Here is a 72,089-nt window from a genome sequence, read left to right as displayed (position 1 = left end):
AGAACCCCAAAGTGCCTCAAATTCAAGCCAAGCCAGGGTTCTAGGTTGGGGGTGGCAAAACCGAACATGCTCGGTCCGGTTCGAGTCCTATCCAGACTTGAACTGAGTTGGGCAAACTGGTTTTGTTCACACTCCTAGACCCTATCATTGTAGTGCCTTACAGCTCGAGATAACAGGTGATATTTCTTTACATATATTTTGGAGGGGGCGAGTGCTGGAATAGATGTGCCCCAGAATACTAGTTTATCAATGGAGTGGTTATAGGAATGGTTAAGGAGAAAGATTATCATGCCGAAGTATTTCCTCATGCTAAGCGAATCCAGGTATACAGCCTGGAGCTGCTTCTGAATCCGAACCTCTCCCTAGTGTCCCAGGTTGAGGCGGTGGCAGAGGTGCTTTTTATCAGCTTCGACTGATACTCCAGCTGTGTCTGTTTCTTGTTATGAATAATTTCAGAATGGTGGTACATCTGCTGGTCACCTCCAGACTGGACTCCTACAATGCGCTCTATGTGGGGCTGCCTATGTACATAGTCTGGAAGCTGCAGTAGGTACAGAATGCGGCGGCCAGGTTGGTCTCTGGGTCATCTCAGAGAGAGCATATTACTCCTGTGCTGAAAGAGTTACTTGCCAAACCATGGATACTCAGGTCATGGTTGGTGAGACCTACGATAGTTTCCCAGTTGCGGATACTCAAAATCGTGATTGGAAAACCTGCAGTTGGCGAGAGTTCACTGTACTTTTTCAGAAGAAAAGCAAGCACCAAAGCTAATTATATTTTAAAGTCACATCTAGCTGGGCCCTAACTTAAATCAGGGGAGGGGGCAAAGGGCTAGAAATGTAGGCTAGAGGAATGCCGACTTTTTGGTTGTAGGATATAAGCACTAGAATGAGCCAGGGTGGTTAAAACATGAGATTGAAGCTGGAGGTGCCTGGTTGGAACTCTAGCTTAGCCATAAATTCATGTGTTGCCTGCAACAAGACATTGGCCGCTTTCACAAGTAACATGGAACTGCAGTTGAATGGGCTAACGGTTCTGTGGACATTACATCTGAACATGGGCAAATGGGGTTTGGCATAGCAACAAAACTGAGGGTTCAGATTTGGAACTCCAATCTGAACCCTCGGATCATAGTGAGTTTTGTTGCTGCAACCTGAGGTTCCACATAGCCCACAGTAAGTCTGAATGCAGAACTGCAGGCTGCATCCCCTGGAACCAGAGTTGAGAGAGGACAACTCCAGCCTCTGTGATTGGCCATGTGGGCTGTCCTTTAGTCAAGAAGGAAGCCCGTACAGCCATTTCCCCCTCCTTTCTGCAGTCTTGTTGACTGCAAAGAGGGAGCTTTCCAATATGTCAGAATTCAGACATATTCAGACGGAGCGGGGGGTGGTGCGTGGAACTGCGGGTCCATTGGACCCGCAGTTCCATGTTTTGTGTGAATGTGGCCATTGATTCTCATCTTCAGCCTTCTTGCCCCAGTTTGTAATACAGGACTAACGAAAGTGGCCTACGTTACAGGACTGTGTGTTACTGGCATTGTGTACGTGGAACATTTTGAGCACATAGGAAAACCTGCAATATATAACTAAAAAGCATCATATGTTTGCTTGCTCAGGCACCTAAGACATTTCCATGAGTGTTCACAAGTGAGGGGGGGCAGAAGGGCATGCTTGCCCTTCCTGAGATTCTAAATTTACTAACAATTCTAAATTTAATACTAACATTGCTGGGTGGTTGTTGGTTTTGGCAAGTCATATGTTACTACAGAGGTCAGACTGGCTTCAGTCATTAGACCTGACATTCCACAGCCAAGGCAGATAATAGATTCTGAGTAAAAGTTGTGAAATGTAGCCTGGCTGGTTCTGTGTGTGTGTGCGCATGTGTGTGTGCTGCTTGAATCTGGTCTTTCTTCTGTTTTCCTATCTGCCTGTCTCAAGTCCAACTGTATTGTTGGACAAATTAAAGCTGCTTGTACACAGAGATGTATAATAATATATAAGGCAGTAAATACATATAATGCTGTGGATATCAATGGTATAAAAACTGCACAGAGTCACATAGCCTGTTGTAGTTGCAGTTAAAGACCTGGCCCCATGAAGACTTTTACCTGTGGACGAGAGCTGGCTAACAAGTTATGGAGGGCTCTTGGGCAAGACAGCTGCATTGGTCGCCCTCCTCTTTCCTGCCACTGTTGCCAGCTGCAGCTGCTGTGGCTGCTGCTCACCACGGTTGCCTTCTCACTTGCCCGGAAAAGCGATTGCAGGCAAGTGACTTAGCGTTAACTGGCAGATGCTCCTCTTCATCCTTCCCACTGCTACTGCTTGGTCTCTCTGGGCCAGAGGAAGGGGCAGGCAAGGAAGCAAGTGGCAATAGTCAAAAGCAGCAGGGGTTAGAGGCTCTTGGCACTGGGCCTCTTTGCCAAGGTGGGCCTTTGTAGATGCCCAGCCATGCTAATTTCTGATGCTGGCCTTGTTGTGGCTGGCCATCCCACACCATTTCTCAATAGTCCTCTTCAGATGTTAGAAGGCTCATTCATTCATTCAAGGGACACCTGTAGTGCAGGAAGGATGGCATACAGTAGCAGGTTCTGCCCCCAGCCCTTGGTATCTTCTGTTCCCTCTGATCTTCTGAAGAGGTCCTGTGGGCTGACATTTTCGTGTACTACTATGAAAGCTTCTGAGGGCTGGTCAACAGGATGTGATTTGATCCTGTGATTTGTTGCATACTAAGCCTGTTGAAACAATAGGACTAAGCTAGTTCTAAACATAAGATTCCACTTAAGCTTTCTGTATTGAACACCTTCTTTACCAAATGCAGATCACAGAGCAATAAGCGCCTTCTGGAGCCAGGGAATCAACAGCACTGAGACTCCACTACACGATCCGAGGATTTGTTTATACAAGGGGTATCCAAGGAGACAAATCCTTGAGAGGAGAAGCACTGTTAAGAAATCTGTTCTGTGGAGAGGATATCCAATAAACAAGATTATGTGTAATGTGATTATGTAATTATAAGTGACAACAATGGAAGGAAGAGAATAGCAAATATCTGTGTGTTCAGGGCCGCGGGCAGAGGTAGTTTGAAGGGTAATAGTTGAAGAAGCACACTGTGGGAGCAAAGAGGGCATCAGTGATTCAGTTTAGTGAAAAGATCCTCCTCCTCCACAGTTCCAGATTCAAATATTGATCAACTTCATTCTATTTTTTTAAGTCTTGTGTGCTAATTACTAAGAGTGTGTGCACCAGCTCATCTTTGTACCATCTGTCACTCAACAGAGCCTGAGAAACTGGTAGAGACTTTGCCTCATCCCACCCTGATCCTGTCACTGATCATTCCTGATGATCACTGCTATATCTGGCTTCTTTGTTTGAAAGTTCATACCTATTAAACCAAACACATTTGCTAATGGCTGGACAAATGCCTTGCTGTGCCTCTCATCTTGCCCATTGTTCTACACCTCCCTCATTATAAGATTCCCCCCGCCTTACTTTTTTTTTGGTGTGAACTGTTTTGAACTAAGGCATTTTCTTAGTTTTCAAAACAAACTGATTTGACCCTTTTCCAGCAGCACAATAGACTGTGCTTCCTGTTTATCCCCTTCCCTGTCCATGCAAGTCCAGAATCACAAGACAAATCAAGAAAAAATTAGAGAAAAGAAAAGTGAGTGAGACCAGAGATCTTGCTAATTTTTTTCTGCACGTTTCTTTCAAAAGTCGATGGATTTGTTTCTGGCCTTTCAGAAGTCTGCACCACAACTCCAGGCAAAAGTATCAAGCTTCCTTTTTCTTTTTTACTTTCTTTTTTTGGGGGGGGTACCTTGCATCAAAATTATGTGATATGTGTATGGGTACATCGGTTGAGTTGTGTATTTTCAGTGGGACTTTTTAAATTAAAGGACATAATCCTGAAAAGTGCAGATGACTGAAAATTACAAGAAATCATGGCTTGGATATAGTACAGCACACTGCCCATGGAAGGGGAATGCACGTGCGCAGTTTCTGCATCATCCAAGAGCCTGTCCCCACTGCTAGCAGGGATGGAGGCTAAGCTAACATCTTTGCTCATGCACCACTCCTGCCATTGGGAATAATGGCAGGGACAGCATAGGACTGAAGGCACACCGCTGTGTGTGCCTGCAGCAGCAGCCCCCAAATCCATTCGCAGCAGGGACAGGCTCTTGGCTGCTGCAGAAGCCACATGCACATCTTCTTTTCTTGGATGGTTTTTCTTTTTCTTTTCTTCACTATATCTAAACCAATGCAGAGAATTTTTTGTTTCTTCATTATATGAGGGTGGAGGCTATCAAAGGTTTAATTAATTCTCATAAATCAAAACATTTTGTACATATATATAGGGACGGGATGGGGGTCTTGATTACAGAACAATGGTAGATATATGGCTCTGTGGTTATAATATTTACATCATTTTTGTTATGGCATTATCTGTTTTTTCTTCCTTACTGACCAATTCTTTTTATCATACCATTAGTGCACCTAATTACCAAATTGCTATACAATTGATTAGTTCATGGGGGGCTTTCTGGGTGAGGTTCATATCTGTTGTTGATATTTACACATTTATATACATTTAATTACTATTATTGTATCTTTGTTTTCTTTGCTGATGGTTAAGAGCATGTTTGTAATCACATACATGTTGGATAAGAGCATGTTTGTAATCATATATGATCTCAGAGATGAAACTTCTTCTGTTTCTATTATACTAATAAAAGCATAATAAACTCTTTAAAAAAATTAAACTTATGCTGAGAAAATGAACTACAATGAAAGGCAGTTTGACAAATGGTGCTACTGCAGAAATCCATTACAAATATATGCAGTAAACATTTCCAGCGGAATGTGAATACCTGGGAAGTTCTCTTGCAGAAGTGCAGTGCAAGTTTGATTTTCTTCCCATTCATTTCAAGAGGGAAAACTCAGGAATTCAGGAAAACTGTCTGATATATTGTGCCCTTCATTTGAACTAGGTCTGCCAGATATCTTATGAAAGCATGGACTATCACAGTAAGGGGGCACTCATGAAATTTTTTGGAGTGTGATGTTTCAGCAGAAGAAAATTTTAAAGAAAGGTTCATTATTTTAAGAAAATACGGAACTTTTTAAGGAATGTTCCTTACAATTAGTGTGTGAATCTCATGACTAATGCTTCTTCACACTGAACACTCCCTGCCTGTCAAACACTGGCATATCAGCAGAAAAGCTGTGGAAAGCAAGAAGTGTGAGATGGAAAGTTAAAAGTGTGAGGTGGTAAAGGCCTTGTTCATTGCTTTCCTCACCCGTGAGGTTTCCCTAGTTAATATCTGGCTCCAGCCATGAAATCATCAAGTGGTTTCAGACAAGATATCCACTCTCCATCTGAATGTAGGGACAATAATACTGACCGATGTACTCTACTGAGATAATGCATATGAAGCATTTGTTATCATCATGGATTAACATGGTGTGCAGTGTTACACCTCCAAACACTGTGCCCTGGGGCTACTGTGGATTTCTAAGCAAGCCCCAATGCTGTTCTGAAGCAGCAGGTGAAGAAGCAGCATTTCTGCAGGTTCCCCCTTGAGTACTAATCGCACTGCTTCAGAACAGCATTAGGGCTTGCTTAGAAGTCCACAGTAGCCCTGGGACACAGCATTGTGGAGCCATAACTCTGTACATTGTGTTAGCCATTATTCTCACGTCGTGCATTCTAAAGCGGTGCCGTCCAAGGAGAGCTGTAACACCTGCCCTTTTTCAGTGTGGAGATCAGCTCACTGATGTTACTCATTGGGTGATGAGTCATAAAATGATAAGACAGTCTTTTGGTTGGATGTGATATTGCTCTACAGAAAATATGGAATGTATTGTCTGGAAAGGCTGCTATCTATACATGTGAGATACCCCTGCATTGTGTTTGGTAAGCCAGTCGTGCACACTGCAGAACTGTCGGGGTTTCCTTCCCTCTTCCCTGAGACAGGGAGGTGTGCCCAGCCAGCCAGTAGAGTGCTGAGAGAAGCCAGGGGCTCCAGACACCAGGACAGCCCCGGCAATTACCTCTAAGAAGCCAGAGAGTATTCGGCGAGATGTGCAACAGCTGCTGGGGGATAGGTAGGTGTTGCCCAAGAGGCAGCAGATTGGTAGAGAGGAATAGCCAGGATAGCAACTCCACAGCTGCAAACAGTTGCAGGAATGATAAGGCAGAGGGTAGAGTTGGGGAATGAGCCCCCTTTGGAGACCAGGGATTGGGTGTCCAGCACGCATGCCTGGCCAGGGAAGACGGAGCCAGCCGCCACATACAAATCAGAGGGCATCCACACATACATATTAATTATTTGCTGACTACAGTGTCACATGATGGTTTCCCCCTGCTGCAGCCACACTATTTGTTCCTCATCTGAGAATTGCCAGCTTGTAACTGATACATCTTCAGTGCTGTATCCACTACAGAAGTGGAATGAGGAGGGAGAAGATATTCCTCCACTCCTGATTGGCTGGCTAAATGCATACCCCTCCCTTTAGCCTGAGTGACAGGCTTCAGAAAATTAGCAGTGAGTAATTTCACTGAAACTTATCCCATTAATTTCAATGGGAGTATTCATGAGTAACTTAGTTGGGATGTAAGCCAGTAACTGGGTAGTCTGTCTCATAACTGTAACATTTAAATGTGTGTGTGTGAATGCATGCATGTACACACACACACACACACACACACACGTACTGGGGTACCTGAGCTGAAGGTTTGTGACAGAAGGGGTACACTTATTTTTAAAGGTTGGGAACCCCTTCACGAGGGTGTACCAGATGCTTGCCAACACTCCATCAGGCCAAACAAAGCTAAAATGAAACATATGAAGTCCACATTTTAACATTTAAAGTTGTATTTAAAATTGAGTTCTGGTGCAGATTTGACACTATATGACTGAGAACCCCTTCCCTCCAAAATAACAAATGTGGAACAACTTCTATGAAGTTACATTTAAAGGGGCACACACAGTGCTGCCTGTTTATGTAAACTGGGTCTGAAAGTATCATTGTTCCTAGTTGGGTAAAGTTCTGAACATGCTTGGGGGAAATATATGATAATTAAACATGCTAGAAAAGTATCTTCACTTAATTATTAAAGCAGCAGTTTCTTGTCTTTTCTTAGCTGCTCTGAGAAACATTGTCACATTCACTCCTAATTAGTAAAAACTTGGCATATTATTTTCTATATTGATGCATTATGGAATAAATTTATTACTATTTGCTATATATATGGATAAAGGAATGAGACCCAAAGACATAAAGCAAAAAAAATTATTCTGTGTGAACATACTGCAGACCAGGAAAGAGATAAGATTATTTCCTCTCTGCAAAACCAGTCCTATTAATTCTGGAAGGTGAATTGAAATGAAAGGCTGTGTCCAAATGGACACAGTTTCAGCAGCCAGTGAGCCTGCTGCAGAAGCCCCTCAAGATAATGCTGACATGTGCACTATACTGGGCAGAGATGCACAATGCTTTCATTTTTGTTTGTATTTTTAATATTTTAAAATTTTTAATATTTTAAAATGGGGCGGGGGCGCAGGGGCGTAACTACCGTTAGGCAAGGCAAGACAGTCATCTTGAGGCCCCACTGCCTCGAGGGCCCCCCCAGAGGCATGTCACATGACTCCTCACCTGCCCGTGTTGCACCCCCTATAAATTATGTTGAGTCTCTTGGAGATCGGCAGTAGCAGAGAGTTAAAAAAACTAGATTCAATGTGAACTAGATATTCACCGTATTCATAATGGGGATGTGAGTGTGAGTGCACTATATATTGTGAAGTGTGTTTGTGTATATCAGCAAGGGGCCCATTTTAAAATCTTGTCTCTGGGCCCACTCCAACCTTGCTACGCCCCTGGAGCAGCGTCTTATCCCATAGGAACATAGAAAACTAGCTTATACCAAGTCAGACTAGGGGTGTGCAGAAAACCATAAAACCTAGGTTGGTTTGAGTCAAACCAGACTCGAGTTGAATCGGGCCCAGTCCAGTTTTGTGTACATCAAGCGGGGCCCAGGTCTGGTTTGAGTCTGAACTGGTTTGGGTCCAGCTTGGGGTGGGGGCAGTCAAAATCCCCCCTCCAACCCCCTCCCTTACTGCTTCAGTATTGTCTGCACTGACTGGCAGTGCTTCTGCAATGTTTCAGGCAGGAGACTTTCCCAGGCCTAACTGGAGATGCCGGGGAGTGAACCTGGGACCTTCTGCATGCACACAGGTGCTCTGCCTATGGAACTACAGCCCCATCCCAAATAAGAACAGGCATCATATAAGGGAGTCCAATGGTTTGAGAGATATTTCACTGCCCAGAAAGCACCTACACAATCATTTATTTGTTTACCTCTTTTTAAACAGGAATATAGAAACATGACACAACTGTCTTCTTTCAAACTGCCTTCCATTCTTGAGGGTGGGGTGGGGATCTGCCTCCAGCCTAGCGCAGGGCTCTGGCAGGAAAAGAGGTCATATCCATTTGTCTGGTTCCTTGCCGCTGCTATATCCCAGGCCCTGCTGTTGCCAATCTGCTGGAATATCCAGAGATACCCTTCTGTTCTGAGTATGTGGAGGCATGTCATTGTAGAGGTAAGTAACTTTGTGTCTCCTCTAACCCCAGATAAGGGTGTCTGAAATTTACTACAGTCACTTGAGATTGTGTATTAATACTATGACTGCCCCCAGTTTCTTCCTTTAAGGCACTCAGTAGGAAACTTGCTTAAGTGACTCTTCTGTTCTTTGCGGCAGGGGAGAGGAACACCATGCAAGGCAAACGCAGAAGCAGCAGTTTGGGCCTCTATATATGTACGTGATTCATTTGTGGCCCACATATGGCCCCCATAGCCAACCATTTTTCTTGACCGAGACTCTGCCTTCAACAGCTGCACAACATGCAGATATTAAACAGATGTAACCTTTTAAAGATGGTAGCTGTTCATTCTCTGTGAATCTTTGGTGTCTGTTAACAGCATCTCTCCATTTATTATTTTCTGGAAATCAGCAAGAACTTGTGCTTTATTGTTTTGGAATAAAGTGTTGAATGTAAATTAAAAGTGGAAGATATAGATTTAGTGGGATTTTAGGTTTGTCAAGTTGACATGAAAGGAGTTACATATCATGTTCTGCTTCCCAGCTGAACTCTTTGTTTCCTTTAATGATGTAACTTCTATGTCCTGTTTGGCACTTATTGTCACTTCCAGTGTTCCGGATGCATATCATAATTGTGTGTGCATCTGCACTGCTTCCCTTTGCAAGAGATGCGGTAGTTCCAGTCTGCCCTTCCTAAAATACATTGGTTTGAAGCTACCAGATGGGATCGAGAAATGAATTAGCTGCTAGAAATGTTGTCTGAAATGGAGATGACGTCATTGGTGCTTCTGTGCATTTGTGAGAAGTCAAACAGTTGCATTCTGTACCTGCTGCCATCTGGAGAGTGGAGGTTTGGAGGCCCCATAGCAGAAAGAGCTGCATATAGTCATTAAACATACATTCAGGAGATCCCTTCCAGGTACACCATCATTGCTTTCTTTGTTATTTTCTAAATAAGCACACTGTTCCCAAGGATTTGTTTAGATGAAATGCAAAGTCCTTAGCAATTTCCCCTTCAGATATTTTGCCTGGAGCCAAAGGCCTGGGATCTTTACTTGGGCTGAGATACAGTCGCACAGAAAATTCCTTCTGCCTCCAGGGTAAAGATAGGCAGCTTCTCAGTTACTTGACCATGCAGAGAGGGAAATGTGAGCAGAAGCACAGTACATATTTTCTTAAAAACACACTTCCTGCAGTGTTTTTTTTTTTCCACTGGCCATATAAAAGGGAAGTTGTTACCAAGAAAAGATATAACATGATGAATTGCATGTTCACTTTTTACATGGTGGGTGCACTACCTTATGGCAAAATAAATCCAAAAAGTGAATGTGTGAAGCTTTCTGATTTGGTATGATGTGCAGAAACTGACTGGGTGGAAGCTAGCATACACCGACAACAGGAAAGCTGGGGCAGCCAGTAAAATGAGAAGTTAATTTACCCAAGGATTTAAAAAACCAAACAAACCACTATTAATTTCCCCTTTCATTGTCCCAGTCTGTATTTGTTTCACATAAATATGTCCTGCAGCACTCTGCATAAGAATTTATTATTGGTGGTTCAATTTCTATCCCACCCAGAGGCGCTCTTACCCCTGGACTTTGGGGCCAAAGTCCAAGGCCTCCACATCCCCTGGGGCCCCCCAAATCCTCTTTAGTCTCTTGGGTGGTGTGGTTTGTGTCCTCAAGAACCTATGTGTTAAAAATGATGCTTAACTTGCATCAGGGGGGCCTCCAAAGGCCTTTAGGTCCAGGCTCCAAAATTACCTAGGTACTCTTCTGATCCCACCCTTCCTCCAAGGAGTTCAAGGTGGAATAAAACTATCTTCACAACAACCCTCTGAGGTAGTTTAAGTTGAAAGATAGTAACTAGCCCAGGGTCACCCAATAAGCTTCATGGTGGAATGGGGATTTGAACCCGCATCCCCCTGCTCCTAGTCCAGCACGCTAAGCACTACACCACACTGGCACTTTTTAGTTTGCTAGGCCTGTTCACAGAGGCGTAGCTAGGGAAAATAGCGCCACCGCGCATGCTCAAATGGCCTGCCCAGGCCATGCCAGGACACGCAGAGACCATTTGAGCATGCCCACCTAGCTGGGGCAGTGATTCAGCAGCCATTGCATCTTTGAGGCAGTAATCAGAGGCATATCTAGGGAAAATAGCGCTTAGGGCAAGCACTGAAATTTTGCCCCGTCCAAATATCCGGCACCCAACTTTCAGATAACTTTACCATAATATCAGCTCAAAAATACAAGTCAAGCTCATTAATCTTTTAAAATTTGAAAAACTATTTAGCAGTGGACGTAATCAGACCAAAAAATGCTGGAAAAATACAAATTTCAGTATGCTGGGGCTCATTAAATACCCAAATACTATGTGGAGGTATACTTGGAAAACTAAACAGAAGTGTCTGTCTAATTCTCTACTATGCATTGTAGCATCACTATGACATAAGTTTTAAAAATAAATGGAGAATTTGACTTTTCCCAGATACTCTGAAAATAATTAAAGGATATGTAGAGTAAACTGTGTCACTGCTTGGAATTTATTCTAGTATTTCAGAAAGACAGTTAAAATGAGAGAAAGAGAGCAAGAAACTCCCAGTGGGCCTTAATACTAAGGATTTCACACTGATTCAAAGACAAATTCACCATTAATAGCCATATTATTAAGACATAACATTTAACTCACTTTTCACAAGAAGCAATGCAAGAGTAAATCCTAGCTCCTAGATACAATCCGAGCTCATATGTTTCAGCTCAGTATTCACAAGCCCTGATTCTCTGTACATAGTGCCAAACTAAATATGTGTACAGTGACTTATATTATATTAAAAAAATTTTTAACCTGTATCCCCTTCAGGGGGCTTCCTAAAGGCCATGGGGGGGGTGTCTGCAAAGGTCCCTCCCTGCTGGCCTCTAGGGCCTCACAGGGACCATTTGAGCATGTGCAGTGGCCATTTTTTAATTTTTTTTTAAAATGGCTGCTGAAAACAAAATGGCCACTGTGCATGCTCAAATGGTCTCTGCGTGTCCTGGCATGGCCTGGGCAGGCCATTTGAGCATGCGCGGTGGCCATTTTGTTTTCAGCAGCCATTTTAAAGATGTTTTTAATTTTAGAAAATGGCGCCCCCCTTCAAGTGGCGCCCGGGGCATGTGCCCTGCCTGCCCTACCCTAGATACGCCCCTGCCTGTTCATATAAAACAGTTGTTCCAGGCTATCTTCCAGAAGATGCACACAAGGTTTTGTTTGCATCATTTAGCTGTTTTTCCCAGACTAATGACCAAATCAAAGAAACTAATTAGAAGTAAAAATATAAATCATTGAATCAAACAAGTCAGCTGAACTGCCCAGACCAAGAAATCCTCTCCAAAGGAAATCAGTCACAGTTTAATAAGCTCTGAGGCACTTGTGCGGGCATAGGGCTGCTGCCATTCCTCTGGGAATGGCCTGGAGCCTCCAGGAATCGGCATCTGTCTCCAGGAGATGACTGAAAGCAATCCTGCAAACTCTAATGGCTTGATATTGTGAATTTGGCGGGGGGGGGGGGATTTGGAGAAAATTCTCTAGGAGTGGTTTTAGTCAGAGTTGGCAAGCCTAGTCCTGGTGTTTCTTGCCCCCCACCTTCCTTAGAGCTAGAAAGCTCCAAAATATTGGGCCTTTATGGGGATGCTGGAGTGGCTGGCTAGGAGAATCCTTTGAGTGCTCATGCCAGCAGTATAAACAACAAGAGGAGAAGCTGTTTTGCTTAGTGCCACATTGTTCCCAGGACGCTGCTTCAGTGGAGCCAGGGGACCTTGTTGCCTGCATAAACCAGCAATCCCAATTCTCATGTTCATTTTAAGTTGCAAGTTTGAAAGAAAATTTGAAGGTAGTGATTGATTGTACATAAGAAACACTTACCAAGGATGAGCGTGTACAAGGATGATTGTACATTAGAAACACTTATCAATGAATATATTTGTTGTTATGATTTTGAGAAAAATAGAATAGTATTTTATTCTTTTACTGCCTCTGAGACCACTGCTCCTTATTTCAGTATCAGAAACATGTTACTGATATATAAAAAGTTAATATTAGCAGAAATCAGGGTGGATTTGATTTAAATCAAACTGATTTAAATCACAATTTAAATCATGATTTAAATCACTAGCAGGGTGGATAAAAATAAAAAAAAATCTGATTTAAATCAAAAAAATCCAATTTAAATAAAAAATAGGATTTTTTTTAATTTAAATCAGATTTTTTTATTTAAATCGGATTTTTTTTATTTTTATCCACCCTGCTAGTGATTTAAATCGTGATTTAAATCAGTTTGATTTAAATCAAATCCACCCTGGCAGAAATGAAACATAATATAGTCCTATTGCAATATTATCATACATTTGGCCTGTAAATAAAGTTATATAATAGAGTAAAGGTATTCATATGACCCACCAGCGGGCGGCAGGGGGGTGGGGTAAGGCAGGGTTTCTCCTACCTTCACCTACGTACCCCCAGATGACAAAGCAAATGTTGCCTGGAGTGCAGATTGTGCTTCCAGATGACCTGCTCTGCGCCAAGCAGTGTGGATATCTGGGAGCAGGAATGATGATGGGGCCTTTGGGAATCCCACAATGCCCTGTGTGCCAGGCACGGTGCCTTGGGGGATTCCCCCATCAGACTGGCACTCAAGGCGCTGGTCTCTGCAAGCAGCCCAAGCACACAAACAGTCCTGGCTGCTGGGTTCAGGGTGTGTTCATGCCCTTAACCTTAGCTAAGAGCTGGGCTCTGGAGCCGGGTTTGGCAGGGTGGCAGCATCAGGATCCACATGGATCCAGGCAGTTCTCATGGGCAGCCAAGCCCATACTTGTTTGCCTAAGCCTGGGCTTGGGTGTTCATGAGCACAGCTGTGGTGTCTTCCAAGAATTGGAATTCAAGATGGTATACTATAAAAAATACAATTTATAACACAATTCAATAACCACACTAACCAAAAAATAAAAATAAAAAAACCAACTCAAATACACACAGCAGACCAAAAGCAGATATATTTAACTTGTCTGTGAAAGGACAACAGGGTGGGGGCCTGGCAAACTTCATGGGGCAGAGAATTCCAAAGCATAGGTGCTGCCACTGTGAAGGCCCTGTCATGAGTCACACCAAGTTGCACCTCAGAAAAGAGTGGGACCCAGAGCAAGGTCCCCACTCTTGAAAATTCAATGACTGTGCCACACATATGGGAGTAGGCTGTCCTTAAGGTAACACCCTGCTAACTTGGCAAAGAGGCACCTTTGAATGTGGTGATTCTCTTTATTTAGCAGGGGGAAAGTAACTGGCCCTATCCACCCCCAGCACAGTACCTCCAGTGACTGTTGCTGGTGTCTGTCTGATGTTTCTTTTTAGATTGTGAGCCCTTTGGGGACAGGGATCCATCTTATTTCTTTGTTATTTCTCTGTGTAAACCGCCCTGAGCCATTTTTGGAAGTGTGGTATAGAAATCGAGTTAATAACGACGACAACAACACCAACAAAAGCAACAACACTAAAGTATCCCATATTTCTGTCTGAATTGTATTTGTTAGTGTTCATTTTTTTTAAAGGAAAGAGGCTGGTATATGAAAGATGAAAGAGCTTAACATAGGATTATAAAGCGAGAAAGGACATCTAAGGACATTTAATTCAAACATCTGTGTGGATATTCTTAAACTTACCCACAACACCTCTTGATGCATTTAACAAAAGTATCTTATAACATGCTCACATTACAAAATATAAGCTTAGTATTCACACAGTGCTTTCCCCTAAATGATCAAAGTGCATCACATGTATTACCTCCTCACTGTAAAATAACAGTGCAAGGTAACCTGTGTTAATATAGTATACTGCTATTGCAGAAGGGGGCTTGCGACTGAGATATGAGGTTTCCTAGTTTAGGGCCGAGCTATGATACATTATCTAAACCACTAGTCTTCAGCTAGTGAGTGGGCAAAGGTCAGGTCTGGCCTTTTCGCTGCCTGAAACAGAGAAACAAATGGTCCCTTCTATATTTTCTGCAAAATATGTGGTTTGACAAAGTGTATTTTTTAAAAATTAGCTTTATAAGCTGGTGCAAGGACCCTTCATATTAATCTGGTGTTATATTAATCTCACATAACAGTATAAAGAGAGTAAATTGGTTTGAAAGGAACATTTGATTTAAGAGCATTCACCACCTCATCCCAAAGTTCTGCATTTAATTTCAGAGCAATACATTTTTAAAAGCAGCATTTTATTTCAGACCGTTACTGCCTGCCATTCTTCACTTAATTTCAGAAAACAATTGTTTTTTTAAAGCATTATTTCAGAGTGCCTGCCTAATTCTTCACTAATTTATTTTCAACTGGCTGATTCGTACATTGCTTTCATAATATAACCTTATAAAATATTTCCTACTGGATGTGTATGTGCATGTATTTGTGTACACACACACACACACCTATTTATGTGCAGTCTTACAGGGTAGGCCCATAAACCTTTGCTACCTGAAGCAGAGCAGCAAAGAGTGTTCCATTCCTTCTCTTTTTTAGTCTACTTTCCTTAACGAAAGTAAATGTATGAGATCACCCGACATTCTCTCTCTCTCTCTCTCTCTCTCTCTCTCTCTCTCTCTCTCTCTCCTGTGTGCCCCCACCCCATCGACTTTGTAATACCTAGACCAATATGAACCAAATTGGGTACAATTGTAGGGACACCTCAATGACATAATTTGTGATGATGTCATCTACCCTGATGCAAGATGGTGGATGCGTAAATGTTTGAGGTGCAAGTGGGTGAACCTGTGGACCATCTAACCAACTTGAACTAAATTTGCTTCAGCTATAGGGACACATAGGGATGCCCAGTGGCATAGTTTGTAATGATGTCCTCCACCCCAATTCAAGATGCCACATGTGTGAATGTTTAAGGCTGAAGTGGGTTAACTTGTGAGGATCGTAATTATCAGTTAAGATCATAGTGAAAGGAAAGCAGGCAGATTAGTTCTTACCAGAACAACTTGTTTCCTATTAAAACTATACCTCAGTCCCTCTCAGTCTATCCTATTAAAATCACACCTCCGTTTCTTCCCTTTTCTACAGGGAAGAAAATATGAGAACAATCCCAGCAGGTTCTGCTGCTATACTCACTGTCACGTTCTATTGCCACCTTCTCTTTTTCCCCTTCTGCTGGAGGTTATTCACACATGGCTTTATACCTCGGGGTCTCTGAGGAGAGAATCTACTTCACATCTGCTTCGAGGCAGCTTAATTTGGGAAATTAGACGGAGAGTTCACATAGCCATGGGTTCTCCCCTGCCCTCCCTGCGATCTTTTTCCTTTGTGCATTCTCACTGATTGTTCTGGTTTTTTTCTCTATGCCTTCACCTGCCGAATCTGACCAAATCTTTGCCTTTGCAAGTGACAGCCTTCAGCACCTCTCCCCCACCCTTCCCCCGACCATTTAAGAGGCAGGAAAGTTCAAAGGGCTTTGATTAGGAAGTTGGCGATTTCCCACGCTGCTACTGGTGCTTTGCAGAAGGCAGAGGGCCAAGCTGGGCTAGGGGGTGGACCTCTCAGAGCTGACCATACCGCTGAATTATTGCCAATGGCCAACTCACACATCAAAGGAGAAGTCCTGTGGCATTCCAGAAAGCTTGGTTGTTCCAAAAAAAAGCTGCACAGATAGAGGATTTTTTTAACCCTGGGCATGATTCAGGCCAAGCTAGAATTTTTAGAATAATTTAGGCCAAGCTAGAATTTTTAGAATAATTAGGGCCAAGCTAGAATATAATTTGGGCCAAGCACAGTAATTTTTAACAGTGAATCGGGGAGAAGCAGAGACAGTTGTGTACTGGTCTCTGATAGGATTTCGGGGTTAATCTAGCTGATATGTGGACTCGTAGCCTCCATTCTGGAGGGGATGAGAACTAAATGCCATGTGTGTAAAAGCTCCTGGGAAGGAAGTTCTTACAGGTTCTGTTTTTAAAGTTCTGCCAGATTCATGAGTGTCTGGAGCCACCCCCTGGAAAAAATCCTGTGGACACCCATGGCCAGGTTTTGTTTCTTTCTGATTGAGTATGAACATATGAAGCTGCCTTGTGCTGAGTCAGACCATTGATTCGTGTAGTCCAGTGTCCTTGCTACTCTGACAGACAGTACCTTTCTGTGGTCTCAGGCAGTGGTCTTCTTCAGCCCTGCCAGTTAAGAACAGTATGTATGTATGTGTTTATTTCGGCCCAAGGCCAGCATATGCCAGTTAAGACTCTTTCAGCTGGAGATGTCCATGTGGGCCACAATTGCAGTACAGGCCCTTCTGTGTGGCAACGTTAATGAGCAGTAGGGATGTGTGAAACGTTTCAGGTACAGAATGATCTGTACCTGAATCTGCCTGTTTCGGGCAATTTGTGCACAAAACAAATCATCCATCTGCAAGTCCCGAAAGATTCGGCTCCAAAACAAATCACCCGAATTTCTGAGCTGAAGATTTTGTTGTTTTGGACCTCCATTTTGTGGCAATCTCTCTGTGTAGTCTCCATTTTGTGTTTGATTTGAATGCCCCGCCCTTCCAGGCTTCAGATTGGTAAACAAAAGCATGGGCCGATCTGTTGACAATTGTCTCCTTGTTCCTGATTGGCTCTTTTGGCTCTTGCAAGTGCTAAATGACCCCCCATTGGCCAGGGGAAGGTTGAAGAAGGGGCAGGGGTGGGGGGAAGTTCAAGGAAGGATTTTCAAAGAGATTTAAAGCGAGTCATCACCATTATGGAGTCATCACCATAAAGAGAGTAGTCACCATTATGCATTTCTGCCTCATGAGAGAAGAGAGAGAGAGAGCTTTGCTTTGCCTTGCTGCCTATTGTTCTGCCTTGCCAGCCTGCCTTGCTTGCCAGTGCCACCCAGCCTGCCAGTGCCTGTGCCAGCCTGGGGTGAATTCTCTGCTTTTTTGTTCCTGCTGCTGATTTAAGAATAGAGAAGAAAAGAGAATTCTATCTGATTCTTTTTTCACCTCCTTCTGCTGCTGAGAGAATCGCTGCCTACCTGTGCCAGCCACCAGCACCAGAGTGCCTGTGACTACTGACCACCTGGCCAGCCAGCCACCTGCCCCCGCCCCTCAGATTTTCTAGGATTTTGCCTCAGCCCTCCCATCTGAAGACTGAAGATTGAAGAAGAAAGAGCATACTCTCAGAGATCAGACCACAGAAGTGGAATACTGGATGCAACGTGGGTGAAGCCTTAGACTAAGTGAGTACCAATTTAACACACACATACACGCACCACACCCACCCACGTCTCTGGAATTGTATATTCTTGGGGGGGGGTGGTTTCGTGTTTGGAGGGAGGTTTTGGGTTGCAATTGATTCTAGAAAGTTGTGTGTTTAGTTTAGAAGAAGTTTAAATGGGGGTTCTGTCTGTGTGTCCGTGGAAGGGATCCCTGTTAGCTGGTACTAGTACATGGTTAGAAGGATAGCATAGCCTTGTAGTTTTTTTAAAAAAACAATTCTATCTTTTTTCCCATTCCAAAGATTTTTTTTTTATTTTTAAAAAACAGAAGCCTGCCCTCCAGCCCTCTATGCCCATAATATATATTAGTATTAATATTCTCTGCCCAGCAGCCTACAGGCTCTGAGTGGACACACACTCCAGCCTCCTCACTGTGCCCATTTACCACCCACCACCCACCCCCAATTTTGCTTTAAACAAGGAAAGCCTTTAGCCAGCCATCACTCCAGGCCAGTAGTCCAGCAGCAGCCTATTGTGTCTGTTCCCTCTCTAGTACCCAGCCCAGCAGCCTACAGGCTCTGAGTGAGCACAGACTCTAGCCTCCTACCTTACCACCCACCCACCCCCAACTTTGCAGAGGTGGCGGTGGTGCATTTGGAGCCAGCTGCCAGTCCAGCCAGATCCACCTTGCCACCCTCCCCACTGGTCCCTATGGGGGTGGGGCCCCCAAGGTTGCATATGAGGAGGCACAGGAGGAATCCCCTGTGTTTCCTGTCCCTAGGACTTCCCAGGCCAGCTCTGAGGGCAGTGGTGGTGGCGTGCCCCAGAAGGAACCAACAGAAGCACCACCACTGAAGTGGCCCCGTGTCACAAGAGAGTCCAGCAGTGTGGTGTGGGATCACTTTGAGCTTTGCCCTGGTGATCCCAGCCATGCTGCCTGCACCCACTACAAGGCTCTTGTTAGCAGGGGCAAGGACCCTAAGCACTTCAGCATGTCGGGTCTGCTGTTGCATCTGTGGTGGTGGCACTCGGGGGTCCAAACCTCTGCTGGCAGCTGCGCTAGGCCAAATGCCTCATCTAGCACTAGCAGCAAGCAGTAAGTGGCTCCTGCTCCTAGGCACTGGGTGAAACAACATCCAGTACCCCATGGGCTTGTGGGTATGGGGGTGGTTGGCATCCTATGTGCACTACCAAAACCCTAGTGCCCCCCAAGTGGAGTTATGAGGCTACTGAAATCCCCATTATTCCCCATGGGGAAAAAGCTTAAAGATGCGCAAATTTCAGAAATTCTTTAAAAATCATCCATTTGCCAAATTCCTTTGAAATCTGGATGGTCACAGGCATCCACTGGGGCACTACTGCCTGACCCACTCTTCTGCCCCCGAAACCCCCTTTCTGCCCCAAAGACATGGCCCAAAGACATGCCAACTTCAAAAATTCTTTAAAAATCACCCTTTTGCACAATTCCTTTCAAATCTGGGTGGAAACTTTCTTGCACCCATTGGGCACTACCACCCACCACAGCCCACCCTGGGCCACCCTGGTGTCACCTCCCTGGGGAGTTATAACTAAGGCTGCTGAAATCCTATTATCCCCATGGGGGAAAGCTTAAAGATGCGTAAACTTCAAAAATCATTTAAAAATCAGCCCTCTGCCCAATTCCTTTGAAATATGGGTGGTAGCTTCCTTGCACCCATTAGGTACTACCACCCACCACACCCCACTCTGGGCCACCTTGGTGCCCCCCACGTAGAGCTATAAGGTTGCTGGAATCCCCATTCCCTATGGGAAAAATCTTAAAGATGTGTAAACTTCAAAAATTCTTTAAAAATCACCCCTTTCCCCCAATTTCTTTGAAATTTGGGTGGTAGCTTCCACTCATTGGGCACTACCTTCCCCAACTCTTTTGGCCCAATGGGACCTTTTTTTAAAAATCAATTTGGATTCAGATTTGGGAAATTTGGGTACAAATTGAATCTGGGGTGATTTGGGGGGAGGTCAGATTTGGACCCAAAACAAATTGGGGTATGTTTCAATTCAGGTACAAATCAAAATGAAAAAAAATGATTCATGCACATCCCTAATGAACAGCATGTTTATAATATGTGGGAAGATACATTTAATACAGTCACTCTATTGGCTTCATATCTCATAATTCAAAGCACATGAGAACATTAACTCAGCACCACAATAAATCAGACTGTTCGGGTCAACATCAGCAACACAAATTAACTTAAGCACTGAGTTCATTTTTTTCATGTCTTTCCTTCCCTTTTCCTCCATGTCTGAAGCATAGAACCTGAGATACACAGATGCACAATCACTGTCCACTGTATTGCACGTAGGAGGGCATGTCATTATTTACGTGCTAGATTAGCTACTACCCTTTACTAGCAGTCTGTTACTGTAGTTAGAGAGAAATAAACATTCCCTTTCTCTGTTACGCATTCACTTACCACACACACATACACTGTCCACAGTTTAATTTTGAAAGCGATTTTCCATTCTGGCAGCTGGCCAAGGAAAATCAGGCAGACCTAGGCCAGCACTGTGTGTAAAGGTCACTTCCATAATGCTTTCTGTTTTCTTCAGGAAAAGGCAAATACTATCACCTGGAGAGGAATTGTGGAAGGGAGAGCTCAGACACATACGCAGCATGAAACAGCTTGGGTTAACTGCGTAGGAATAAACAGCATTTCCCCCCTCCTACAGTATTTCTTGTCTTTTTTTTCTTCCAAAAACCCTTATAAAGCCTTCCTGAACAACTTAGTCACTGAATGCAAAAACACGATCAAGCTAAGAGGCATAGGCTTTTCTCTAAGGGAGCCTGATTCCATGGCAAATATGGTCAAACTGAAATAAAGCCGATTCCACTAAATGTACTTGATGAATTTGTCACAAGCTTGGCTAATGCAATTACATCATTTTTGTTTGTTCTATCCACTCTGTTCTCTGCATTATTGCATTTTTATTCCAGCCTGGTAATATACATATTTAGCACACAGAATTCTCATAAGACCAATGATTCCCAGGCTATTGCCACTTTGACATGCACAGCAGACAGACCAGGGAAATAATAAGATCCGTATGTCTGGCAGAATCTGCATAGAAGAAAGAGACATAAAGATAGAAAAATCACAACTGTTTTTAAATCAAGATTGATTGAGAAAGCCCTCTTAAGTTTACTATCCACTCAACAAGAGAAATAGGCAATAGTCACATGTAACAGGTAACCACAAGTCCAGTGGACCTGTGGTTCCATGGCCCCTCCCCCTGCTCTCCTGTATGTGTTTGTACGTTTTGCCTCTCTGTTTTCAATGGGGCTGCTGGCTGTTTGGGCTTCCTTCCTTCCTAACGGACAGCCCACACAGCCAATAGGAGCCAGAGCGAGGGAGGATCTTCCTCCCTTAACTCTGGTTTTAGATAGATGAAACTGCATGACAGCGTTCATATGTAATGCTGGCATAGGCAAACCAGAGGTCCAGCAGAGGACACTGAGAGAAAACTGAAGGTGACAAAGTGCGGTTTGGGGAGGGAAACTGCAGGTCTTCTTTTCTTTTCTTTTTTTGGTAACTCTAATTCCTGGTTTGGATGCTCATTGCTCAAGTTGAGGCGAAGGGACCTCTGCTTTCCCATTATGTGAGAATGTGGTCATTGTTAACTTCCCCACCATTGTTGAAGCCACTGCAGGGCTGCACTGTCAGCCATTTTGAGTTCTAACCTGTAGGTCTACTATTTAGGTTTTGCATCAGTTATAGGCAGAACACACAGTTAAAGCAATCTTTCCTACGTTCTTTGATCTTCAGCATCTATTCAAAACAAAGGCTCACTGAATGTTTCAATCAGAAACTCATTTTCTATTTCAGTTCAGTTTCCAATGTTGTATTTTTATTTATAAAAATATTTATGCCACACATTTCTGCCTTTAGGAGGAAAAAGTGCCAAACTAATCAAAATATGTCCACTGGCATACCACCATGCACTGGCATACCAAGCATGCACTGCATTGGGGGATCCCCCCGCTGCTGGGCTCTCTTGCTGCCTGGCTTTGTGCATGTTCGGGCTGCAGGTAGCCTGAGTTGGGTGGAAGGACATGCTTGTGCCCTTCTCACCCACAATAAGCCCAGGTTAAAAATCCAGGCTACCCCAGCAAAGAGCACCAGATTTGAGCCCGACGCTCCACACAAGCAGCCATACCTGGGTAGGCCTGCATGTATGAAGAACCTTACCAAGTAGTGATGATGGAATTATGCCAGAATAATAATGCTCTGGATGTTTGCCCCAGTCAAAACCCTGCATTCTAGACTAAATGAGGACTAGAAACTGGTCAAACCACTGTGATTAAACAGCACTTAAGCAGAGACAAACTATCTGATCCTGGTTATCTATGTGATTATGAGAATGTGCGCACACATACACACACACCTCTCTATATCAGCAGCCGCCAATCATTGGGACTGGATGTGTCCCTTTCCCTGAGTTCTGTTCGACTGTCTATTTTAAACATTCCAGAGAGATCTTTGTATCAAGAAACCATCTTCTAACTGAACCAACCAACTTCTAACCCCTGCTGACTGAGCAAAGAGGCACCTTTTAAAATAGGTGATTCTCTTTATTTAGCAGGGGGAGAGCAACTGGCCCTATCCTACCCCAGCATAGCATACCTCCAGTGGCTGTTGGTGGTGTCTTTCTTATGTTTCTTTTTTAGACTGTGAGCCCTTTGGGGATAGGCAGTCATTTGATTGATTGATTGATTGATTGATTGATTGATTGATTTCTGTATGTAAACTGCTTTTGGAACTTTGGTTGAAAAGTGGTATATAAATACTTGTATTTATATTCGTATTCTAACAATTAACTCCCGTAAAAAGATATCTACTTACTATTAAGAAGCATTAACTTTCTTTTGTCACATCTCAAACTCTGATCAGGCATCGCTTAAGGCAAAACCATAGTGATAGTCCTGTTAATTAATTGATTGATTGATTGATAAATGATTAATTAATTAATTAATTATAGAAATTAACATTTCTATACTGCCCCATCCAAAGGCTCTGAGCGGTGCACAACAATTCACAATGATCAGATAGCAAACCCAACAATAGCATTTTGTTCTAATCTCCAGAATGCTAACAGATTCAAGTCCAAATTATATGTGATATTTAAAGCATTATTAGCCAGGACTTGCTTAGTTTTTAAGTAGACAATAACAACCAGATTGTGGATGCTGGGGGGCAGGGAGATTGGGACCATGGTAGAGGCAGGGGCATATCTAGGGTGGGGCAGGCAGGGCACGTGCCCCGGGCACCACTTGAAGGGGGGCACCATTTTTTTAAAATATTTTTTTTTAAAAAAATGGCCACCGAAAACAAAATGGCCACCGTGCATGCTCAAATGGCCTCTGTGAGGCCCTAGGCTATGCCAGGTCTCACAGAAGCCATTTGAGCATGCACAGCAGCCATTTAGTTTTCAGCGGCCATTTTAGTGTGCTCAATCTCATGCTCAAATGGTCCCTGCAAGGCCCTAGAGGCCAGCGAGGGGAGGGGAACCTTTGCAGACCCCCACCCTACAGTCTTTAGGAAGCCCCCCAAAGGGGCTACAGGTTAAAAATTTTTTAAAAAATTGATATAATATAAGTCACTGTACACATATTCAGATTGGCACTATGTACAGAGAATCAGGGCTTGTGAATACTGAGCTGAAGCTTATGAGCTAGGATTGTACTCATTTGCTCTTACTTTGCTTCTTGTGATCAGTGAGTTAAATGTGATGTCTTAATAATATGGCTATTAATGGTGAGTTTGTCTTTGAATCAGTGTGAAATCCTTAGTATTAAGGCCCACTGGGAGTTTCTTGCTCTCTTTCTCTCATTTTAACTGTCTTTCTGAAATACTAGAATATATTCCAAGTAGTGACACAGTTTACTCTGCATATCCTTTAATTATTTTCAGAGTATCTGGGAAAAGTCAAATTCTCCATTTATTTTTAAAACTGATGTAACAGTGATGCTACAATGCATAGTAGAGAATTAGACAGGCACTTCTGTTTAGTTTCCCAAGTACACCTCCACATAGTATTTGGTATTTCATGAGCCCCAGCTTATGGAAATTTGTAGTTTTCCAGCATGTTTTGGTCTGGCTACATCCACTGCTAAATAGTTTTTGAAATATTAAAAGATTAACAATCTTGACTTGTATTTTTCAGCTGATATTATGGTAAAGTTAACTGAAAGATGGGTGTCAGATGTTTGGACAGGGGGTACAATTTCAGTGCTTGCTGTAGGTGCAATTTCCCCTAGATACGCCTTTGGGTAGAGGGCTTTAACCCTGCCCCTCCCACTTGCATCCCCCCACGAACCTGATCCTCCTGCTATTTTAAAATTAAGCCCACCTTCTAAAACTGCTTAGAAAAATCCATCAGGGCTTTTGGCACTTTAAACATTACAAGTGGTTTAGTACTCAGGATCAAAGAACAGTGGAGGATTACTATGTATGTTTGTAATGTATATTAAAAGTGCACAAGCTAAATAATTATTAGGAGGACACTAAAACAAGCATATGGTAAGGTAAAGCTACTTTCAAAGTATGATAAGATCAGTACCCTAAAATCCAAGGCAGCTCTAATTAATGTCCACCTGTGCTCATCAACAACCAAGTTCTGCCAAAGCAAAGAGGGCCATTGCCTTATTCTGTACAGTTTTCCCTGTTTTTGTTTATTTACTTACCAATAGCTTCTAATTTCTACTCCTGTAGCAATTGCTTTTTTGTAGTATTTGTAGTATATTTGATACCTTTCCCGCTTCATTCCTTCTATGCAGTGTTTTTCTTTTGCCCTTGGCTTTGAGCCCATATTTTCTGAACAGAGCAGAAAAAATTGTGCAGGAACTTTTAACACATGAACATTTCTACACAGAACTGCTACTGGGTTATGTCGTGGAAATATTCACTGTCTACTACAATAATGACTTCATATAATTGATTTTCTAGAAGACAGTTAATGGGTTCCCTTTTAACTCATTCAGCTACTCAATTTGTGGGTCAATTATCTGGTCACCAATAATTGCTCAGTTTTCATGCTGGTATAACATTAACATTGTATGCCTATATTGGTTCCGCTAAATAGCATCAAAGGCTTGATGGCCCACTTTGAAAGGGTAGTCACACGGCTGCACAGGCAAGCAGGTGGGAAGGCAGGCAGGAGGAAGGCTGTTCCAAACTTACCTTCCCCCAGATGACAGCTAAAATGTTGCTGGGAGCATGGACTGCAGTCCTAGACGATCTGTGCTGAGCCAAGCAGGGAAGCTGTGGAGGCTGGGACAATCTGTCCAGGCCTCCAGGAATCCTGCAATGCACCATGCGTTGAGCATGGTGCATTGGGGAATTCTACCATCAGATGGGCACTCTAGGCATCTGTCTCTGTGTCTCCTTGGGCTGTGTCTCCTCAGACACACAATCCCAGCAGCCAGAGAAAACTCTTTCCTGGTTCTACTTCTCCCCGCTAGTTCACTGCAAACAGAGAGTCACAGAGCTCAGCTTGGCGCCCCCTTCAGGTAGGCACTGCCTGGCTCACCCATCCCTAAGGCCAATCCTTCCTAGGAATATGCCGGCTTCTGCAAGCATATAGCCTGGATCAAACAATAGTCTTTCAACTGGGAAACTGAGGGAATGCACATACACATGCTCAAATGTGTCCCTTGACCTGTAGCTCCATGAAAGATTGTATGCTGTTAAGAAACAGAGGGAGTTGTTAGGGCTTTCCTGGGAGTAATTCTTATTGAACACTGAGATACTTACCTTTGAATAAACATGCATAGGATTGCACTGTAACACAATAGCCACATTTGCACATACCATGAAACTGCAGTTAAACGGGGCAGAGTTTGGAACTCCATTACGTCCAAATGTGTGCAATCGTGGTTTCGTGTGGAAAGCGACCTGCGGTTTGCCTCGCCAAACTCCAATTTGAACTGAGGATGAGAATTGAAGGACACGAGTAATGCAAAGAAGATAACAGTAAGAACAAGTAAAAACAACAATACAAGAAAGCCCTTTATTCTTACTTAACAAGAATACTGTTTGCCCAAGCCGCCTACGGTGCACACACAACACTGCCTATGGGCAGCAACAATTATCAGCCATGGTAGGCGGAGAGGAAAGTGGGTGGTACTTTGGTGGAGAGAATAGCGCATGCAACCAGTGGTTTTTTTAATGTGGAAGACTGAGGTGTCTCCACAGGAAACTGCAAGAAACAGTAGGGAAAACTTGAGTGTTTACACAGCTCGCAATCACTTTGGATAAAATTAAGTGCGCAAATCCACCAATCCTACCACAACAAATCCTCTTGTTTAGAAAGGCTCAAAGAGTGAGAGTAAAATGACTACACTACAAATTATGGCAGTTCTATACTAGTCACTCTCATGCCCCTGCCATGAGAGGGAATTGTATATTGGGAATTATAGTCTAGTGCTGGTGCTAAGAATTGTGTAGAGTTTTCTCCTCCTTGCCTATACACAACTACAATTCCCAGGGTTTCTTAGGGAGAATTTGAACCTTTGGTTTATAGTAAGTTTTGCTGCCCTAACCTGAGGTTCGGCAGCAGCAGCGTTACATCCAAATGTGGACAGTGCCATAACTGTGGTTTTGTTTGCTTTCTGGAGCCACAATCATAAAGATGCTCCTGCGATCATGCCCTCTCTATGCCACTGCTCCTAGCACTTACCCTGCCCCTCCTGTCTCCAATCCAACAAAGCAGCTGCCTGGCAACTGGGACACCACCACATCCCATCCCAAGCTTCAAAGCCTGTCAAATGGCAAAATCACACAGGTGCATGCCTTCATCCAACTCTGTCCCTTGCTGCCCTCCTCCTGGCAATCAGGAGAGAAAGGGGATAGGATGTAAAGACAGGCACTAAGTGATTTGCTCCCCGAAAATGAAGTGGCAATGATGTATGTTCACAAGCTCACCTCTTCGAGATTGCAACACAGGTAGGGCAACAGCACTGACACGGAAACATATGGCAGGGCAGGGATACCTGGGGTGGGTTTAAAAGCCAGCCCTAACCAGGGATTCTTGAATGGTCAAGGTCTATTTTTGGTACAATGATGTTGGGAAAGGGGTGCCCAGCCCCTTCCCCTTGGGGGTACCTGTGAGGCCCCTAGTCTTACTCATGAGAAGGGCCAGGCAGCAGGACCAGCATTGCTCCAGTGAAAGAAGCGATGAGGATGGATGCTGATCTGGAGCAGACCACTCACTCAGGAGACCGTAAGGCTATGGGGATACCCCTTCACAACTCATGAGAAGAAACATCTGTGGAAACAGGGGTGTTGGGCAGAATCACTAATAATCTGTGACAACAATCCCTCTTCTTCCGCAGACTGCTCTCTCATAAGAGTATCGGGCCAGATGGCAGATGTACATTATCAGCTCAGAATCACTGCCAACCTTACTTTAAAAAACCCAACTCTTTCTTAAGATATTACTGTCAAAACCTAGCTTTTGGAACAAAACATAACTTTTAATGTGACATTTTGGGAAACATTCTGGAAGAAGACACTTAAATACATTGCCCTTTCCCCATAAAAGTGGCATGTCTCTTAAGATGCAGAATGGTAGAGCACAACTTGTCCTTAAAAAAGTAATCCTAAATATCAGCTTTGCTACAGGATCTATTTGAAAACATTAAGAAATAAAGGGTAAGCTTTCTGTGACCAATCATTATACTATGAAATGGCTGTTTCAAGTTCTCCAGAATGGTTAAACACTGATTCTGAGGTTATGCTTCATAGTGAAAAGGTCAGCGCAGCAAAAAGGACTGTATTTGTTTTCAGTATCTGGGAAAATAAAGAAATGCTTGACTAGAACAATAGCAGTAGTTATAGCAGTAGTTAAAAACAATGGTGTCACGCATGAAGTAAGAATGGAATGGGAGCAATCCATATGGAACATCCTGAAATATCAGTTCCTGTATCCAAGAACCTGAGGCTATACAGAGGCAGTCACAGTGAAACAAGCTCTGTGCTCATATACTCCTTCCTTCCTGCAATGTTCAAAGAAATAAACACAGTTGGAAAAATATTACTCATATTAAAGTTCATAGTCTACTATTATGTTGTTATCTTTGGTTTAACTATTTTTAGCCTACTCTCCTTAAGGAAAGTAAGCTTATGAGATCATCTGGGTGTGTGTGTGTGTGTGTGTGTGTGTATCAGTCCATATGCCCATGTGTGTGCCTCCACCCCACCCCCCATCAACTTTTAAATTCCTGGACCAATATGAACCAAATTGGGTACAGCTGTAGAGACACTTCAGCAGCATAGTTGGTGATGATGTCATCCACCCCAACTCAAGATGGCGGGCAGGTAAACACTTGAGGTGCAAGTGGGCTAACTTGTGAACTGCCTAACCGATTTGAACCAAATTTGCTACAGTTGTAGTGAGTTACATATAGGGACACTTCAGTGGTGTAGTTTGTAATGATATCATCCACCCTGATACAAGATGGCAGACTCGTGAACATTTGAGGCACAAGTGAGCTAACTTGTGGACTGCCTAACTGATAATTTGGTACAGTTGTAGTGAGTGACACAAAGGAACACCTCCAGAATAAATTAGTCATGACTATTTTGTCTCATTTATTTCAATGGTGCTTTGTCATTACTAACTTTATCTGGATCTTATCCAGTGGGTGCAAGAAATCTTATTAAATAACACACAGTTACCATTGGTATACAATTACCTAAGTATACCAAGAATCTTGTCAGTTAAATATCCTTTCATCTTAGAGCCCATTAATGCTGCTGAAGCATTAATTCTTCTATGATCATCTGGAAGTACAATTATAAATGTGGTTCCACATGGCACTTAATACAGTGCTAGATCTCAATTATAATTATGCAATGCTATTCCCATGGCAGTGACAAAAATGAGTGGTTGTGCTGATTTAGGATTATAGTCTTATAGTTGATAGCCTAAGAATGTTTACTCAGTTGTAAGTCCCATTCAGTGCAATGGCACTTCCTCTCTGGTGCTCAGGACTGAAGCCATCCTTGCATGGAAGGCATCTCCTCCTCCTTCTCCTCCTAACATTGATTCATGATGACACTTAAGCTAAGATCAAATGTAACAAGGGGCAGGGTGTGATGTGCCCATATCTTAATAATGTTTCCACAGAAATAAGTCACATTTGATGAAAAGGACTTGCTCCCTAGAACAGGAGTGACCAATCTGAGGCTCTTCAGCTGTTGTTGGACTACAACCCCCATCACCCCAGCTGCAATTTGGTTGGAATGATGGGAGCTGCAGTTCAGCAAGAGCTGGAGTAATTCTTACAGCTTAGAATTTCAGCAATCTTCTCCTTACCAGCTTGGTTTACAAGGGATGAGAAGGACAATGGTGCTGGTTGTGGTGACTGGAGGTTACTCCACCTACAGCAGTTGAATTGTGTTGCCGTGTCCAGGCACAGCACCAGAGGGAGATCCAGAAAAAGGGTATGCATTGTGTACTTCAAATTGTGTACTTCATTGTGTACTTCAGACACAGGGCTGGTGATGCAGTGCTCCTTCCTTCTCCTCCTTCCCCAGGAAGCATGGGTTGGCGGGCTGATTGCCTAAACATGAAATCCTCCAGCAAAGGCTGACTCAAGGTCCTTTACTTCTCCCGACTTGGTTTCAACACAGAGGAAGCTGCTCCTGCCTCTGCCCCTGCAAACCCAGCCGATCAGTCCAACCCTTCTAACACCCCATTGACTCTTCTGGTGCTTTTGCAATCAGAGCAATTACTGATCTTTGTTGTTGTTGTTGTTACTTATAATTATCAACATTGCAAAACTGTGACGTTGTACTTGTAAAATTCAGAAGTCAAAGAAAGCTGACCCACAGGTCTTTTTAGATGACAGGAAAAAGCATACTGAATTCTCAGAACTACACTGGCAATGATCCCAGACTAGCAATGTCCAAGTTCCAAGTAATGAACAGGAGGGGGGGGGTGCCCTTGCTGCAGAGCAGCAGGGGATGGATGAATAACTTTTCACCATTCTTATTTTTAAAAGGGGGGAAATATGGTCTGTATACCAGTGTGCACAGCCTCCAAGGGGAAACAGGATGTTTCATTGAACATATCACTGAAAATGATGTATTTAACTTTCCTGTGATAAAATAGTTGTTGTGGGTCATCAATCTGGATCAGGAAAAAAGGCCATGGCCCAATCTGTATCACAAAGCCTTGTGGTTGCTACTTACCAAAGAAGAATTAAGTATGCCATTTTCTATGACTCATTTAACACAAGGCATTTCACACAATACCATTTTGGAGTGGGTTGGAGGGTGAGAGAGTTTCTACCCCAGTAGCAGCAGACAAGCAGAATCTGAGGCTATTCTCACCAACAGTGGCTAAGGGAGTGAAGACCAATTTCTTTGGTCTCGGAGTCCGATAGCATGCCCATGACACTTTAAATGTATAATGCCTTAATGACAAACAGGTTGATGATATACAATGCCTTCAGGGGTACTGACCAAAATTCCAGCAAAATATTACCCTGTTTATCCCTTTTCTGGGATTTGATCCTCCTAAGTGGAGGGCTCCTGATCTCCACACTTGCTTCTTTTCCCGAGGCCATATCCTCCCAATGATTGCTGACTCAACTCAAGCCATTTCAGCCTATCACTGAGCTGCTCTCACAAGTAGCTAGCTGCTAGATACTCAGTTGAAAAATGCTGAATGGATTCCTCAAGAGGTTTGCCAGCTTTACAAGCCTCCTGAACACAGGCCACCCTGAGACAGACCTGAGCTTCCTCCAATCACCATGATATCATCCTATAAACAGAAAGCACCTGGTGGTACAACGGCCACCTGAGGTTCCAGAGATGAAACAATACTCATTTGTCTTTAAAGACATAAATGGGACTGTCAGGCTTCCGAAGGTATTCAGATTAACTGGTCTTCACACTTCTGCACCTAGAAGCTGGTTCAAGTACTGAATATTCCAGCATATGGTCATAGATTTTATGTTTTAGAACCCTGACTGACTTGAGATCTTTCAGAAGTGCTGGAGTCATGTTTCTCTTTTTTAGAGGGGGGGGGGAGTTCCTTCAGATAATCTGGAACAGCTGCTTTCAAAGTCTGAGTGACCTGAGTGGTAAAAGTTCCATTATTTCACCACTTTCTGCCCTATTTATGGTCCCTCCAACTTGATGCAAAAAGCTCCAACCAAATCGAATGGAGGGCATTACCTCATTCAAAAACCTTATATAAGGTCCAGTGTACAAAAATCTTAGCAAAGAAACTCAGCTACCAAAAAAGGGTCTAAAGCCTGCAGGTCTAGTATTGGCTGCTGAGGACATGTCACATGCTGTCTTCGAGTTGGAGGCCTTTTGGCTTGAGTGTCCTGAGTGTATGGATCCAAAAATTCTTTCTTGCTTTCAATTTCACTGCAGTGATTGACAATCAGATAGTTTGTGTTCATCTGTGATAAAATATTTGGCTACTGGTTGGCCTAATGTTTTGGTTATAATTGCAGATTTGAAGCGGAAGCATGTATGTAGGTCATTTGTTGTCTTACTCACATATTGAATATTGCATCCTGGCACTCAGTCAAGTAGATCATATTACAGAAGCTAAGAGCACAATTAAATACTAAGGGGCAGTATCCAGGCTATATTATTCGACAGAAATTATGACTAAGTCACACTGAAGTTAATGCAACAAGTTAGTCGTGACTAACTTGTCTAATAGATTTCAATGGTGCTTGGTCATGATTAACTGGTCTGGCTGCTGTTTTAGCTATATAAATGTAGATCCAATTTTAGCTCCAATTGTAATTGGGTTCATTTCAGGTATTTATAAAGGCCACCACACATTACACATGTTCTATATGGGAAGCACTGTCTGTTAGGACAAAGCCTGTGAGCAGATTATCAGATGAGATTATTGCATATGTTAGTATTTCACAGCGAGTACACCAAATGTATGTCTTCGGAAAAAGTCATGGCCACTCCCAAGTTCCCAGTTTATGTACATGGAGTGAAGTGCATGAGTGTGGGATTCTTACTCATTACTTTCCAGGTGTGGGTTTCACACTATTTTCAACAGGTGGAATTAGAAAAATGTAGCATATGAAGTAGCCAGCCTTATCTAGGTGGCAGCCATTATGGTCTAGCTTGATAAAAGATTGGTGTAGATTAGAGAAGTGCAAGTGAATCAGGTATTTATCTGTGTGATTTCCTGTCTAGCTAGGGACGCATATAGAGTCTTTAGCTGCACTGGGGCGGGGGTTGTATTTAGCCACCTGAGGTTCTGATATGTGGTGCCCTTGACAATTTTTCAGTATGATCTAAAATGAAATACTGTCCATCTCAATTAAGTGAGATGTTTTCCAGAAAAAAACACATATTTTAAAAATATTCCAAAGCTACGACTGCAAGGAAACAGGAGACCATGGAAAGGTCATCCGGAACATTAATCAATCAAAAATAACAAACTAACCCCATTTGGCTCATTATCATGGAATTATTACACATTATCTGATGTGATGGAAAGGAAAATAATAGTTCCTGTTCCTGAGAGCTCTTTCCCCCACTGCAATCATCAAACTGGTCTGTTTTGTTTAGTTTCCCCCCCCTAGGAGATTCGTTCCACACAGTAATTTTATTTACTATTCAAGGCATTTCAGTGGATAAAAACAGGAACATCAAATCTCAAAAAGCTTAAAAGCAAAAGATTGTTTGAAATTGGGCTATGGGAATGGGGATTATCTCTTTCATTCTTGAATGTAGATCTAAACATAAAAATCACCACAGTCTGCTTTCTCTCTAGTTTTTGAGATAACTAATTTCTGTTTCTCTAGACAGGAAGACAAAGAGGAAGACAGCTTTTAGATTCAAAATGAAATGCATATACCAAGACTGTGTTGTCCTGATGTACATTCAAATCAAGGGCGTATCTAGGGTAGGGCAGGCAGGGCACATGCCCCGGGCACCACTTGAAGGGGGTGCCATTTTTTAAAATGAAAAAAAAAATTAATGGCTAGCGAAAACAAAATGGCCCCCACGCAAGCTCAAATGGCCTCTGCAAGGCCGTAGTATCTGGGAAAAATCAAATTCTCCATTTAAAAAAAAAAAACTTATGTAATAGTGATGCTACAATGCATAGTAGAGAATTACACAGGCACTTCTGTTTAGTTTTTCAAGTACACCTCCACATAGTATTTGGGTATTTCATGAGCCCCAGCATACTGAAATTTGTAGTTTTTGAGCATTTTTTGGTCTGGCTACGTCCACTGCTAAATAGTTTTTGAAATATTAAAAGATTAATGAGCTTGACTTGTATTTTTGAGCTGATATTATGGTAAAGTTATCTGAAAGATGGGTGTCAGATGTTTGGACAGGGGGCACAATTTCAGTGCTTGCCCTAGGCGCTATTTTCCCTAGATACGCCTCTGATTCAAATGGAATAAATATGGGAGGGGGGACACACACCAGTTTTTAAGTTGAGGGGGGAAAGCCTATCATTGTTTGTAAACTTCAGCCCTAGATATTTTTAATCTGCGGTGGGGGCAGGTTCAGCCCATATGGCAAAAGCCAAATTGCTGGTCCCCCAAGTTTTGGCAGCAAGTCCAGCTTCTGCGGGTGGGGATGATATGCCGACATTGGTTGTGTCATCCAAACCTGCTAATGTTTGCATATTCAGCCCTATTTATGGTTCCATTTGTAACCAAATCTTGGTAACAAATGTTGACATTGGAACTGTAAGTAGGGCAGATTATGCCAACGCTCGAAAATTCTGATGGCACAACCAATGTCAGCATATCACACATAACCCTGGAAGTAGGACTCACCAGCCAAACTCCAGAAACTGGAGGTTTGGCTTTTTGCGTATCATATGAACCCATCCTTAGTACTTTACATTAGGAATGTGCACAAAACCGGTTTGCCTGGTTCAGTTCGAATTCGAACCGGGTTCAAACCAGGAGGGGGCGGTACAGTTTTGGTTTTGCTTGAACACCCCCAGTTTGGTTTGAGTTCAAACCTTCAAAAGTGGGTGAGGTGGTCGCTGGCACATATGGGTTCCTACCACCCCAAACCCAAAGCAATCGGACACTCATACGCTTTTTTATGAATGTTTGAATTTTATTTTTATTTTTTCTCATAGGGTATAATGGGACTCAAACCAGCCCATCATACCCTATTGTGGAACACCCATGGGTTCCAACAACTACTCAAACCCTGAAGCAATCGAACACTCTTATGATTTTTTATGAATATTTGAAATATTTTTAATTTTTCTCATAGGTATAATGGGACCCAAACCAGCCCATTATCCCCTATTGTGGGGCACCTAGCAGCACAAAAGTGGGGTGGGTGGTAGGCACCCACGGGTGCCTACCACCCACAAAACCCCAAGGCAACCGGACACTCCTCCAATTATTGGTGAATTTTAAAAGTATTTTTGAATTCCTCATAGGGAATAATGAGGATTGCAGCAAATGTATAGCTTCACGTCGGTGGGAAAGGGGTGGCCTAGAGTGGAGTGTGGTGGGTGGTAGTTCCCAAGGGGGGCAAGGAAGCTATCAGAATGATTTGAAAGGAATTGGGCAAAGGGGTGATTTTTAAGTGATTTTTGAAGTTTACGCATCTTTAAGGTTTTTCTCCATAGGGAAGAATGGAGGTTTCAGCAGCCCCATAACTGCACCTGGGGAGTGCTGGGGTGGCCCAGAGCGAGTGGTGGTGTAGTGCACAGAGGGTGCCAACCATCCCCAAGGGTTGCTAACCCGTGGGGTACTGGATTTTGTTGTCTCTAAGGTGTTCTGAGTGTAGATTCTCTGGTAGCATATGAGATTTTCAATGACAAACCATGAATCCACTCTCATTTGCTAGAAGGGGAATTGTATAATGGATTACAGTTCTCTGTGCCTGTTTTCTGCCTAGAAGATATGGAATGGATATGGAATGTTCACAAAGGCTGAATAGGAATACAATATGTATCCATTTGAGATGTTAATTAAAAGTGTAGCTGCTATAGCTGAATGTATAAGTATTTCATAAAACAGTGTAACCTTAACCCTATACATGTATGGTTACTCAGTTGACCACTCTAAGGCAGTGGTGCAGCTAGGTAATTTTGGACCCTGGACCTAATTAGCTTACAGCCTTCACACAAACACACCACAAAATAAGCACCCTTTCCGTACATATACATTTCACCACAGGTCTGGGCCAGAGTGCATTTTTTTTTGGGGGGGGGGAGAATAAACAACCCCCAAAGGATCCATACATTTTCTTGATCACTCACTACAAACCCCACAGATCAAGACCAGAGTGCAGTTGCCAAAAAGAGAAAGAAAACAACAACAACAACAACAACAACGCAGGCCTCCATGGATTCACATAGCTTCTTAACCATTCACAAACTAACTGAGACACATGTGTCCCTTGCTCCACAGTTCAAATACAAATCCAACTTGGACATACAGTGCATTTGTAAGGGAGGGGATTAAAACCACAACACATGCCCCTAGTTTCACAGTTCTCATGCAGACCTTTTAGATATGAGCATCAACTTGAGCATAGTGCATGTGTAAAAAAAGGTTTGTTTATTCAGATGTAACAGTTAGTTCCATATTCGCTATGGATAGAGATAACTTTTTCTGGCAGCTTTACTGCAGTAGGGGGAATCATTAAAAATCACAGGATTGACCAATTTCCTTCAAATAAAAATACACAGAGTCCTGCCATCTTGGACTGCATGTGTGCCCAATTTCAGACCTCTAAGCCCAGCCATTCCAGAAATATAAAAGTGGGTGAAAAGTGGGGAAAGGCAATGGGCAGATTCCTCCACATGGGGGTGGAATGATGGTCTGGGAGGGGATTTCCATTCCAGAAGATTTTGTAATTTTCTGCCCTGAAATACTTATAAGACCTTTGGGGGGGGGGGAGAGTTTTTTAAAAAACAAAACAAACAAAAAATCATTGAAAATCAACAGATCAACTTAGCTGCTTCAAAATCAATACAGAGAGTCCCAAGAACCTACCCTACATCTATGCCAAATTTCAGAGCTCAAGACCAAGCCATTCTGGAAATATAGAAGGGACCTTCTTTTCCCTTGGGAAAAATCACAGGGCCCTCTAGGAGAGTAGGCACATGGACCTGGGCCCCCACGTCCATGCCTAATGGCACCCCTGCTCTAAAGGAATGAGCCAATTCAGTCTTTGTCTGACAGCTTGCTTCACCCTTGTTCAAGCGCCATATACAAAATATACAAAAAACATAAAACAAAAATAAGTACAACAAATATATATTTGTGATTAATTAAAACAGAATGACAAATAATAATGAATACTGTTAATATAAGTTGTACATACACACTGAATGTAAGAGGTAAGTTGATAAATGTGAAACTTCAGACCATATATTGTTGCCTGGCTGGCACAATAAGTCCTAGTGGTCATATTTCATTAAGAGGCATTGGTAGCATGAGGGAAATCCACTAGTACAAGATGGAGAAGAAGAACAGAGTTAGTGAATGAAGGAACTCACACTCCCTATTATATTTACAGTTCTGTGATCACATAGCATATATTGAAGAAATCTATGGAGTCTCAAGAGCACTTTTATTTCTGGACAACTCACTAGTTTTACATTATGAGTGAATGTGATAAATAACTAAATGGAACTATGTGCTAGCTAGGCAAACTCTGTGCCATGGGCACAAATTCCTGGCATACAATAGTGCTACAGTTACCATGAGGTATAAAGAGTAACCACAATGAATACCTACCTTATTGAGACTCTCTTGCTCCCCTGTGAAATCCATTTGCCTCCCCTGCCCCAGTGAAATCTGGACTGGTGCTCCTGTTTAATTATTCTGTCACCATCCCTATCCCCCCCCCGCCCCCCAAAAATACTGTTTTCAGTTAATTTGTATTATTTAATTATACCATACCTCTTTCAAGCAAGAAACAAACATGTAAACATATGGCTATTACGTTATTCAGCTCCTTGTTTTCCATCCTGTCCAGCATCTCCAGCTCCTTCTCTGATATTTCTACCTAGATTACTCCAGTTCAGTTTAAGCTGCTGATCTTCCAGATTCTTGTGGCTGGTGTTCTGCTGCTATGATTTGTATTTGACAGACTGGAATGATAGATTTCCACAGCCCTTTCTGGAAGAGAGAGGGAGGAATACTAACTCCAAGTTCACATTTTTGATTCATCTCTTTTCTTTAATTAAGTACCTCCCAATAAGGATTTTCAAAAAATCATATGATTACTGATGAATTCATTAATTGTGCTTAGGAAATCTGTGCCCATGGTTTTCACAGAACCAGATTGATTATGGAGATGATGATGATTTCTTGCCAGATTGAATTGATGCCAGATGGACTCCCTCCTCCCAGTGAGAAATCTGTGGGCAGAAAATCCCAAGAGAGATGTCTGACAGAATTTCTCACAGAATGTTCTGCACAGAAGCAGAGATGATCATAACTGTGTGAGCAGAAATGATATACAGTATAAACTACAGAGATCTATTTGGTGGGAGACGAGTCACTTCTCTCTTTCTCTTTTTAATCTGACATAAATTATACTTTCTTAAGTTTCATATCTATTCTGACAGTAGTAATAACCACCAGTGGTATAGTATCTGCCTTGTTAATTATAGTTGGGAACATATATAAACAAACTGCTACCATAATTATAAGCAGTAGATATATGTGTGATTTGGTGTATGTGTGAGTACTAACCACTAGTATGAGAGTTGCTCCATATACACAACCAAATGCCACCAATATTAAATAAGCTTATGGTATTGATTCTTGTTCCCAGAATATGGGAAACTCCTATATTGGGCAGCAGCGATATAGGAAGGTCCTGAAAGGCATCATCTCATATTGTGCAGGAGATGGCAATGATAAACCACGCATTCTACCAAGAAAACCACATAGTTCTGTGGTCGCCAGGAGTTGACACCGATTTGACAGCACAACCTAACCAACCATTGAGCCGGGTCTCACAATCCATGATTGCCGGCTCTGTGACGGAGCCAGCAGGGGCTGGGGAGCTCAGGGGTCGCATGGCCCCCAGAAGCCCCAGTATGCCTTGCGTGAGTGCGCAGGGCATACTGGGGAGACCCCCGGAGCCAGGAGGTGGCTTTTCGTCTCCCCTCTGGGGGTCTACTTGTGAGTAGGCATGGCGCAAAGCCACACTGCGGCTATTCATGATCCAGAAAGCCAGGTTTGCAGTCCGCTCGCTCCGCAAACCTGGTTTGGGGGCAGGGGTTCTTGAGCGGGTTACTCGCTCTAGAACCACTGGGCTCGCAGCTTAGCCCGGTGGTTCTGATGATCGGGAAAACTCAGGCTAGGCTTTCCTAGCCCGATTTTTCCTGATCATCAGAATAGCCCCATTGATTCTTGTAGGGGAAATGCAAATTTCAAGTTATATTGAAATTTAATAATCCTCATGGCTGTTGCCCAATTTGGCTTGATATTAACACAGACAGGGATAATTCAGTCCTTTCACACAACATTCAAATAAAGGATAAATTTGAATTTTTTTGCATGTTGTCTTTTTCTTTACAGTAAAGCAGTTAGTGAAAATCTAAATGGAGGACAGAAATACTGCTGGCTGGCTGTTTCCACCAACCCTGAATGCTGCAGGAGGGGAAGGAAGAGGAAGAGAAAGTACTTAAGCAGGAAGCCTGGACCATTCCAGGAACTGCCCAGTAGAACCTGAGCCAAAAGAGCAGGGACTTGTCATGAGGCATGGACCAACAGGGGAGCTATCCAACAAGACTAGGCAAGGGAGTTTCCTGATGGAGCTGTTGCACCAACTGTTAGGCACTGACTGAATGGTATTAGTGGCTCTGGCTGCTCTGCCTCTTCCTGGGTATAAGCAAAGTCTTAATCTGGAACATATACAGTCCCAGTGCTTCTCTCTTTCTCCCAAGTAGGACTGATGTGGGGAGGCCTTGGACATAGCTTGTTATAAGCTTTGGCCCATGTTCACCACTGCTCCAGAGGTTCTGAAGATAATAAGTAAGGGTCTACAATGGGGTGAGAATCTCTAAGGGGGCATCCACCGGGTCCTTTGCTATCTCAAAGGGTGTCATCTGTGGTCAGCCTCCAGTTGTCCTCAGAGGTGGTTGACTTCCTAGGACACCAGTCTATGCTTGGTGTGGCAGTAGGTTGCTGTTCCTCCGCTTTGGAAAAAGTCTCATCAGGTCTGGGCATAGCTGGGTCCTGACACGAGGGTGTGGTGGGCCCCTCAGGCTTTCTCAGCAAAGAGCTATAGGCTGCTTCCAAACAGATGATCTTCACTCTCATATGAAAAAGCACCAATAACTTGATCAGGGGTGATTGGGACCCAGATTAGGTCCTTGACCAAACAATGCATTCGCCCTGCAGTCCCAATCTGACGAGAACCATGGTCAGAGTCCTGGCTGCTGGGATTCAATACGAACTGTTTAAACTGTGTACTTTTGGCAGGCAAGAACTGACCCCCAAGAGGATCCATATGTGAAGTCTGTTTCTGCACATAAGTCACACACAGGTATGAGGCAAAGGTATCTTGGTATAATCTGTACATTTACAAATGTATATGTTGAGAATGATAATCTTGTTGGGAATTCTCTCTGGTAAGAGAATCCCTTTTTCATTATAGCAGAGTGCACAGAGGCACAACACAGCAGAATTTGGTTAGGCATGCATGTATGCTGAGAGTAAAGTAACTTGGAGCCAGTTCATAATTTCAAATATATATATATATATATAGAGAGAGAGAGAGAGAGAGAGAGAGAGCGAGAGAGAGAGAGAGAGAGGAGAGAGAGAGAGAGAGCATTTATTAGAGAACTCCATTCTAGATAGGGAAGTGAGGAGTTAGGATCTCTAATCTATCTATCTAGCTGGATGCAGATGGATTCTGCATCTCTGCACACATGGTGCAGGGAGAGGAGCTTGCACATTGCAAGGTAGAAGGAACAGGAAGAGAAGGGAGAGAAGGAAGTGGCTGGAAGGAAGGAAGTCCCTAAGATTAGCAATCTACATATCAAAGGGATAGTGTCAGAGAAGTAGAGAAGGGGTGACCAGTGTCTTGACCCTCTAGCCCTCTGACTCACTAGTCTGTCCTCCACTGTCACTGAGACAAGAGACAGTGCATAGTCCTTCACTTCCAACAAATCTTACACCAGGAAGCACAGGAACATTCAAGACAGAAGCATTTCAGTCAATGGAGTCCAAGGGCCAAACTCGATCTGATGAGAACAGCAATTTTATTTATTTTAATTATTTTAATAAATTTTATTTATTTTATTTTATTTATTTTTATATTTTATTTATTTTTATTTATTTTACCTGCAGCTGGTGGGCCAATGTGCAGTGGGGAAAAATAGCTGGAAGGGAAAGTGCTAAGCAGCTGCTCCTCTTTCCCCCACTTGCCACTCTTATGCTGAAACTTGCAGCCTCAGAGGCTGCTTTTTGTTAAACACAGCAAATGTCATAGGGGAAATATATATAGATACACAACAACAACAACAATAATATCACAGATCTCTCATGTAGAATCTAGCTTAGCTCATCATTATCCAGGGATATCCCCCTCCATGGAAATTCTCCAAGCCAGCATTTCTATCTTTGAATACGTTACCTGAATTACTGCTTTGCACAGAGCTGTTTGCATCCTCTGAGAATCACTGCTTGTCAACTGTGGTGACAGAACACAACAAATATTCATGATGCTCTTAACAAGTGATGATGTATGCTGGGGATCTGCAAGACTGACACTATACTTCGAGGATCTGCAACTTGTGGCTCTTTACCATATTGTATATACAGCTTTCTGGGGAATACCATCCAGCTCCCAGTTCAGAATAACTGAGGGATGGTATATTAAGGGTGCGGGGAAAGGGAGAAGCAGGGAGGGAGGGAGGGAGAGAGAATGCATTCATTCATGCATGCATGCATTATGGGTGTTTCCACCATAATGTCACTGCAAGATCTCACACTGCTCCAATCATCTTCACATGTCTAGCACAGGGAAAATTGACAACTCTCCTGATCTGTCAATATAGCCTATCCCCTGTGAGGCATGTTACTTTAAATCTCCTTGAACTCAATGTATGTGAGACCAAAAGGCACCCCAGTTCAACAGGAGATCTCACCTGCTCATTGGGTTGAGGGCTGTCATCCTGCCCACGTAGAATCACGCTGATTGGAAGGTGAGGTGCCCCTCCCTTCAGGTGCTCTTTCCTGGAAGGATACTTTAAAAGTTGTCTGTTTTCCTATATGCTTTGTCAGCTACTTTCCCACCTATGTGCTGTACCACATTGACACAGATGCTTACCTGTAACTCAACTAGACTGTTAGATTAAGTATTAAGAGTTAGACAAGACCTTCATGGTTTTTTTTCCTAATACCTACCTGCTTTCCCTTACCCTCAAAGCCTTGTTCCTGTAGCTTAATAAAACCAGCTTTTATAAAGAAAGATCTAATGGTTTAGGAAGCTCTGGGGCTTTGGCCTTCTGCATGTCCAGCTGCTTGTCCAGCTACTTGCTCATGAATAATCCTATCATGGGTTGAACTTGGCCTGGCTTCTGCTCTGTGAAGAAAGAGGATATCAGCCAAGAATTGGTTAAGGGACCCCTGAACTTAGGCTTACTCTCAAAAAGAGAATGGTGGTAGTCTACTGAGGGTGGACTGAGACCTGGGTGCATAATTTAGGCACATAAAACCTCCACTCTGTTCTTTCACAGAGGGAGTGGTGGTAGGCAGTGGGATTTGCAACAGCCCACTTAGAGCAATGGAATGGCATCCTTGAACCATGACCCTCCATCTCCTCTCAAAATGGGCTGCCAGTAAAATATGTTGCAGACCAGACATGTCCACATTTTCCCCTCCACAGAGATTATTTCAGTGTAGGAACTGTGAACTATCCAATAAAGTTGGCACAAGCTAGATACAATCTCATAAACACCAATTAAATTGGCTGCATACAAGATCAAGACTAGGTAGGCTGTAAAATACATTAAGACATAAAAGCAAAACATCTCAGTCTTATCTATGAAAGCACATGGCCTCTCATAGCTGCTGATTCAGTTTTTCCATTATTTTAAGGACTTGGCTATTTAGTATGCATCCTGAGAGAATAGCCTTCTGTTTAGGAACATTCCCTAGTGTGCTGGCAGAAACCCAAATAAGATATCAGATATGAAGTATTCTGCAATTTATTGCAAATTGTTTCTTCTAAGGGCCCAACTACATGTTACGCACAGCCCTGCGTATCTTTTTAAAAACTGAAAGCTGTCTCCAGGTGTGTGAATTTTATTGGAGGACTGGAGAGGGAGGGTCTGTATTCACTTTTCTGTTCAAATTCACCTCTCAAGGAGTTTTTTGCCCCATAGATAAAAATATATGGGCACCTAGTAGGTACCTCTCAGGTGCTTCACTGACATTCCAAAAAACATTTTCATCTCACTAAGGCTGTTTGTTCAGTCGGGAGAGCCCCTGTACTGGGGAAGGCATCACAGTTCTTGTTGAATGAAATGCATGAGATCACAATAAATCCTTCTGGATCAAATCAAAGATCCATGTAGTGCAGCATCTTTTTTCTCACAGTGCCCCACCAGATGCTTCCAGGAAGTCCACAAGCAACAATGATAGAATCAAGGCCTTTTAAAGGCCTTTTAAAGTGGGAAATGATTGTTTCACTCTTGTACAGCTCTTCCAGTTAGGAGAATCTTCCTAATTCCCAGGTCTCTAGCCAGCCTAAAAGTTCAGGTTGGGCTGGTGCTGCTGCAGTAGCATACTAATCCAACCCAGAAGAAGTGAACAGAACTTGATAGAAGTTAGAAATCTTAAATGCAGGAAAGCATGGACTTTAGAAAAAGATTATTTTTCCCCATAAAAAAGCATAGTTGGTGTGAGCTGTTTCTGTGAACTTCTCTGCACTCTGTCCTCAGGAAGCTGTACACACTGGCCACATTTGCTTGTAACATGAAACTGGAGGTAAATGAGGCAGAGGTTGGAACTCCGTTATGCCCCAAATGCTTGAAACTGCAGTTTTGCGGCAAAAGCAACCTGTGATTTAACTCATCAAATTCCAATTTGAACCTTCAGTTTGTAGTGAGTTTTGCCGCTGTAACCTAGGGGTTTTTTTTGGCTGAAGTGTTACGTCTGAACATGGATGGTGCCATGACTGCACTTTTGTTCACTTTATGGAACAAACTATCCAGACTACAGTTGGATGAATGTCTGTGATGTGATTCATGGTTAGAAGAATTAACTGTGGGTCCGGCGAATTCTGGTTTCACATTAAAAATGCGGCCAAAGCCTGCCTCACAGCAACAACAGGGTAAAGCTGCAGGTTAGTTGGCCCTATAAAGACATTTTGCATCCTGGGGCAATTATATTCACTCACTGAATTAACAAAAGTCTACAGAAATAGCCATTCAAAACCAACGTCTTTAATAAATTCAATAAATATTCACATAGTTGAAACAGTGAGCTGCTTTCTTTAAGTAACTACTTTCTTTTCAGAATCTGTCTCTCACCTTTACATGCAATTAGAATGTAAAGTGGTGCAGATCATCACCAGTGAAGACCAACATAAACATCCTGCCTTAGGCAACAGACTGGAGCAGGGGCATAGCAAGGTTGGAGTGGGCCCAGAGACAAGATTTTAAAATGCCCCCCACCCTCACTGAAGCTCAGCTCATGAAGTAAAGAAATCTTAAATGAGGCTGAATAGTAGTAACAAAAAGCATAGTAAAATTTTACACACACACACACACACACACACACACACACACACACACCCTATGTGCCACAATAGAACATCATCCTAAATTATTTTTTTAAAGGTTTTGTAAATTGTGGACGATGCAATGGTACTAGAGAAAGACATGCTGTTCTGGTAGCTCCAGTTCTTAACACTCACATCAATTTCGGAGGATGAATACAACTGAAGGAAGCCCAGACAGGTGTGCAGCTGGGGGAGTCAATCATGTGACTTGCCTCTGCCCGCCCCACCCCCAAGGCAGTGGGCCCCTAGACAACTGTCTCCCCTTGCCCTATTATAGTTACGCCCCTGGACTGGAGGAAGAATTCTCCAGATTCCTGCTGCAGCAGGTCAGGTCTTGCCTCAGAGTAAGAGAAAGGCATGACCTGAGTTTCTGACATAGGGGCCAGATGCTAGAGTCTATTTTTGGGTCCTGAAACAAATTTAGGGGGCAAAGTGAGCCAGAAAAACCTTGTGGGGGGGATGAAAATTTGGGAAGGGCTGGGTCCATCTTGGCCCAAGCCTGGCCACAGGCCTGCTAATTCCTTGTCTAAATACACTTCTTTGCAATTTCAATCCAGTCATTCTAGTCCTGTTCTCAGTAGCAACAGATAACAGATCTGTTCCTTCTTTTACGTGACAGTCCTTCAGATAGTGGAAGATGGCTATCTTATCTCCCTTAGTCTTCTCTTCTCCAAACGAAACATACCCAGCTCCTTCATATGGAGGATGTGAAAGGAAAAAAAAACAGGAAGAACAGGAATGGTGGAACAATGGTAAAATGGTGGAACAATGGTAAAACAGGAAGAACATCACAATGGTAGAACAATGGTAGAATCCTTCCCTAACCCTCTTGGTTTTTTGAACTGAGGAACAGTTTGGGAAGATAAGATGAAAGAGAGGCACAAGGGTACAATTCTGTCTCTCCTTCTTTTTGAGCTTTTAAAGAAACCTAGATGAGATGGAGAGAAAAGTTTGGCAGCTGAAGAGTTGGACACATCTTTCGCGGGAGGTGGGTGGGCAGGGCAGATTCAGCCTGGGAGCTGCCAGTGTCCAATCACAGTTTTGGAAGCAGGACACATTCAGCAGTACAGACAGAGGATGCACCAGATAAGAAATATATTCCAGCTCCTCAGAAAAATGTGACTGAGAGGATGTTTAATAAACATATGAGATTTGGGTACAAAACATATGCTACAGTATCTGCTTCTTTCAGAGACATTTAAAATTTGTATTTAAATATTCCCTCCAAATATGAAGAAATCTCAGTAGGGCTTTTAAAAGCAGTTTTAGAACAGCCATTTAAGAACTTATCAAATAAACTTGCTGCCATTGCTAGCATTTCCCATACGGACACACAATGAGATGTATTGAGGTCTTTCACACTACCTCACTGGGGAGGGAGGGCAGGCTGCAGGGAAGGCAGGAGCACACCTGGCTTCCCCAGCAGATGAGCGGCCACTGTCCATCTCTTCACAGCACCATGTGCCCACAGAAGCAGTGGTGCAGTGGAAGGAGACACGGAGAGCAGGAGGACTTCCCATCCCATGGTATCCCGGGGCATGAGCGCGGTGGCTGCTCTCATAACAACAGCCCTGCTGGATCAGGCCCAAGGCCCATCTAGTCCAGCATCCTGTTTCGCACAATGGCCCACCAGATGCCGCTGGAAGCCACAGGCAGGAGTTAATGGCTTGCCCTCTCTTCTGCTGTCACTCCCCTGCAACTGGTACTCAGAGGCATCCTGCCTTTGAGGCTGGAGTGGCCTATAGCCCTCCGACTAGTAGCCATTGATAGACCTCTCCTCCATGGAGTTATCCAAACCCTTCTTAAAGCCATCCAGGTTGTTGGCTGTCACCACATCTTGTGGCAGAGAATTCCACAAGTGGATTATGCTTTGTGTGCAAAAGTACTTCTGTTTGTTGGTCCTAGATTTCCGGTAATCAATTTCATGGAATGACCCCTGGTTCTAGGGTTATGTGAGAGGGAGAAGAATTTTTCTCTATCCACTTTCTCCGCACCATGCATGATTTTATAGACCTCTATCATGTCTCCCTGCAGCAGTCATCTTTTTTCTAAACTAAAAAGCCCCAGGTGTCGTAGTCTTGCCTCATAAGAAAGGTGCTCTAGGCCCTTGATCATCTTGGTTGCCCTCTTCTGCACCTTTTCCAGTTCTACAATGTCCTTTAGAGCTGCTGCTCTAAATGTCATTAGATGTCATTAGAGCTGCTGCTGCGCTTGGCACAGCTGCTTCTGGAAATGGTGGTGGGTCGGGGTGTACGTTTAACCTGGCAGTTGCGCAGACTATCACTGGCCAAGGTTAAGCAAACCACAGGTTCACTTAACCTTGGCTAAATGCTGGGTTAAAAGGTGGGACTTGGCGCGGGGGCAGCACTGGGAACAACATCGCTTCTGGCATTTCAAATGTGCAGCCTAACATAGGCTGGGCTGCCCTAGCCTGGGTTAGGTTGCACGTGTGAATACCCTTATTTAGTGGCATGTGAAAACTGGAAAAGACTTGCCACCAGATGGTTATGCTCCTCATTGTAGCCAGTTGCTTATAAACAGTGACAATAAATTCCTAAATAACTGTCTAAAAGTGGCATTATTTTTCCAAAATTATTTTTCCCCCTTGTATGTTCTGTTATATAATTTCCATTGTAATTAGTCTAGTTACTAATTACTATTCTAGTTACTAATCTAGTTTGTAATAATTTGTCTAATCTTTAGCCTTTGATTTAGCTACTGCATCATTTGAAGATTCCTTGATCTGAATCAATTTTTTTGGAAGAAATAAGTTTGAGAGTATCCCAGGTGTTGTTCACCTCTTTGTAAAGCCTTGAGAAGGTTAAGCATACTAGGAGTGGTCAGTTCAGTGCTACTTTAAAGTGGATGTGAGATTTGCTATGTAGATTCTGCAAATGTGATAGCTGAAAGCTAGAACCAAGGTATCAGGTCCAAAATGTATCAATCTAACATTTGGAAAAATCCAAAATATTCATCCATATTTCATCCAAAATATTAAACACAAGCAAATATGAAACAATGACAGCATGTCAGTTCTTCGTTTTGGATTGATGTTCAATGTCTGTAGTATGTATTTCTTCAATGAATTAATAAAAATGTATCCCACTTTTCTTATAAAATCCGCAAAGCAATTGATGCTAAAATAACAAATAACAATCCTTAATAATAACAATAGAGAAACAACAGTAACATTAGAAAAACAACCTCAGCCTTAAAAATCAAACCAGCAATAACAATAAAACAGACAGCAGAGTTGGGGTGGGGGAAGGATCTGTTCCTCCATATTGGCTTGTTGGCCATAAGAGCAGCTGGCTTTAGGTAGCTGAGGCTTTGGGTATGATGGTTTATTCAACCATCGTCATCATCATCATCATCATCATGTTTAGTCCACTTCTGGGCCAAAGTTTTATCATTCTATTTGAAATTCAGAATTATCTGAAGAGAAAGTAAAGCATCTATTACTATTTCTTTGTTCTAACCTATATTCCCAGGAATATGTGTATTGATTTATATGGCATGCCAGAAACAGGATACAAAATTATGCAACAACAATTAATTCTTTGGAATTTAGGTCTGAAATTGATGCCTTGGTTTTGCATGTATGTTTGCTCCTCAGTTGAAAATTGTGTACAGAAGGAACACAGTGGGGAATCCTTGTGGTCAATAATGAATTGAATTGGTTAATCAATTATATCCAGGGAGCTTAAGGTGGTGAACATGGTTCTTGCTTCCTCGTGCATATTTTATTCTCATAATAACCTTGTGGGATAAGTAGGCTGAAATATAATAGTGAATGATCTAAGGACATGCAGTGGGCTTCATCATGGCTTGGGGAGGATTTGAACTGGGTATTTCCAGGCCTAATCTGACACTCTGAAACAAGATGAAGTTGTTTTATACAGTTCAGAGTACGGAAATGAGTTACACAGTTTGGAATGAGAGGTGCTTCTAAAACAGTAACATATTTATGAAAGTCCTGTTGCCTGTTTCTCTCTCCTGTGAGCTGGACTGATTTTGTTTAAAATGTCTCAGCTGGTAGGAAGAACAGAGCTAACATGAAGAAAAGAGAAATAAGAAGAGTGGGATATGAATCACATGTGTACTTTGACCTTCCTTCAAGGAGCTCAGTGCTGCAAATATGGTGGGGGTGATAATATCTTCGGAAGAACCCTTCAAGGATTAAGAATTAAGTTTCAAATTAAAAGTTATTTTAAAAGCTACAAATTGAGAATTGTAAAAAAACTAAATACTAAATACTAAAAAACCTACCAGGTATAACCAAAAATGGAGCATTAAAAGGCCTCTTTTAAAAGATGTGTTTTTAGTTGTTTTTTAAAAACACTGAGGGAGGGAGCATGGCAAAACTCTTCAGGGAAGGTGTTCCAAAGCTGAGGGGCCACAACTAAAAAGGCCCTTTCTCTAGTTCCCGCCAGCCGGATCTCTGTTAATGGTGGGGTCATGAGCAGGGACTAAGAAGATAAGCTGAGGTTCCTGGCAGTTTTGTATTGGCCAATGGAGGCTGGTCAGTAAGGGCAGGAGGGGCAATGCCCCCCCTCAAACAAAAACAAACAATCTAATTAAGTAACAGGCTTACCAGCAGCTAAACCTTCAGAGCAGGGAGCATCTTCCAGCCCCTCCTACCCTGCCTTTAACTTCTTGTTTTGGTATTACTGGCTGCAACAGCTGCTACTCAAACTTTTCCAGCCATTCTGATTCCTAGGGGGCTCCTCCTGGCACTGCCCCCAGGAAGAACTCAAATAATGGGTTAAAGTGCACTTCCTGATTGCTTCAGGGAGTATATTTTTAATATGTTTTTCCCCTTCTTCCTGGGGGCAGTGCCAGGAGGAGCCCCTTAGGAATCAAACTGGCTGGAGCAGCTCAATAAGCAGCTGTTCCAGCCAGTAAGACCAAAAGAGCAGGCAGAGGAGAAGGGGCTGGAAGAAGCTCCTCTCTCTGTAGGATTCCCTGGCTGCTGGTAAGTCTGACCTTTTACTAGCTTGTTTGGTGGGAGGTGGGATGCAATCCCTACTTTCTCCCTTCTGTCCCTCTTTCTGCCTTTCTGCCTGCTTTTTGCTCTGGCCTTTTTGCTTTCTGCCTTCTTCCCCACATCCTACAAAACCTTTCTGTTTTCTACTTTTACCCCTGCTTTTCTGCTTTTTTTCCTCTTTCTGTTTTCTTCAATGTTAGCAGGCTTGGGTAAATACCCAAGCCCGTTGGTGTGGAGAAAAGGCGGGTGGTGGTGGTGGTGGTGGTGGTGGTGGTGGGAGGCTTCCGCCTCAGTGACCCAGTTCTCCCCTGCCCCTCCTTCTCCAGTGCTCATCAGCCACTATTGGTATAGGTGAATGCAGTCTGACAGGTACTCCGGCCCCAAGCCATGTAGATCTTTAAAGGTCAAGACTAGCACCTTGTATCTAGCCCAGAAGTGGCCCAGTAACCAATGAAGCTTCTGCAGGAAGGGTGTGACACTCATGAAGCAACTTGCACCCATAAGCATCCTTGCAGCAGCAGCTATGCTGTTTGCATTGTACAGCACCATGAGGAATGGGTTTAGTGGTCTTCTGGGCCTGAACTTTAATTCCTATGATTGGTTTACTTTAGTTTACATTTCATTGTTGTATTCATTTATGTTGTATTGAAGGTTGGCAAGACCATGGTGTTGAAGAAAACGTTTAAAAGTGCAGCTCATTTCCATGATAGGTGCACCTATTTTTCTGGCATGATTTTATTGCTATATATTCAACTATAAGAGAGAATTATATTGAGAGTTATAGAAGTCTTACACAGATTTAGCAACAGTTTGTATTTAACAGGTTGCATGAAGGCCAAAAGAGAGAGGATGATGAATGATTAAAACAGAAACAGGATGTGTTGAAACAGCCAAAAATGGAGGAAGAAATTTTAAAGTATGTCCTATTTATGGCCCTTTCAGTGACTAGGTCAGTATAGGCTGCTGAGACCAGCAGCTGGGTTACTTTGCCAGCAAGAATGCATTCTTGATATACTACAGCATATTGCTGAAATATCCACATCAGTGTGTCTCACTCTATAAATACAAAGTTAAAAACATGAAAGAAGACAGACCACTCACCACTGAAATACATGCTATAAGCCTCTCACTGTTATGCAGCTTAACTGGATGCATATTCCAGCTGGGGCACCTGTACCACTGAGGTTCAAATCCCCACTGGTATGTTGCCCAGAGACTATGGGAGCACCTATATCAGGCAGCAGTGATATAGGAAGATGCTGAAAGGCATCATCTCATACTGTGTGGAAGGAGGCAATGGTAAACCCCTCCTGTATTCTACCAAAGACAACCACAGGGCTCTGTGGTCGGCAGGAAATGACACCGATTTGACGGCACAACTTTCCCTTTAACCGTGCTTGCAGTTCTAATTACTCTTCTCTGCCTACCTTCTCGCACTCTTGGCTCTCTGTCTCCAGCAAGCACCCAATGAGTCAGCCCTGGGAAAGAGGAGAGGCTTGGAGTGTAGCTACAGAGAAGTGGGGAGCTGCTAGGACAGCCCCCTCCCATTTAGCACTGATTTAGCTGGCTTCACTTCTTGAGGAGTCATCTTAAGTGGCACAGCAGGGAAATGCTTGACTAACAAGCAGAAGGTTGCCGGTTCAAATCTCTGCTGGTATGTTACTCAGACTATGGGAAAGACCTATATTGGGCAGCAGTGATATAGGAAGATGCCGAAAGGCATCATCTCATACTGCGCGGGAGGAGGCAATGGTAAACCCCTCCTGTATTCTACCAAAAGAAAACCACAGGGCTCTGTGGTCGCCAGGATATGACACCGACTCGACAGCACACTTTACCTTTATCACTGAGCAACAACTGTTATGTGTGGATCTGAATACGTGTGCTTTCCAATTAGCCACACCCTCAAACTGAAAGAAACAAAGTAAGCTGTTTATGTACTTCCAGTGAGGCATCTCCATTACGTAGAAGCTGCAGCTCTCTATAACTTAGCAGCCAGTCCTCAGCCATTACCTTTGCAATTAGAAAATGAGAATACCATTTTACAAATATAAGACAACAGAATCCAAACAAGTCTATCAAGGTAATGAAGATTATCTACCAAATGTTTACTCATTTTCTTTCACGGATGACTCCTAGCAGTTTTTGGCAAGGATAAAAACTGACACATTCCCTGCGTAGTAGCACAAAAGCACAGTCATCCTGAAGGCTCCAGGAAGGGGAGCTGGGAGGAGGAGAAGTGTTAAAGCAATAAAATTTAGGGATGTGTATCACCAAAATAACTGGGTTTTTATCCAGTACAATTCTGATCAAGAGCATTGGGTTCACGATGCATCAGGAGTGTGCTAATCAATCCAATAACACAGGGGGCGTTGGATTGATTTGATCAATCAGGGATGCCATCAGGCTTATCTGATGGCAACATGGTTTCCTTTTATCTTATAAATTAGAAATGCAAGGTTTTAAAATGCCCCTTTCCTCCCCATCAGCCACCCATAACACCCAGGAAAGGAAGTAATGTCATGACATTGCGTTCTTCTTCCTGTGTATTACCAGGTGTGGGGGGGATTGCTAAAGGGGACAGAGATCTTAGAGATCTCACAGATTAGAGAGCTCCTTCTAGTTGGAGTATATGTCAATGGCTAAGTGGTCTCTCACTTGAAGTAAGCAGCTTAATATATTCAGAGTGGTATGAAAGTGGGTACATTACACATTTATGGTAATTTGTCTCTGCATATAACCCCATCAAAAAGCACTTCTGCAGTTGCTTTTCACTAGCACTGAAGGGAGCACCATGCATTGAGAAAATGCACAAAATGCATTTTGAAGCTGCCCTGAGACTCACCTCAGGCATTCATGTGTTTCCTCAGTGCAGATTTTTTTTGGGGGGGGGGGGAGGTGGAGGGAGCATTCAGTCTCATCAGCATCCTGTAGTCTTAAGTGGCACATTCCAGACATAGTTTACCACCTCATCTACTGCTTGTGGGAACTAAGCCAAAGAATGCCTTATTCTGAAAAATATTCCATTAACAATAGATGCTTGCTGGTTAAGGTCAGGGTGAGGTCTAAGGCTAGTGGTGTGTGTGTGTGTGTGTGTGTGTGTGTGTGTTTGGGGGGTATGTTTTTACAGCTGGCTGGTTAGAAGCAGTCATGGGGGAGGGAGGCTGCTGTTGCCGTTGGAGACTGAGGATATTTTAGGAAATATGTGTGTGCTGACTCCTCTCTGCTCCACTTGTATGTTTGTAAATAAGCTTACATGGATAGCAAAGAAGAGGAACCTCAACTCCACAGATCTTCAGTATTCTTTCCTCACAAGGAACTGACCTTGTGAATATCTGCCCATGGAAAGTCCTCTGCTTCAAAGTATCCAAAGTGACCTGTGTGTTATGAACGTCTGATTTGGCTCACAGGCCCTTGCCATTGCCACATCAGCAAGCAGGGCAAAAGCCAGTGGCTGATCTTTCTTCATCTCTTAACATGTCCCCGTACAAAAGCGTGCATACAGAAGAGGGGTGTTGGGGAGGGGTGAGGAAGTGGTGGCACAAGCACAAGGGCTTCTCTGCTGATGGCTGTGGGGGTCCCTGGTCACATGACCCAGGTTCAGCACAGCACTTGTGTGCCCTGGAGGTGTGTCTCCTCCACAGTTTGCATGTATAAGACCCCTTTGATATTGGATAGCTGCACACTGTCCTCAGTGTGCCTGCCTTTTGCAACTGCTTCCAAAGAGACAAGATCTTTGTACTCTCTAGTTTTATAATTGCCAGTGAGCTGCTTTTCGACACAGTGCACCTTTTGATGGCAAAATGGTTTTCTAAACCATCAGGCACTGAGCCAGTGTCCCCTACAAATACACTTCCTGGTTTCCTGCAGATGGCTCTAGGGCTGAAATTTCAGTGAATAACAACAGTATGTATATTAACTTCATCTGGACTGGCTAATAATAATAATAATAATAACTCACTACAACAAAAAAGAAAGAAGGATTGCTTTGCTAAGACAGATGTCTTTGCAAGAATGTGTCAATTTTACCGAGATCTAAGGCATAAATATATAATTCATTTTATAAGTTGTCATCCAGGTCATAAGGACTCTTCTCATCTTATTCTAGTGACCAGAATGATTTAATATCTTATCATGTGGCTAAGTTTTGTTTGATAGCCAGTAAGGTTCTCCAGGAGCTCATTATGAATTCAATTCTGTTTTGAGGTTTAACCTGCTAACATTATAACTTTTATGGTTTACTCTGCTGGGGGTGTGTGTGTGTGTGTGTGTGTGTGTGTGTATGTATAGAGAGAGAGAGAGAGAGTGAGAGAGAGTGTGAGTTGTTGGTTGTTTCACTGGTCTGTGACTGTAATAAAGTATTTGCATTTGAATGGGCTCCATTGTGAAGCACTGAATAGAGGGTCCCCCACCCTTTAGGTCTCTGAGTAGTCAGTTTCTTACATTGGTGTAGCTGTGGCATGGGGCTGTAGCTCAGTGATTTGTAATAATGCATCTGCTTTGCATGCAGAAGGTTCCAGGTTCCAGGCTCATTTCCTGGCATCTGGGAAGGACTCCTGAATGAAACCTTGGAGAGCTGCTGCCAGTCAATGTAGACAATACTGAGCTAGATGGACTAATGGTCTGACTCAGTATGGGGTTATAGTGCAGTGGCAGAACATCTGCTTTGCATGAAGAAGGTCTAAGGTTCAATCTCTGGCATCTCCCAGTAGGGCTGGGAAGACTCCTACCTGAAACCTTGGAGAGCCTCTGCCAATCTGAATAGATATATTGAGCTAGATGGACCAATGATCTGATTTAGGAACATAGGAAACTGCCATATATTGAGTCAGACCATTGGTCTATCTAGCTCAGTATTGTCTTCACAGACTGGCAGCGGCTTCTCCAAGGTTGCAGGCAGGAATCTCTCTCAGCCATATCTTGGAGAAACCAGGGAGGGAACTTGAAACCTTCTGCTCTTCACAGAGTGGCTTCATCCCCTGAGGGGAATGTCTTGCAGTGCTCACACATCAAGTCTCCCATTCATATGCAACCAGGGCAGACCCTGCTTAGCTATGGGGACAAGTCATGCTTGCTACCACAAGACCAGCTCTCCTCTCCTGTTACAAGGCAGCTTCCTATGTACTTATGACTATAAGTCATATGTTGCTTTACCAATAATGGCATGCTATTGTATCTTGCACTGAGGTATACACTTATCTAGGGGTGGTTTGTCTAATTTATATTCTTCCATATAGCCCTTTTTCCCCTTACAGGAAAGGATCCTGGAAAGAAGTACACACTGCCTGAAAATAACATTCAGTGAGTTTCAGTCTAATCCTGTGCATGTTTAGTCATAAGTAAGCCTTACTATGGGCTTTACTCTCAGTTTAGTACACATTGGACTGCAGCCTTAGACATAGATCAGTTCAGTCAAGTTTCTGCCAGAGTACACAGAGTTCCAAAGTGGCATGCTATCTGGGCACTGATTAGACTAGATCTGTTCAGCTTCAGCAAATTTGGTGCCTCACGTGCTTTCAGATCATGCCCTTTGCATCCAAATTAAAAGGGCAATTTCATATCTATTTATAAATGTCTACCCTCCCATTTGTATAATGGAAAGACACAGAAAAGAAAAACTCCATGAAACATTATTACAAATCAATCAACATTGTTTCACTAAGAAAAATGCATCTAGAGCAATTCAGGATAACTACAGTACTATGATCTGTAAACACTATTGAAGGGCTAGGCAACCTGAGGCTCTCCACTATTGTTGGACTATGAGTCCCAGCATCTCACTGGCAAGCGTGGCTGGGGCTGATGAGAGTTGTACATAAGAACAGCCCTGCTGGATCAGGCCCAAGGCCCATCTAGTCCAGCATCCTGTTTCACAGAGTGGCCCACCAGATGCCTCTGGGAAGCCCACAGGCAGGAGTTGAGGGCATGCCCTCCCTCCTGCTGTTACTCCCTTGCAACTGGTACTCAGAGGCATCCTGCCTTTGAGGCTGGAGGTGGCCTATAGCCTTCCGACTAGTAGCAGTTGATAGACTTCTCCTCTGTGAAGTTATCCAAACCCTTCTTAAAGCCATCCAGGTTGTTGGCTGTCACCACATCTTGTGGCAGAGAATTCCACAAGTGGATTATGCATTGTGTGAAAAAGTATTTCCATTTGTTGGTCCTAGATTTCCTGGCAATCAGTTGTAGTCCAGCTGCTTGAGAGCCCCAGGTTACCCATCCCTGGATGGGCAAATAAATAAAATGAATAAATAAATAAATATTAGAAGCCTATTTCAAAGCAACATATTGCATGGGGAGAAGGGGGGGGGGAAGACTTTGCTAGTCCAGTTCCATCCTTCCAAACGAAACTCAAGAATAGGGATGGGTGGACTATAGAAGGATCTGAAGTTGCCCTCTTCAGAATTGTGATTGTGTATAATATGGAATTGTAAGAAAACAAATCTTTATAAATGTAGTGTGAAGTTTGCGATTAAAGAGTTTGCAATTGTACATCAGAAGCTGAATTTAGGCTCTGCAACGGCCTCATCATGAGTTGCTGAGAATGGGAAACTGGACAGGCTGGTGTTTGCCTTCCCCTGCCATTGGCTGACACTAATCATGTAAAAAGTATTTTGCTTCCCCCTTCATGAATATAGAGTAGAGTTTATAAATATTTTTACGCAGAAGAGAAACCATGTTTTGGAACGTAGTGTACAGTAACAGCATTTTATTAGGTGAGAATGAGCTATTTTTCACAATGTCTGGGTACAAGATTCAGAAAAAATGAATGCAGTCTTGAAATTAATCTTTATTGTCCACTTCCTCCCACTCCTCCTCCTTGCTTTGTTCTGCTGTGATTGTATGGCTCATCAGATTAAGCCTGGGTACAGGCTCATTTCATCAGACTAAATTAGCCCCCAAATAAGTAAGTCACAAATCATGGTAACATAAAGTAGAAGTAATTTAGCATAGATGTAATTGATTCCTTATATCATCAACCATAGCCTAGCCCAAATACACTGCTGTGGGTGTGGAGTAGTTTGCTGGTTGGCCATTCTTTTGTAAGTCAAACACTATTAACAATGCTAAAGGATGCTGGATAGTTCCCATCCTGGAGAACGATATCATGGAAGATGTGGGAGAGTCACATATCTTCCATCTCCAGGCAGAGAGTGATGGGAAGATGGGGAGGTATAGGATTACCTGAGATCTTCTTCCCCTCTGCTCTGCAAGGTGTGCATGTGTTAAGCCAGTGTGAAAAGAGTGGGCAAGCTGCTAATGGGAGAATGATATGAAGGAAGAATTTTAGAGACAGCCTGGAATGGAGCAGTCAAGGCAGGGATTTGTAGTATCTAAAGATGCAAGGTTTGTAATCTGCTGCAGATTTCTAAGAATGATATCAGCTTCTTGCAATGCTCAGTCTGTACATTTGTGTGAGTAGGTGTGAGAGACACCATCAGTATACAGGGTTACCTTGCTATCCGCTGACTTAGCTTGTAAGTCACTATCAGCAGTTTTCCACATATCTGCGGTTTGGCGATTGACAACCGACCTTGGCATATGTGAAAAATAACCAGCCCAAATAGGGTTAATTTCATGTATCCATGGTTCAGAGATGGCCAGAAATGACCTCACAGCTCATTTCCAGCCACCATTTTATGAAGAGGAGCCATTTTGTGGCTCATTTGGGATAGAAAAACCTCCCCCGCTCTGTGAAAAAATCACAGACGAAAACAGCAAATCGGACCTGGAGGATATTGCTGGGCAGCAGGAGGCCCGTGGAGCATGGTAAGGCACTTTATTTTACCAGTTTTTAAAGTTTCTTGGCCATTTTTACTGCAATTTCTGGGCCTGCGGGAACATAAGCATGAGATCCCATAGACCTAATAACTCAGCATTTGTGATTTCTTTAGCCACGGTAATTGCTTAGAACCCCATGATCGCGAATACCTCTGCGAATACTGAGGTTTGCCTGTACAATGACTCTTCTTCCAAAGGAAACCAGAATCCAAATTGCACTGTAAACCTCTGGAACTTCTCACTGTTCAAGGGAGTGGGGTGGCTGGGGGCAACATAATGATACTAATTGCTTTAGAAGAAAAGGAAAGGGGTTGTGCTACTACTTAAACTCTCCAATAATACAACTAAAAATGCTGACAGTAGGGTTGCCAACTAGGGGCTATTATAGAGGACATGCAACTATTTGGGGGACTGGAACGCATCCTGGAGGAGGATAGACTTGAAGCGGCTGGAGAAGAAGCAGTGTGGGATTACAAAAACAGAAAAGTCTATGGACTCATCTGCTTGCATGTGAGTGACCTAATCATTGTGCGTTTGAGAAAAAGCAGGATAGCTAAAGAAGCTTGGTAGACCTTAAAATTCCTGTATTTAATACAGGAATACTGTATTTAATACAACTAATACTAGCATTGATCTGAATGTTAGACTGTGTAATATGAAACTCAGACAGCATTTAACTGAGCATGTTGATCAAATCCTAGGCATCACAAGGAGATGTGCACAAGAAAATGTAAGACTCACAGATGAAGCAAATGTTGGATTTATTTTGAATAGTCTGCCTGAGCGATTTCAAGTGATACATCTTGGTTTGGAATAAAAAGTGGAGATTGCTATGGAATTTGTGATTTCTAGACTTCAAGATTTTGATATGAGATCATATGCAGTTTCTAGTGAAGTATCTGGCTAAAAAGGTCAGGTTACAAATTTCAAACCAAACAAAAGTGCAAGGTCTGTTGGCTGTGTAGGAAGCCAGGCCATTTGCAAGTGAATTGTTCTCAGAACAAAGGCCTTGGCCACAGAACTACTGACAGAAATTTCGGGGCGGGGGGGGTGACTCATCACCCAGAATCTTGCTAAACCAGGAGAAAGAAAGAAAAAACCCAGGGCTAACAGGGATCCAAAGAAAAGGACAGAAAAGGGGCTTGAAGCAATTTTTGAAACTTTTGAATCTATTGAAAGTGATGTTAAAAGTAATTGCAAAAGTGACTATGGTAATTTAGTTGTTTATAGTGGTACAACTGCAAATCTGATTAAAGGCAAGGAACTGTTTAACAACAACAATAACAACAATTTATATACCACTTTTCAACAAGTTACCAAAATGGTTTACACAGAGAAATAATAAATAAATAAGATGGAACCCTGTCCCCAAAGGGCTGACAATCTAAAAATAAACATGATAGACACCAGCAAGAGTCACTGGAGGTACTATGCTGCGGGTGGATAGGGCCAGTTACTCTCCCCCTGCTAAATAAAGAGAATCATCATATTAAATAGGTGCCTCTTTGCCAAGTTAGGAAATGAGTTGGTCTTAAATTATAAAACCCCAATAAGCTTGGCAGATGGCAGAAAGATCATTGCAGAGGGAAAGCAAAAATTAGATGCAAGCTGCCAGAAGGAAGGAACACAACCCCAAGAACTGAGGGAGCACTTTAGGTCCCTGCACTTGAAAGCAGTTTAATTTCTGTGAAATCTGCTACACATAGAGGCTGTGAAGTAAAATTCAAGAATGATCACTGTTACATCAGACCCCAACTGGAGTTGTTAATGAGAAGTTCTTTAAGCTAAAGTGGCTTGTTTGAGATTGATTGCATTAATAAGAAATCCAATGTTGCAAAAGGATGTTTGCAAAAACAATGTGAAAATTTGTGCCACAGAAGATTTGGACATAGAGAACTTGAAGTAATTTCTCAATTTGAGAAGGGGGATTTAGCAACAGGCTTGAGAGTTGAGCCCTGCAAAAGTAATGACTCCTGATGTGAGAGAATGGGTTAGTTAAACTGAAATACTGCCCAAATCAAGACATAATGATAGCAATGGGCTGACCAAGCTGCTACCAAGAGACCAGTACCAGATTCTTCGAGAGAAGATGGGAGCTGTAGATTAGTGCACAAGACGATGAGAAGGGGTGAAGACAATGAGAAGGGATGCAGCTCCTGATTGCATAAACTCTTAGCACCAGCAACCCTAGTGACCACTAGGGGCACTAGCGCTAGAGATAGTGAACAAGGAAATCCCCTCTCTGACTATGCTTTCTGTACTCTATTTCCCACTTCTTGTATGTAGCTAGCCATGAGGCATGATGGGTCTTAATCTATCTCTGATGGATTTCCTAAATAAACCTATTTGGAACTTCAACTCATGTCTCCAGACAACATTAATTAGCAGTGCTTTCTTACCTGTGCACTTCCACTGCAGCTGGGGTAGATAAAGAAATCTGCCCTCCAAGCTCTCTAACAAATGTTGCCACAGGGATGCTGTAAAAACCACCTTGCCATGGTGACTCTGCCCAGTCTCTAGTATTTAGAAGCACAGAACCCGGCAATTGCCAGTTGCATTGTGGATCTTCACACTCTTGCTTCATGCTGCTGAGGGGACATAGAGACTCGCAAAGTGACGGCTGAGCTCCAGGCAGTACGTGTTTCTAAATATGATGGGCTGGGCAGGAAACTGTTGCCATGGAGAAGCTGATTTCACAGCATCACCATGGTGACTGTAATCACCATGGTGACTCGCAGACTGCAGAGAGTAATCCAGTGCTTACATCCAAACTTGGACAAGTAAGTGTGTGTGCGGGCTGGGCGTGGGACCGAGGGCCCATCCTGTCTTATGTCCGAATGGGCTCTTAATCTCTGCCACACTAACTGACACAGGTGGTAAATGTGTTGTTTACAGGACAAACATGCTGTTTACAAGTTTCATCCACTTTCTGGTATAAAATAAATGTGAAAAACTGTCTGTGTGCCTGTGTGTTTCAAACATGGATGATTTTTTTTTTTTTTTTTGCTGTGACAAGAAAAAAGGGGTAGTTTAGCCCACCAAACCTTAAGGGTCACCTCTGGTCTCTTAGTGTCACTCCTCCACATTCCAGAGTTGCACGTAAGTATCTTCAGTCATTTCCATTCCCCCACATTTCTCCCTGCTGGGATATGATAGAGCATTTTGAGCCATTTTGGAAGGGCGGTATACAAATCAAATAAATAAATAAATTTTGCTCAGGAAGATCCCAGTGAGGTTGGGGCAGTGGCACCCCTGGACTTTGGGGCTGAAGTCCAGGGCCTCCACACCCCCTGGGGGACCCCAAATCCTCTTTAGTCTCGCCTGGCTGTTGTGGTCACCATTGGACTGTACTGTGTCAGGCAGCTGAGTGTGATTGTGACATGTGCCGAGTGCTTTAGAGACAGAGGGGGGACTGGGGAAAGAAATATGTGGGATGGGAATGTTAAGCTGTGTGTTTCTGTTTCTGCTAATGCATATTTGCATACATATTCCTGTTTTATATTCTTACATTCTTGTGAGTTCAGTTGCTATTTGTGCCCTCAAGAACCTATGTGTTAAAAATTGTGTGTGTGTGTTAGGGGATGATGCTTAATTTGCAGAGGGGGGCTGCAGCAAGGGACCCCCCTCCAAAGACCTTTAGGTCCAGGCTCCAACATTACCTAGGCACACCTCTGGTTGGGCGTGAAGGATTGACACAGAGAGGTTGCAGCAGGAGAGAGCCCAAGATGGGGTGGGGGAAGCCAGATCATCAGGCAGGTCCCTTAAGGCATAGGTTTCACCCATGGTCCCTTGCTTTCTCTTCCCCACCATCCAGCACCTCATTTCCAGCTGCAAAACATCTCCAGCAGAAATCTGGGGTTGTGGGCTTGGAAACTGTGAGAATCATTTCTTATAAAAGGGTTTCCCCCAGTTTGACTATCTATCTATCTATCTATCTATCTATCTATCTATTTTACCCTGAGATCTCCGAACATGCCCATTTAATTTGTGTATTTCAAACTAGCAGGCAGGGCAGCATGTTTCCATAGAAGACAAGGGGGCCAAAGCTCCAATTCTGCCTTGGAAAAGAATTGTATCTCAACACCTGATCATTGTGCATAACTCTATCATTGTATGTACTCTTATGGAAAGATGCTGTGTTTAAAGCAGGAAATAAAACAATGGACACCTGGGAACCATAGAGGAAGGGGAGTGAAAAGCCTGCATCTGTGAAAGGAAGGTACAGCAGGATTCTAAATGTGTGATTGGAAGAATACACTCTACCCACATTGGTCTGTTCATTTGAATCTGTTTTCCAAGTGGGTATTAAAAATGGAGTTTTTATAAGTGTCATCTGAATTGGCCCTTTCACTCATTCCATTCAGAAAAAGATAGGGAAAACTGGGATCCCCATATGTTACCCATCCCTCATATCCACAAGCTGGAAGTTAGTGAAGGGGCTCTACATATGCACAATTGTACCTGTGAAGGTCTTCTCCATGTATTTGGGAATCCTGGTCAGGCCAGGGTTCCTGAATGTGTGGCAAAGACCTACATGTAAAGCTGAACACATGTACAGACCCTTCATACCAATTTCCTGTGTGTGGATAGCAGGGGGCATGAGCCTGCATTAGAGCGGCGACCAGTTGTGGCCTGTTTCCTCCTCACACATTCTCTAACAATAGTGTTTGGAAGTGGGTGAGTGAACAGATCCCAAACTGGGCAATAGGGAAGAAGGAAGGATGGAACTGGAGCGGAGAGCTGGTCTTGTGGTAGCAAGCATGACTTGTCCCCTTAGCTAAGCAGGGTCTGCCCTGGTTGCATATGAATGGGATACTACAAGTGTAAGCAGCACTGTAAGATATTCCCCTCAGGAGGGAGCTGCTCTGGGAAAAGCAAAAGGTTTCAAATTCCCTCCCTGGCTTCTCCAAGATAGGGCTGAGAGAGATTCCTGCCTGCAACCTTGGAGAAGCTGCTGCCAGTCTGTGAAGAAAATACTGAGCTAGAGAGACCAATGGTCAGAATATGGCAGCTTCCTATATTCCTAACTGTAGATTTTTGTAGCAAAAATAATAGGTTTTATCCAGGTTAGTGATGACTGGTAGCTAATCAGCTAGCTAATGGTTTTTAGTTTTGTCCTCCAAGAAAATTACAAACATTGTGTAGTACTCACCTTATTCTTGAATTGGGTGTCTCCCCTGTGATGACGGGGCACTATTTGTGTGCCTCCCCACAGAGTTTGCCACTAATCTCCTGCTAAACTGGTCCCAGTACTTTGGAATTCCTTGCCATGGGATGTGGTGATGTCCACTAGCTTAGATGGCTTTAAAGGGGGCCTAGACATATTAATGGTGGACAGGTCAATCAATGGCTACCCATCTAGTTGCTGTGGGCCATCTTCAGCCACAATGCGTCTCAGTACCAGTTGCAGTGGAGCAACAGCAGCAGGAGAAAGGGCATGCACATACCTCTTGCCTGTGGGCTCCCCAGAGGTATCTGGTGGGTTCTCGATGGGCCTCGACTAGATGGGCCTTTTCCCTGATCCAGCAGGGCTGTTCTTATGTTCTTGTGTTATGTTCTTAACTTGTGGAACTCACTTTGAACGAAATTTAGTCCGGTTGTAGCGACAGTGAAAGGAAAGTAGGCTGATTAGTTCTTAATAGAACAACTTGTTTTTACTTGTTTAATGAATTTTAACTGTTTTTATATTGTTTTTCATTCACTATATTTTTAATTTTTTACACCACGTAGAGTATTGATGTGCAAACAGGTTCGACGTTGAACTTGTTTGGTTCGACTGTTCAGGGTTGAACCGAACCACCCCCTGTTCAGTCTGATCCAGGCCATGCAGAGGCCCATTGCACAGGCATGGTGGCCTCCAAAATGGTCACCGTGCTGGAAGGGGAAGGCCTGCATGGGTCAAAGAGCTGGCCAAATGGGCTGGTTTGTGCAGTAAGGGAGGCTGGCACAGGGAGGGGGAACCTCCATAGACACACCTCCCCCTACCGCTGCCACCTTGAGCAACACCGCCAGAGGGGGAAAGTTAATTTTTTTAAAAAAATTGTGAACCCCCAGACCAAACACAAACTGGGTGGGGGTGGGCAGGGCATTGAGAGGGTGCCGGACTGAACTGGCCCAGTCAGGTTCAGGTCCAGTTCCAACTCAAACCATTCCGGACAAGCTGGTTCCATTCAGACCACTAGCCTAGAGATGTTTATATCAGGTAATATAGAAATATGATAGATACATAAATAAATATCTCAGTGACAAAATGAGATATACACTTTGAAAACAATCTTAAAAAAACAGCACTACATGCTTGTAATTTTTAAGTTCTGAGACCTTTTAAGAATCAAGTGTTTTATAAATTATGTGTCTGTGCCTCTCACAGATGCCAGTTAACAGGAATTTTGAGAGTCCTTAAACTGTAGCTGTCATTTCAGCATGTGAAGAAAGAATTCATTCCAGCATGCCAGTGGACATGAGCACACTTCTGTTAATATATTATTATTATTATTACTGCTGTGTTTTTCTACTTCAGTAATTTAAATGGCAGATGCAAGAATGACCTCGCATGTTGTGTTGTCTAGCAGGCCTTTTGTAACATGAAATTGGAAAGCCGCTGTACAAATGGAGGTCAATTATCTCATAACCACTAGCTTTCCTGTTAAAGCCATTTAAGAATGAAGCTCCCCCCACCCACCCCCCAAAAAACTGGTCTGAATCATCCTCTGGTATAGATCATTAGGATTGCACTAGGTGGGCAGTCACTCTCTGAGTGCACATTCATTTCCCATGACTAAACAAACACAAATTTTAGACTCATCAAGGATTGACATGTGCTTGGCTCAGCCAAGATGAGCTTTTCTTATTATTATTACTGCAGGGTGAGTAACAGGACAAGATTAATTGCCACAGGAGAAGAAGGTTCAGCTGAATCACGTAACTCGCGCAATGAATGTGGGGGTTTCTCTCAAACTACAAGTTAAGACACAACCATACTACTGTCAGATGTGTTCACTACTTCTATATGTTTGAATCATGGTGTAGCAATTCATGTATTCACAAGTAATCTAATTTTTAAAAGTATATAACATATTGCCGTATGACTTCCAAATCTAAGGGCTATACGATTTTTGTATATAGTACTGGAATTAACCAAGTGCCTAATATCAATGCAAGGGATTATCTCAATACCTACTGCAGAACTATGTTGAGAAGAATAAGGATTTTTTCATCCTCTGCTCAAATGAGAGAAAATTATCTCAGAATAATTTATATATGGCACATGACTCCTGTGAAATTGGCATATATTATTAAAAATAAATCTATGCGCTCTTGGAACAACTGTAATAAGAAAGACACTTATTAATTTATTATTATTTATTAAATAAATAAATATAATACATAAATAAATAATGATTGATAAATTAAAATCATTAATCAGGAAATTAAAACAGATCCTCAACTAACATTGCTGTGAATATTTACTGAAGATAATTAAGTAATACAATCTAAAAAGCTGGTGAATTATATATTGATTGAGGCCAGAATAGTGATAACTAAAAATTGGAAGCATGGAATATTATATTTAGGTGAATGGTACAACAAGCTTTGGTTCATAGCCTCGGCGGAGAATTAACCAATTCGTTGCATCTTAACCAATTAACCAATTTGTTGCATCTTCAAACAGGACAATCACAACCATATTCCTTCTTTGCAATTTGGCAAGATTTAATTTTTTTTAATTAATCAAAGAAATGTTGGTAAAATATTGCCTGCTTGTTATATTCAGATATGGAAAGAGCATAAAATGCTCAGATTTGTTTGGGTTAACATTTTGGATTGGTAACATCTATAAATTTATTTATTTATTTATTTATTTATTTTATTACATTTCTATACTGCCCTATCCAAAGGCTCTGGGCAGTTGAGACCTGATCTCTAGGAGTTTAGACCTGATCTTGAGGAAGCTGAAGTGTATAAGTTATTAATTGCATTCTATGATCTGTGATATGTACTGTTCTGCCTTTAAAGCACCCCATGGAGGTAATTGAGATGTCGTCATTATCACTAGCATAAAAGCATAAGGCTGCACTGTATCCCCCTTCCCCAGCTAATTGACTGGGCTGTGGGCAGCCTCTGCAGGGTAGTTCAAGGCAGCAGGAGAATAAATGATATACAGGTGAAACTTGGAAAATTAGAATATCGTGCAAAAGTCCATTAATTTCAGTAATGCAAATTAAAAGGTAAAACTGATATATGAGACAGACGCATTACATGCAAAGCGAGATAAGTCAAGCCTTAATTTGTTATAATTGTGATGATCATGGCGTACAGCTCATGAAAACCCCAAATCCACAATCTCAGAAAATTAGAATATTACATGGAACCAAGAAGACAAGGACTGAAGAATAGAACAATATCGGACCTCTGAAAAGTATACAGTGTACTGTGCTTGATTGGCCAGCAAACTCGCCTGACCTGACCCCATAGAGAATCTATGGGGCATTGCCAAGAGAAGGTTGAGAGACATGAGAACAAACAATGCAGAATTGCTGAAGGCCGCTAATGAAGCATCCTGGTCTTCCATAATACCTCATCAGTGCCACAGGCTGATAGCATCCATGCCACGCCGCATTGAGGCAGTAATTGCTGCAAAAGGGGCCCAAACCAAGTACTGAATACATATGCATGCTTATACTTTTCAGAGGTCCAATATTGTTCTATTCTTCAATCCTTGTCTTATTGGTTCCATGTAATATTCTAATTTTCTGAGATTGTGGATTTGGGGTTTTCATGAGCTGTATGCCATGATCATCACAATTATAACAAATTAAGGCTTGACTTATCTCGCTTTGCATGTAATGCGTCTGTCTCATATATCAGTTTCACCTTTTAATTTGCATTACTGAAATTAATGGACTTTTGCACGATATTCTAATTTTCCAAGTTTCACCTGTAAAGTGAATACTGCTATTATTTTTGCTTTGGCTTTTGGCTATAAGGAAATATGGTTAAATTTTCAATTATAAATTTTTCATTTCTTGTCATAAAGGGGTGAACATTGCATGTGTGGTGGACCCTTATGAGGTCATTATACCTCCCAAATTTCAAGCAGGTAAGTGATGAAGTTTTTGTGCACGTATGCTTAAAGTTTTGAGCTGTGACTTTTTGCCACATATATTGCTGCAGTCAGAGCCATTGGGATGGGAACATTAAATGAAAAGAACCTCTAGTTACTACCCTAAAACCTGTAGTTCTTCTCTGCTCCTAGGGGCATATCTTGGGAAAATAGCACCTAGGGCAAGCACTGAAATTGCACCCCTGTCCAAACAGGAATGATGGGACTTGTAGTCAACAATATCTGGAAATCCCTGCTAAAAGGAACGCTGTACCACCTAGACATGGCTGTTGCTCAAAACCTGAAAACATGAGCCATCTCTGTAAAAGACTTAGAACAACAGTCAGGAGTTACGTGAGGATTCCAAGTGTCATTTTCTGTCTAATCTCATGCATTTTTAAAAAAATGACTTTGTCCTAGAGGATCACCTGCCCAAATAGTCACTAGCAAAATAGGGGAAGAAGAAGGTGGTGGGGGGAGCCTATAAACCAGTGAATGATTCCTGCCAGCCTTTGTCTTGTGATGACTGTTGGCTCATGATGGGGTATATGTGCATTCACCACACTTGTGCTTACTTTGACACCAGGAGGGAGGAGGATACATTAGTTTGCCACACTAGACAGAGGCATTTGCAACAGGAGCAGACAGCCAAGTTCTGCCAGGGCCAAAATCAGCCCCTGCCAGACTAAGAAATCATTGTAATTTGCCCCTTCCTGTCACAAGCAGTGTGCTGTTCTTTTATTATTGACTCTAATTCTCAGATATCCCAGTCATGGATGGAAAATAGGGGTGTGCCCGAACCGGTTCAGAGGCTATTCTGGAGGCCTCCGAACCGGTCCGGTTCCGAGCCGGTCCGGCAGCTCAGCACGGAGGGGGGTTGTAGCTTTAAGGGCGGGGGGGTAGTACTTACCCCCCCACACCGCTCTTCCCCCTCTGGCGCTGTGACTTTCACAAAAGTTTCTTGGGTGGCAGCATTCCACCCTGCCGCCCCTGGCCCCGTCGTTAGCCCGATCGAGCTCAAACACACTCCACGCATGCACCCGTTCTGACGTGCGTGCACACTTGCAGCCACTGCGCGTGCGCTCCCTACACATCACATGTCGACGTGTGACGTGTAGGGAGCATGCGCGCGGCGGCCACAAGCGCGCATGCGCATCAGAACGGGTGCATGCATGGAGCGTGTTTGAGCTTGATCGGGCTAACGACGGGGCCAGGGGCAGCAGGGAGGAATGCTGCCGCCCCAGAAACTTTTGCAAAAGTCACAGCGCCGGAGGGGGAAGGATGGCAGGGGGGGGAAGTACTACTCCCCCCACCCTTAAAGCTACAAAAAAAACCCCCCGTGCCCATCCGGACCAGTTCGGGGGGCTTGCACATCACTAATGGAAATTCCAGGGTCAATTTACAAGAGACACATTCTCTACATGGAAGTTTCTTTTGTGCAGGTGTTGTGCAGAAACCCATGTGTAGTTATCAATACATATGTATGTATTCTGCCAGGGGCATAGCAAGGTTGGAATGGGCCAAGATGAGATTTTAAAATGGGCCCCCAGCCCCTCAAAGTCCAGGGCCTCCACACATCCCAGGCCCCCAAGGATTTAAGTCTGATATTTCAAAATAAGTATGCTGCCTGGAAATACATTTCACTGAATGCACACACGCACACTTCACAATATATAGTGATATACATTTACTATATATTTGTGCTACTTTTAATGCCTAGAACACACTAGAAACACTAATTATTAAAATGGCCCCCTCGCTGCAGATCAGCAAAGGAGACTTTCAACCATGCAGTGTGAGCCTATGTTTGTTTTCTCAGAATTCTGAACAAATTCAGTAAAGTTTGATTCCAGGAGGTTTTTCACACGAGGCTATTAAAGCCCTTTAACACACATCTCCTCTGGAATGGAGGTGCTGCATTCACATGTTGGCCAGATTTACCCTGAAGTCCCTGCAAGTTATTGGAGAGCAGTTCACACACAAGAAAAATAAAATAAAATAAAAGCACAAGACATGCTTCACAGTTCTCACTCAGACCTTCTGGGTTGCAAAACAACTTGAACATAAGTGCATTTATAAATGAATGAAAGAATGAATGAATATAATAGTGTTTTTTCCAGAAGTTTTCTTCCTCTCTGGAAGCCCTGCCCGCCTGCCAATCAGCTGAGAGGCAGGGAGAGAAGGAGCTGTGTCATAGTTTGTAGGCAGCTCCAATCCTAGGCCAGAGGGCAAGGTAAGCAGGAGGGCAAGTGATTGAGGGGCCTTGGGGCTGGACAGGTGGGCAATGGGTTGGGGGTGACAGGCACTGGCGTGGTACCCCACTCAGTGGCACCTAGGGCACGTGCCCTGGCTGCACTTCCCCAGTTATGCCCATGTCTCCTCCTCTCCACTTCTTGGATAGAAGTCTCATTAATAGAGTCAGGCTTATCTCTGAGTAAACATGAATGGGAGAGAGCTTTAATCTGAAAAAGAAAGAAGAGAGGGATGATTATTTTTTTAAATAAGCTCCCTGCTGAAATAAGAGTATCTCCTTCTGTGTTTGTTTTCAGGAAGAACCTCAAGACCCTCCTGTTTTCTCAGGCTTTTAATTAGAATCAATTTAAATAATTTAAAAAAAAACTTGTTTTAATAACTATTTTATTCTATTGTTTTTATTGTGACTTTTGTATTGTATCGTGACTACTGTATTTTAATTTGTGACTTTTAAATATTTTAAATTTTGTACACTGCCTAGAGATATACACATCAGGTGGTACAGAAAAATAAATGTAAATAAATAAATAAATAATATTTTCATCATATTAGCTGCAATAGTACTGACCTCCAGGTTTGTGTTTTTTTAAAGAACTTCAGAAGGCAAGGACCAGAAGTAAAGTAGTAAGGTATGCCCAGGTGCAGAACATAGGAGCATGCCCTTAGGACTCTCCAATACATCACCACTTGCACAGAAAACCACTCCTCCTCAGATCCAAACAAGCTGCATAATAGTTCATTTATACCTTTCCTCAACAAGCAAATTGTTTTGCTAGCATTATCAAGCTCGAGCAGCTGAATGACATAAAGAAATGAGTATTTCACAGGAGTAGGGGAAATTCCACATGAGATGACCAGAACATTATCTAGGCATCATGTACAGTCAGCCACCTAATGGCACAGCAAGGAAGTAATTTGCCTAAGGAGCAAGAGGTTGCTGGTTCGAATCCCCGCTGGTATGTTTCCCAAACTATGGGAAACACCTATATCGGGCAGCAGCGATATAGGAAGATGTTGAAAGGCATCATCTCATACTCACAGGAGATGGCAATGGTAAATCCCTCCTGTATTCTACCAAAGAAAACCACATGGCTCTGTGGTTCCAGGAGTCGACACCAACTCAACAGCACAACTTTACTTTACATGTACAGTCAACCATAACAATTTATGATGGAATAATTCACTGCCTGGAAGGAGGAAGGTCTGGTCTTGTGGTCTTTTCCTAAGCAGGGTCCACCTTGGTTTGCATTTGGATGGCTGACTACATGTGAGTGTTGAAAGATAGCCCCCCTCAGTGGAAGGGAATCTGCATGCTTGCATGCAAAGGTCCCAGTTTCACTCCGGGGCATCTCCAGGTAGGGCTGGGAGAGGCTCCAGCCTGTAACCTTGGAGAGCCGCTGCTAGTCAGTGTAGACAATGCTGAGCTAAATGGACCAATGGTCTGACTCGATATAAGGCAGCTTCCTATGTTCCTATATTCCTAAGGGCTCATAACTAAGTTATCTGGACCAATTGATTTATCTTTCATTCATTCATTCGATTTTTATACCGCCCTTCCAAAGTGGCGGGGGGCGGTTTACAATTAAAACAAAACCATTAAAACCAATAACAGTTAAAACAAAAATATAAACAATATAAAACATCAATTAACAATTAAAACATCATAAAAAACAATTAAACAACCAGAACCATTAAAAAACCCTGAAAACCAGGTTAGAGCATTAAAACAATTGAAACTAATTAGAAACTCTGGAAGGCCAGGCCAAACAGATAGGTTTTAAGGGCTCTCCTAAAGGTCAATAAAGAATTCAAATTGGGGATTTCTGCCGGGAGTGCATTCCACAGTTCAGGAGCAGCTACAGAGAAGGCCCGCCTGAGTCGCCACCAAACGTACTGGTGGTAACTGGAGACGGACCTCCTCAGATGACCTTAATGTGCGGTAGGGATCATGTAGAAGGCGGCTCTCTCTAAGATAACTTGGCAGTTTAATATGTGTAATATATGATATATGTGAAAGGTAATTCATTTATATCCATTTTCTGAGTTTCAGCTCAAATATACAGAAATCTGCTGCTTCCTCTATGTGACGGGAAGTTCTGGATGCTGTTTCCTTTGAGGAGAACATAAGAATACCCCCCCGCAACTGTAGCTGAAGCTACTGATTTCTAAAGAGCCCTTATTCCTTTGTCAGCTACAATCTGAAGCCACAGTCTTAAAGTACATGGAACATTATCATGCATTATTCAGTGCCTTCCCCTGTTCAACTAGCAATGAATTTTATGGTATATCGTCCCCCTCTCCATGACAGTCTCATCAGAAGGAAATGAGAGGGCACAATGTCTTCTGATAAGGTAGTCATTTTGAAGAACAAGGAGGTTATATGCATACCTGTCCTACAGTTAATGCTATTGCATTGAATTTGAAAGTAGACCACAGCGATTAGAGACAATAATATTTGCATGACCCTTATACCAATGAAGAAAAAACCTGTATAGTGTCTCAGGGACACCTAATGCAAACATACAATTGGTCATATCCATAGAAATACACATACATTCATGCTTCTGGTTGCCATTCTTGATTGAGAGGAAGGGGATTTTACAGCTGTAGAGTGACAATTTAGATGTTATAGTCAAGGTGTACTGATTTCAGAAATAGAAGTGCCACAGAAGAGAGATAGGAGCTCTTCTAACATTCTATGAGAAGAGCAAGGCTTACACTCACTCTCCCTGCAAGCGATCTCCTCTCCTTCCGTGGGTGGGTGGATCGCTCTGGGGGTCAGGGTGCCGGGACACAATGCTGCGCGTCACCCTACCCACCCAGAGTTCAGAAAATGCACTGTGTGAGTGCACAGTGCATTATGGGAATCCCCCCTCCCTTTCCTGAGTGTGCCAGCCATGGCTGCAAGCAACCGCAGCTGACTCACGAGCAAATAAACGGGTTAAGGGAGCATTCACCCCCTTAATCTCAGTTAATAGGGTGGCTAAATATGCAGATTTGCAGCCATGTTCCCCTGCTAACTTGGCAAAGAGGCACCTTTTAACGTGGCGATTCTCTTTATTTAGCAGGGGGAGAGTAACTGGCCCTATCCACCCCCAGCACAGTACCTCCAGTGACTGTTGCTGGTGTGTTTCTTATGTTTCTTTTTAGATTGTGAGCCCTTTGGGGACAGGGATCCATTTTGTTTATCTTATTTATTTGTTTATTATTTCTCTGCGTAAACCTCCCTGAGCCATTTTTGGAAGGACGGTATAGAAATTGAATGAATGAATGTAGCCGACAGGATTGGGCCCAATCCTGGCGGTTCACACAGGCATGCAAAACAGGGCTGGGCTCCCTTAGCCAGGTTTTGCACACACGTGTGAATAGCCTTATAGTCTCTGAAGTATGTTGTTCTTAAGTCATATGACTTTTAGTCAGGCTAGATGTCACGGCCCAGTCTCAAACAACCCCGTGATCTTAAGTTTCACTGCTGCCACCAAGTAGACTTTTGTATTTTTTCGGGTTGAGCCTTCGAAAACAGCCTTCCAAACCCCTGTTTCCTTCAGAGCTAGATAAGGTGGGAAAGCTTCTAAGCATGGGGTGGGTAAAACAGACAGAAGCTACAAAGCTACAAATCCTTAAATTCAAAACAGGAAAATTTTAAAATAGTTCAGATCAAAACAGTAGTTCTTCTGGAAAATTTAGCACAAAGAAACAGCAACTTTATTATATGAGCATAATAAGGTTCCTTATTATATGAGCATAAGGAACAAATAAAATAGTAGAAGAACACATCCAATCTAACCTGCACCTAAAACTGTGCCCTAGCTCAGCATCCTTACCAGAACTCTTCTTATAATCACCTCTAGTCAACTTCTGCAGCTAGCCTGGCTTTCTCAGCCTCAGGTTTTGCTCTTTCTATCCAGTTCTGGTGGTTCAATTCCAGACTGTCCTTTCAGCTACTTTGAGAGTGATTCAGTTCTTCAGAGAGTTTCAGCTCAATTCTCCCAGACAGGGGCACACTTAGGTCCAAAAGCAGCCCAGTCCTGTAGGGTTTTGGAGGCCCCATCCCCACCACGAGGCCCACCTTAATTTTTTTTTTAAAATAAATTCCTGCTGCCACCCTGCCGCTGCTCCTGTCTCAGGGGAGGGGGGATACAAATGATATCCAAATGAGCTCCTCAGAGCCCCACCACGGCCCATGCCAATATTTGCCATATTCACCACTGGGGTGGGTGAGGGGTGGGGAGTTAGTGGTGAGCAGAGCAGGCCTCCAGCCCTGCAGTGGCAGGGAGCACCTGCGCAGCATGAATAAGGAATGTCGCATGGGTGTGCCCGCCAGACAGGCCACCACCTCTGCCACGGGGGGAAGGCCTGCTCTGCTCGCCGCTCA

The 72,089-nt window shown here is 43.0% G+C and overlaps 2 long non-coding RNA genes across 4 annotated transcripts; one reads left to right on the top strand and one right to left on the bottom strand.

Moving 5' to 3' along the window:
• Positions 1 to 20,755: 20,755 nt before the first annotated feature.
• On the bottom strand, positions 20,756 to 58,958 carry LOC128351192 (uncharacterized). Of its 3 annotated transcripts, none has more exons than XR_008319630.1 (5): positions 58,758 to 58,958; positions 36,746 to 36,964; positions 36,165 to 36,289; positions 25,662 to 25,777; positions 20,756 to 20,912 (listed from the first exon to the last, which is right to left on the bottom strand). It is a non-coding gene; the product is annotated as an uncharacterized LOC128351192 (long non-coding RNA). The 3 variants fall into 3 exon arrangements; XR_008319632.1 differs by lacking the exon at positions 58,758 to 58,958 and adding an exon at positions 40,440 to 40,499; XR_008319631.1 differs by lacking the exon at positions 20,756 to 20,912 and adding an exon at positions 24,242 to 24,665.
• Positions 58,959 to 60,514: 1,556 nt separating this feature from the next.
• On the top strand, positions 60,515 to 68,265 carry LOC128351194 (uncharacterized). Its single transcript, XR_008319635.1, has 5 exons — positions 60,515 to 60,577; positions 63,224 to 63,321; positions 65,396 to 65,458; positions 67,582 to 67,694; positions 68,011 to 68,265. It is a non-coding gene; the product is annotated as an uncharacterized LOC128351194 (long non-coding RNA).
• The last annotated feature ends 3,824 nt before the right edge of the window (positions 68,266 to 72,089 follow it).

Source organism: Hemicordylus capensis, chromosome 3 (genome assembly GCF_027244095.1).
Source record: "Hemicordylus capensis ecotype Gifberg chromosome 3, rHemCap1.1.pri, whole genome shotgun sequence".
In the NCBI taxonomy this organism is placed as follows: Eukaryota; Metazoa; Chordata; class Lepidosauria; order Squamata; family Cordylidae; genus Hemicordylus; species Hemicordylus capensis.
The sequence above is the reverse complement of the archived record's forward strand: the minus strand, read 5'-3'. Positions and strand labels throughout refer to the sequence as shown.